Here is a 72089-nt window from a genome sequence, read left to right on the forward strand (position 1 = left end):
TCGACGAAAAAGCCAGCGGGACTCGTGGCAGGCTTATGTCAGCACAATCACGACGTCCACCCCATCTAAGACAGTGTGGGGTAAAATCAAAAAATTTCTGGCAACTACAATACGTCTTGTGCTCCCATTCTGGAGAAAAATGGTCAACTTTTGTCGGATCACAAAGAGGTGGCTAACTGCCTGGCGACTCATTTAGCAGAAGTCTCCAGTGCAAATAATTTTTAACTATCAAATCACGCAAAGAACAAAGAGTTGTAGATTTTAATTCAAACATTTTTTATCAATACAACACAAAATTTACATTTCAAGAATTAGATATTGCTTTACAAAAATCAAAAAACACATCACCAGGCCCTGACGAAATACACAATAGCATGTTAAAAAACCTAAGCAGGTCTTCATTAGAAAATATTCTGAGACTATTTAATAGAATTTATTCTGAGTACAAATTCCCCAAATTCTGGAGCCAAGCAACAGTAATTCCTATTCTTAAACCAAACAAACAATCTGATAAACCCGAGAGTTACAGACCTATAGCTCTCACAAGCTGCCTTTGCAAAGTAATGGAGCGGATGGTAAACGCCAGGCTCATGTACATTTTGGAGTCTTGCCATCTGCTATCTTCATATCAAAGTGGATTCAGGCGCGGCAGATGTACCATAGACAACCTACTGCTTCTCGAAACATCAATAAGAGAAGCATTTCTCAAACGAAAACATCTTGTGAGCGTATTTTTTGACATTGAAAAAGCATATCACCGTATCTGGAGATATGGCATCCGCAAAACCCTGCACGAGTATGGGTTACGAGGTAATCTACCCATCTTTCTCTCTAATTTTCTTAGAGATCGAACTTTTCGCGTACGTGTCAAGTCTGTTTTGTCAGATACCTTCACTCAAGAAGAAGGAGTTCCCCAGGGAAGTGTACTAAGCGTAACTCTTTTTGTAATAGCAATCAACAATTTAATCGAACAACTGCCTCCCGCTGTCAAGGGTACCATGTTCGTTGATGACTTTCAAATTTATTTCTCTTCATCGAGCATGAGTATCATTGAAAGACAACTTCAAATCGCTATAAATAAAGTATCACAATGGGCAGAGGAAAATGGCTTCACTTTCTCTGCTCAAAAAACCTTCTGCATCCACTTCTGCCGTAAAAGAGGGCTTCACCCTGATCCAAGTCTTCTCCTTAACAATCAACCAATAGCTGTAAAAGACCAAGGAAAATTCCTTGGTCTCACACTTGATAATAAACTTAAATTTATACCGCATATACAAGAGCTAAAAAAGAAATGTTTACTGAAATTAAATATCCTTAAAGTCTTAGCGAACACTTCTTGGGGTGCTGATACAGAGTCTCTGTTAAGAATATACAGGGCTCTTATACGCTCGAAACTTGATTATGGATGCCAAATTTATGGCTCCGCGGCAAAAACCTACCTGAAAAGTCTGGATCCAATACATAATCAGGCACTGCGCATCTGCACAGGAGCATTCCGAACCTCACCTATCAACAGTCTCCATATTCTTGCTCATGAACATTCTTTAAACAATAGACGCCACAAACTTTCCTTGAACTTCTACTTCAAAACAAAACCTTACACTGATCACCCTTTACACCTTCATATTTTTAATCCATCTAATGTTGTCTTATTTCTTCATCGTCCTTCTGCAACCCCAACGTTTGGGATCCGAATGCGCCAGGTGCTCTTAGATTTGCAGCTGTCAGATTTAAATACTCTTAATAAAATAGAACTAATTGAACCATGGTGCGAAGTAAATTTATCAACCATCAATGACCTGGCTAAATTCCCTAAAGAGACTACCTCTATTGCTGCTTACCAGCAAATATTTTCTGATACAAAATGTAAATATTCTGATTACCATGTCATTTTCACTGACGGATCAAAAGGAAACGAACACGTCGGCTTTTCTACAATAGTGGATGGTCACGTTAGGGCAGAAAAATTAAACCCATCTTGCTCTGTATTTACTTCAGAAATAAAAGCCATATCTACATCTCTCCAATCCATAACCCAATCCAATTACAAAAAATGGGTGATATACACTGACTCAAAGAGTTCAGTGGAAGCCATCACTCACTGCAACAATAAGAGCCACCCTATTGTCCTTCAGTCATATCATTTATACAAAAATCTTATAAAAAACCAATTTCATGTTCTCTTCTGTTGGGTCCCTGGTCATGTGGGAATTGCAGGCAATGAAGCAGCCGATTCAGCTGCCAGAGCCGCAAGTATCCTGGTTGATGACACTGTCCCTTTTGACGACATTAAAAACGTAATTTCTGAATGTCTTAACACGCATTGGCAGCGGTCCTGGAATCTTAAAACACAAAATAAATTACATTCCATCCAGCCCTCGGCTAAAGGTTTCACATCTTTACAACTTACCAGGAGACAACAAGTATTACTAGCTCGACTTCGCATTGGTCACACAAGGTTCACTCACAAATACCTCTTATGTCGCGAACCAGCTCCAACGTGCATTACATGTAATGTGAATCAGAGAGTGTTACATATTTTAAGTAACTGCCCTAATTTTAACCAAACACGTTTTAAATATTTTAATAATTTTAACCCCTCTTTGAAGGAGTTGCTGGGGGACCCGGCCCATTGCAATTTGTACTCCTTCCTCCAGGAGATTGGATTCTCCCTTTTAATTTAGTGTTTGTGCCGTTAAAATGTGATTTGTCTTTTTCTTGTTATTCAAGGTGTTTTATCCAACATATTATTTCATACGTTATTTAAATGTTTTTAATGTCTACTTGATTTTTATTACTTATTTTAAACTACCTATGTTTATAGCTCTCACCTGAAAACACGCTTACTCCTATACTTATCTATATATTTTATCCCAAAAAAACGTTTGGCGCAGTATAGCCCTGAAGGGCTCTTGCGCCATAAAAATTAAACAAACCAACCAATCAACATAGATAATACTGTCCGTATCATGATAAAGGACAACTGTGCCTAACTTGTCTTTTTCTACGTTTAACTTCAGACAAGCCCAGGAAGTCGTGATTGCAGCAAGAAACTTTTTTAGCTTTCTGCTGTAATTTTTTTTTTTTTTTGGTCTCACACGAGAGCTGCCACTTACGGGGGTTAATAAGTAGACATCGTTTATGTTTTTTGTTGGATCTACACAAGTTTTGTTGGCAAATAATGGACATATGTCAGTTCAACGTTATTAATATTTATCCCCAAAAGCTGTTTAGAGCCAATTTTAAAATTTGGCGTTTCCCGCAGTTTTTCTGGTGATTGAGGTAATGCTTTCCTAATTGCAAATTCTTTGATGTAGTTAATCATTTCGGCATTTGAAATGTAATCCGAATGATATCCACTTCTCTTCTGTTTGATCTTCAGACAGGAGTCTATATGTAGGACTTAAATAAGTCATTTGTCGATTTTGGGAAATGGTATATTTCATTTATCTTTGTCAGTTGGGACCTCTTTTCAACTGCCAGTTTTTCTTCTTCAGTCTCCCAGGTGGTTCTAACAGTTTCAATATATTACTTTGACGAATAATAAGATGAGATGCTCTTTAACAACCATGGAAGCTCGGCAGTTCCACATCAGAATTTGTTAGGGACTATGTAGTAAAACGCGTTACTGCCGGCCGGACCAGAGGCATTACGGATTTTTCATTTAAATGCGATAGGTTAAATTAAAGGTTACTATTAGAGCTAAAAGCAATGCTTAACAAAAGCAGTCTAATAAATGTGCAATAAGTTATGCTTTAAAAAATTGGCGTGCTCAAGTTTGATGCGACAAAATATGAAAGAGCTACAAAAATTTTTGCTAAAACTTCATCTTTCAGAAATTTTTTTATAACCACTGGACCAGTATATAATAATAATAAAAATGAATGAAATTCTGTTGCTTTTCAACTATTTAATTCTAAATAGGATGTGGTCTTTCGACTAGATTCTGATGGTACAAATGGTGCCAAATTAGAGTGCCCCCCCCCGTGCCCGCTTACCTCGTCGTGGTGGAGGGCTTGCGTTGTGGTGAGTTCGGGGAGAGCTCTTGGGAGGAGTAGTGAGCCCCAGTTGCTCAAACAGAATATCGGCGGGAAGGGACTTTTTGTTCCCTTCCTTCCCTCATCACACTTACCAAATTCGGACAAAAACCCCTAAGCCAAGGTGTCTCTACAGTGCCCGTGGCTGCGTGGTACCGGGGGTAGTCGGTGCCTCCAAAGGTTGACGTCAGGGATAGCAGGGGGGCTACACAGGGGCTAGACCCAAGTTTTTCCCCTCAGTTCCCAGGTTAATCCATGGATGAGAACATAAAAAATACCTCTCCCCCTTGTGGGGAGCGTCAGAATGAATCGCTTATATCTGCAAATTTTTTTATTATCAAAAGAAATGAAAATCTAACATTCACTGCTGTATCCCCATTCTTAATTAACAAGGCATTAATAAATCTTATCGGCGAGTTCCAATCAGTGAAAAAGCTACGCACTGGCGAACTATTAGTTGAAATCAAACATCCTAAACAAGTTCAACCTATTCTAGCTATCAAACAACTAGGCTCATATCTATGTACAGTTACAGCTCACTCAACTTTAAACTTTTCTCGGGGAGTTATTTCAGAGCCAGACCTTCTATTTACATCAGAGAAGGAAATTCTAGAAGAAATGCAAGACCAACACGTAAGTGGAGTGAAGAGGAGACTCTTGATTGAAAAATAAATAGCATATAAAAAAATCGTTTGGCGCAGCATAGCCCTCAAGGGCTCTTGCGCCATAAAAATCAAATCAACCAACCAACCAAATTAGAGCGTGTCACAGATATCTTGTCTTCTTCTATCCAGTAGAGTATCATAAGTTTTGATAAACATCCTTCACCCATGCAAATGTAATATTTCATTAAACTCCGAAGTACATAGGGTGCGTATAATCCTGCGGAAACTATTAGAATCGGATATTTAATTCAGCAACTGGGGATATAAGGCTCCTATGATGGTGTTTTTTTTTTTTTTTTCTGACTGCCTGAAAATATACATCTATTTTAAGTTCCTTATTTTCTAAGAAGGAACACTATTTGATGTCCGAAAAATAAATATCAAATAGGATCGTGCTGGTTCATCTCAAATGAAGATCTTTAAATAAAAATTATAATGTTTCCAATTGCATTCACCACCATCTGACAATAACTCTCTCAGTTCGTCGTCAATAGTGTCTTTTAGAAAACCGAAAGTAACAGGTTTTCAACACTGAAAAAGACGCCTACCAAAAAGGCTTGTAAAAACGTGAGAAATGGCTGCACTTAATTTATCTTAAAAGGATCAAAAGTTTTTAACGGCGCTTCTGTATAATGGTAGCCTATCTACATTTAGATCCGAATAATGTCAGAAGAAAAATCGATGCTGAATATAAATTTGTTGACATTTTTTATCGAACCAACATATCAGTATTCTCCATTTTGTAGATCTGTGATTTTACATTTCTTGCTGCTTCTAACAACTTTTTTTAAGGTATATTTAGGTTCTGGGTGAGACTGGCGTGCCCCATTCGTCACTTTCACAACATTAAAAGGAGGGCTGACACTTATTTAATATTCTCAGGTGGCTGCAGATTTGAATAAATTATTGTTTGATTATTTTAATCTTTCTTCACGCCCCCTAGAGGGGAGCGCCCCATAGGTTAAGAACCATATGGCCTAATATAACATTGATTGGTAATTGTAATGGTAAGTAACGAAAAAGTTGAAAAAAACATTTAAAAATAGGGGGGAGGAATTTATAAAAAATTATAAACAAAGCCAAAGAAAAAGAAAGGCTGCTTTGAGATTGAACACATCAGCTCTGGAAATCTCAAAGTATGAAGCACCAGAACTACAAAGCAACATCAAGTGAATAGTTATGCAAATGCACTACAAAATCCTAATATTGCATAACCCCCAAAAGCTATTTAAAGCCAATTTCGCAACCTGACGCTTTACTTCTTTATTGGCATCCAACTTTACACCCTCTCGCTGCTCATTGTCGAAAATATATTGTTAACGTTCTTCTGCAGTAACACACTCTACTGGCCAGCCATTGTTCTCCAGCTTTATTTTCAGGAACAGATCGATGTAAGACCGAAAGAGGGACGTATCAGACGTTGTATATCATAAAAACAAAAAAAAAATAATAGTAACAAGTATGAAACTTTTATAAGAGAAAATACTATCATATGAAGAAAAAAATACATATTTGAAACTAAATACACATCCGTTAGTTACTTCATATCCCTTTTTTCGGCTAGTTTTAATTCTTCCGTGGTCCAAGTGCCAATGAATGCCCTTTCATTATCCGAATGTTTGCAAAAGATGTCTTCCAAAATTGAAATTGTCAAGATTTTCCTGTACAAAGTTTTCTGCTAGTTCAGCCTAATCGATTCGGGTGAAAAACCTCTAAAAAACCAAAACATGTCGAATTTTTCTGTGGAGTATAAATTCAAGCACTCGTGCCCAAGCTGATTTTCATACCCCAGTTGGCATCTATAACATTGTATGAGTATTACCACTTTTGTACAAAACATTTTAACTAAACACCTACTAAGAGATCTCACTAACTCAAGGAATCATAACGGGTTTTTGGAGTCACCCTTATTGTTCATCACGAGTCTACAACATCATTTAGCACAGTCGATTCCAAAACACCGTCCATTCTTTTCTTAACCAGATACTCCAAGGTGTAAGTAAGCCGTCTATCCTTGAAAATGTTAGTGATTACCTCGGCACTTGAGTCCAACTTATTCATTTCGCTAGTAGTCAACAACACACGCTCGGGTACAGCTTGAATCTTTTCTTCTGAACTCACGTAGCAGGGAAATAACTTCCTGGTTCTCTGCCTGGTACTACTGTTCCGTAATCATTAAGTCTTGCTCCACAAGAGATGCATCTTGTTTTCCACAAAACGAATGCCGCGTCAAAGCTCTCCAGACTTTTGGACATAAAGAAATACCCGCGCACATTAGTTCTACTTTCTTTAAATTTTCGGCACCACTTACGAACAACATCAGCTCTAACTAAGTTCTCTCCTTGTCCCCTAGCACTCTTCCTAGAGAAATTTTTAAATTTTGGGCATCCTTTATAGGCTGCTGTTGGGCTAAATGCCTTTATTTTTGTTTCTTGAAGGATTTCACCAATATTGTTTAAAAAAAAAAGATTTGTAACTTACCTTTTGCCATTCCGGGAAAAACCTTGCACGGGAAATCCCATCCACCTGCCACGGACACTCAAATGTTTAAGTTTGAATCGGAAGTGTTCGGGAAAATTTGTGGCACGCTATGATTTATTGCCGCCATTCGGCAGAAGTCGGTAAACTTCCGACAAAGCCCATGTCAATTACGTAAGATAACCTGTTGAGGTGTTGGGTGCTGAATGTCGAATTAGATATGAATTGTGCAACCTGCAAGCTGTGTGTTTCCGGAGTTGAGCTGTTCTTGCAAGATGCAAATGAGGTAACGTCACATCGTTACGAGCACGGTCGGATCTGGCAATAAATATTCGGACCGACCATAGCTCGATCTCTCTCACTCATTTTCTCGTTTGTGCTGTTTGTGTTTATGTTCGTCCATGTCCTTATAAAGTTTTTTGCTACCGGCCTCTCAGGTGAGGTCGGATTTTTTTGGATGCTTCGTCATTGATGCCCCCAGTTTGGAAGCGCGTGTTGTTATGATGTTCATAAAAATGGAAAGTTATAGTCCAACTTAAGTGGGTTGTTTGGTCTTCAATGCTAAGGAAAGGAGCGAGTCCATCTACAATGTTTACCTGGATATGGTGAATTTGATGCCTGAGGTATGAATTGACCTGCGTGCAATTATGAGGAATTGCGATGCTGTCCTTCTGCCTATGCGGAATTCACGGTGAAAAGCCGACAGAACTTTTTGACATCTGCGTATTCGTCTTGACTCAACTTGGACTTACTGTAAGATCTTTTGACCTAGCATAACCTAATATTTTTTTAGGACTAAACTATTGTGTTGTAACTATTTTAATAATGCATGTTAAATAAATGTTTTCAATGTTAAGAAGTGATTCATGTTTTATTTTTTTCGGGCAGACCACTCCCTCAAAATTCAGTTGGAAATGAGTTGCCTAATTTTCAGCTTAGCTGTAGGCTACTAACTCTATAGTATCTAAATATATCCAACAGATGCTGGGTGGGGCCCTGACAGTTAGAACATTTGGGTGCTGTGAGCTTATCCCTATGCGGGCAATTTCTAGTGAGGTGCTCCTCTCCGCACCGAACGCAATGGGGTGTCATGTGGCAGTTAGCACTGCTGTGGTTATACTTTTGGCACCCATGACATTGCGTCGGTCCCTTCTGAGCCTTGTAGGGCTCAATAGTAATGAACGTGTGAAAAAGTTCCACAACGTCATAGATCTTCGCTACACCTTCTGTAAAGTTTAGGTGCAGTTGGAAGATAGGAAGGGGGATGGAGCCCTTTCGCATGAGTTGGGACACTTTGCTCAAGCTAAATCCAAGCTCCTCAACAGCCCACTTCAAATCCTCTTTATCAGTTTTGAGAGGCATTCCCTTAACAACTACCTTTAGGGGTTTATGCTGCTTAGGGAGGAGCACATAATACTGTATCTTGGCTTCCTCAAGATACTTAGTAAGTGCGCGGTGGTCACAGGAGGTTTCCGGGAAGATCCTCGCAAACTGGCCCCCAACCCGCACTTTAAATTTGGCTCCGGCATCCTTGCTCAGCTTAGACACAAAGTCAGTGTAATAATCGGGGTACAGGGCAAGGATAGGCTTAACCTTTGCCTCTGCATCCCCATTGGAGGCAGTTGCCGAAGAATTTTCCTCTACGACAACGTCTGTGTTTTCAGTAGTATTGCCTTCCTCCTGGCTAAGAGGGACAAATTTGTTGGCTGTATCAACATTCTTAGCCACTTCATCGACCTTAGAGACCTTGGAAGTTTTGTTGGGGGTAATAAAGCCCACCTCAATTTGCTTACGTTTGATTTGTGAGATTGGGTCAGTAGGGGCGTCCCTATCCCTATCATTAACGACAACATTAGTCGTGTTAGCATTAAGGTTTACAACGAGCTCGTCAATGGAAAACAGCAAACCATGCTCACCGTTCTGGTCTTGAGGCATCGTCCGCTGGATTCCACCGGCGACCTCGTTGAGTTCCATCACTCAGTCCATGTAGATGGGGGGGGGGGGGGGGTAGAGGTGGAGCAAGAGTTCCTCGCCTTCATCAGTTGTCTTAATCTCCGTAGGAGGTCATCGGTCTCCGGAGTTTTGCCCCTATAACCGAGGTAGTCGGCAGGGTTGATAGACAGGATGGGCGGGAACCGGCCTAGCGTTTCCGTCAAGGTGCGTGGGGTCGCGCAAAAGGCCGCGACGTCTTCGCTCGTATACAGAGCCATGATGTCCAGCAATTCCTTCTTCGCACGAGGGGGTAAATTAAAGTCCGGGCGAAGAGTTTCGTTTATATTTGATTCACCCCCGTACAAGTTATTTTGAAACCCGGGGAAGAGGTGCTTTTTGATCCAAAGAGAGCTCATAATGCGTTTTCAATCTTTCTTTCTAATTGACGATTTAAATCTTTGCGAATCAACTAAGATTTCGAAGCAATCTTCCGGGTTTGGTGAGCGTTTACGAACACGGGGCAGAGCCCCCTAGTATAATAAATTGTTTGGCGCACTAAAGCCCTCAAGGGCTCTTGCGCCGTAAAAATCAAATAAACCAACCAGCCAACTTGTCCAATCACTGTATAAATATCAATTAAGTTAAGTGAAGTTAGACCCACAAATGATTGAACATCCTAAACTTATGGTTGCAGGCTGCTAAGAATCAGGACATCCATATTTTCTCTGTAGCACAATACCCTTGCAATTATTAGAATTAACAGTCAATTGAGTTCAAATAAGTACTCAATTCAGATGGCTAAATCTAGTCAGAGGTTGAAAAAATGTATACGCATGTAAAATTAAATGCATATGAAATGACATTAAAAAAACAAAATAAATGGTTTCATGGACAAGTTCATGGCAACAGATGCAAACTTTAACATCTTTCCAGCAGCCCAACTCATTTTTTTGAATTCTCAATATAGTCTTTCATTTTGTCTCTACAGTTTAGGTTCGTATTATTCGAATTCTACTGCTTTAACTAATTATGCATAGACCCCACATACATAAGACGTTCTTTTACAAATGAAGATTGGGGCAGGGGGGAAGCGAATAGTGAAAATTTATTAAAAGCTCATACTCTTCCCCCATATTTCTTTTCTGGTTTGTTCGCGCTATCGTGGGCAGACTTTCCGATTAGAAGAGATTTTTGTTGCGAAAATGAAAATCTTATATTCCAAGCGATTTTATTGCTGCAATAAAAAGGTTTACGAACAAGTACACAATTCAGATTGCTGAATCTAGTCAGAGATGGAAAAAATGTATATGCATGTAAAATTAAATGCATATGAAATGACAGTGAAAAAAACAAAATAAATGGTTTCATGGACAAGTTCATGGCAACAGATGCAAACTTTAACATCTTTCCAGCAGCCCAACTCATTTTTTTTGAATTCTCAATATAGTCTTTCATTTTGGCTCAACAGTTTAGGTTCGTATATTTCGAATTCTACTGCTTTAACTAATTATGCATAGACCCCACATACATAAAACGTTCTTTTACGAATGAAGACTGGGGCGAAGGGGAAATAGTACCAGTTCATCAATAGCCTATGCCCTTCCCCCACCTTTCTTTCTTTTCTGGTTTGTTCGCACTACCTTCTGCAGACTTTCCGATTAGAAGTGATATATGTTGCAAAAATGAAAATCTTAAACTCCAAGCGATTTTATTACTGCAATAAAAAGGTTTACGAACAAGTACACAATTCAGATGGCTGAATCTAGTCGGAGATGGAAAAAATGTATATGCATGTAAAATTAAATGCACATGAAATGACAGTAAAAGTAAAGAAATGGTTTCATGGCAACAGATGCAAACGTCTTCCACGCAGCCCAACTCTATTTTTTTAAGTTCTCAATATAGTCTTTTATTTTGTCTCAACAGTTTAGGCTCGTATATTTCGAATTCTACTGCTTTAACTAATTATGCGTAGATCCCACGTATATAAACCGTTCTTTTACAAATGAAGACTTGGGCGGGGGGGGGGGGAGGGAGGAATAGTGCCAGTTCGTTAATAGCCTATACCCTTCCCCCACCTTTCTTTCAGTTTACATTCTAGTAATTTTCTTTGGCTTGAAAATCCCTGAATGTTTTTTTCGAAACTTACTTACTGGATTTGTTCCATTGATTAACGTAAATTCACTCATTTTCACAGATCCTTAGCAATATGGCAAATCGCAGCAGACAGCGGATGGCGGACAAACCAAACAAGCATGGAACTCGCCGCTCTGCTTCAAATAGCAGCTGGCTCTACTATGCACGCATGCGCTGGAGGATCTCCGTTACGAACACCGGTGACGCTCGCGAATCCGCTAGAAGTTACATCCTTCGAAACCACCTAGTAATCGTATCTTGTCGCAAAGTTCTTGCGCATTGGAATTTAAGTAATACGCATATGAGTTAAATCTCCATTTGAAACCGGCAACCGGCTCAATTTTCTACAGAAAGCAGTCGAATTGTGCTGTTGATTTCGTCGGTGAACTTTCTATGGGAAACTTTTTCAAGACTTTTTCTTCTTAAGCGGAGGAGGAGGAAGAACTCCCCCCTCCCCTCAAAAGAATCACACTTAATCTAAGAAATGATAATTGAGTGAACATTTGTTTAAAAGTTCTCTTAAAGTACCATCACTTGGCAATGGTTAAGAATAACGAATATTGGCATGATTTGAAGACTTCCGCTTTTACCAAAAACAGCCCCTCTTAAGTGTGTCTTTTTTTTTTTTTGAAAATGCACAAATCCTTTGCGAAGATTGCATCATCTTTAACACAAAGGGATGAATAGTTGCTTGGTTCATTGACTATTGATAAGTACATATGTACCATAAAAGAATTTTTTTCAAGAAAATCCCCCATTAATATGAGTACTTACTTTTGCCGTCCTTTCTTCCTAATATTAAGGATTTCTGTTCGTGTTTTTGCTATGAAATAACATACTACTTTTAGTTCTTCTGACATTTCAAGTAGCTTCGTCAAGTATTTTGCAAAAGGAAGAAGACAAGTTGACAGAGTGGAGTGAACTTTCATGAGAGGGTATTTTTCATTGAAAGCCATATAAAGCTCTTTAAGGTAACATAAAATTTACCTTTTTTGCACTCAAACTTTTTCCCCGTCAGGTTTTGCCACGGATATGTAATTTTTTTTTCCGCTGGTAATTCCACTCCTCATTTTTATAAAATGAATGTATTGACGTCTCGATTAAGGCTTCATCAAGTTTATTCGTGTCCTTATTCTTTCGAGTTCAATTTTGCCATTTACTTCTTGTACTTGAGTGAAAAACAAATACTATAAAATAAAGACTCGCTTCGCGCAGTATAGACCGTAAAGAGGGTTGTTGTGCCATTAAAAACAACTAAACCAACTAAGCAACCTCATTCTTTTGAATTCATTGGCGGTGCAGGTGTGTTTCCAATCAAGTAATCTGTATTGAACGAGTTCGGGCAGTCTGGAACTTGAAGAACCCTTGGTTCTCGAAGGAGTTCTACCTTTTTCTGGCTTTTTGCTGATGCAGCACGCAAAAGCGATTGAGATGGTCCTCAATTTCACTGTTGCTACTGCAGCAGACTTGATGATGCAACCTTTCTTCTCTCGGTGCATCCGCTTCAAAATCTATATCCGAGGAGTACTCTTCTTTGTTCAGTTTACCTATAGCTTCTTCATATGTCCCTGGAAATAAATTTAAAAACATTCAATGCATTGTAACATTACAGTGAAGCTTACATAAGTCGAAGTTACAGGGGAAGCGGAAAAAAATTCCGAGTTATTGAAAGCGGAAACAAAACTATAGGTTTTTTAAAAATTATTATTGAAACTCAATCTTCTTTCAGCCTCTAAAAATGAATAAAAGTAATAATTTAAAAAATTTCTCAAAATTAAAAGAACTGTCAACTTTGTGAGATAACGATGTAAATTTCCTGGCGAACAGGAAACCATTAAGCTAGTTTCGAAAGTTCTTTTTCTTAACTTTTGGAAATAAGCATAAAAAAACAGCTATTAAATGCTACGCTTAATGCCTAAAATTTGGTTGGTTAATAAAAATTAATAAAAATTGCTGAAAATCACGGTTGAAATTATTGATTTTCATGGCGTATGTACATCTTGTAAAGTGTGTTTTTTTAGAAGTAAAGAACTTTAGGTTCAAATAAAACACAGTTAATTGCCATGAATGTTGCTTTATTCGAAAGAAGATTCTTTGCCATTTTTATTTAAATATGATTTCTGGCATATGGCCACCTCGGCTGGCTCGGAGAAAGTCCAATTTTCTCACTTTTTGCAGCAATAGAGGCCATATGTCAGTAATAAGGTGGCGAATGTTCTCTTCCAAGGCATAAATCGCCTGTGGCTTATCGGTGCAGACCAGAGATTCCACATAGCCCCACAAAAAGTAGTCCAACGGTTTTAAATCGCATGATCTTGCATCCCAATTCACGGGTCCTTACGCGAAATTATTCGTTCAACGAACGTTTCTTTCAATAAATCAATTTTGACACGCACTGTGTGGCATGTTGCACTGCCTTGTTGTCTATTCATGATGAAATGGCAAAACGAACTGAACACAAAACAAGTAACAGCTATCAAAATGGCATACATATCAAACAGTGTTGCCAACTGAAAGTCCTTAAAAAAACACCCTTTATGTACAAAATGTGCCTTAAGAGAACTGAAAATTTTAAAAAATAACGTACAAAATGTACCCAATGACCACAGATCATATTTGGTAAAATCTTGATTGGTTTCCGCACGATGATGGATCATATTTGACACTTTTCAGGCTTGTGCTGAGACTGGCCATAAACATTCCCCTTTGCTTAAAACCCAATTGGTTGACACAATTTCTTCTTGCGTTGCTTTCAAATCCTCTACAATGATGCATCTAAAAGTTAAAATTATCAGAATTATTAGCGAGTATTAATATGGAGAACGTTTGGTAACTAAAGTTTTGGACTTTTTTTAAAAAAACTGTCTGAAGAAATTATTCCCAGACAAGACATATTATTTTATTCAATGAGCATGCTTTTTGAATCGAAGCAAACTTGAAAATCATGGAAGATAGGTTAAAAAATATATTTTCATTTTTTAATATCCAGTATATTTTTGAGTTTATAGTGCTGAGAAAATAAGTAGTATTTTGCAACCTTACGTAATATTAAAATAAAAACTGGATTTATACATAGGAGATTATTGATTGCTTCCTGAAGGTATAAAAAAGTCCTGAATATATTTTTAGAAAAACTAAAATACAAAACCTTAAGTGAGTCATTAACAGAAATCCCACCTAATTGGCATATCAAGTACAGAGTGCACTAAACTAGTGATTTAAAATTACAGTATTTAATTTGAAGCATTTCCAGGACCATAAAACAAAAAATATGACACTTGGATAATAAATTTTGCAGTATTTTAATTTCTGCAGTAATATAACGTTTGAAAATGTCGGACCTCCATATATCGAAAAAGCAAATTGCTGGAAAAAAAGTTTGATCCATAGAAATTTTGATATGTAGAAACGATCTTAGTTTATCATCATCAGATTAAATAAAAGTTAATAACCAAAAAATTAAACGTGAAACATTTACTGCACTCACTGCATAGTTCTAAAAAATCAACTGTAATGCTGTTTCATGTTTTTGAGTGAAAGTTTTATGTCGGTATCAATACTTTTATTACGGCTTTCAAAAATTTTTTCGATATGTGGAAGTTTGATACATATGGAGGTTCGACTGTATTAAGTTTGTTCAAAAACAGTTTAATAAATCATTGTTTGAATTAGTGTACAGAAATATTTGGGCATTGGAGGCTCTACAAGCTTATCTATAACATAACAAAGTAACCCATTTTTTCAATGCAAAAGGATGATGAATAGTGGAATGTGGGGGAAAATGAAATGGTTCAGATGATTAAGCTTTTTGAAAATGAACGAATTGGAAATATGTTTTAAAAATTACAGTATATAAAGAAAGAACACTGTATACTTTATTACAAAAAATTGTATTGAAATAGTATTTCTTATTTTTGGTGGTGAATTTTTGCTTTAAAAAAAAGTGGAAAATGTACTTTTTTTTAATGGGGCTAAGTGAAAAATGAAGTATTTTTATAATGCAAAGTTTTATATTCGATTATGAAAAATATTTTTGATCAAATGAATCAGTAAGGAAAAGGTTGAATTAACAAATGAAATGACGCTGAAAAAAATAAGCAAATAACTAAATAAATAAATTATATAATGTACGGGAACAGGAACGAGTGAGTAAAAGAGTGAATGAATTCTAATTGTAAAAAATTATTAAAATACAAATAGGCTTAAAATTAACTAAATAAATGTTGCATCGAATATAAAAGTTCTCAGTTAATATTTAAATGTTAATTACAAGAGCTTTATCATCCAATAACACAAAAAGTAATTTTCGACTTACAACAAAATATTACTCATATGAGTGTCATTTTTTGAAAATTGCTTGTATTACCATATTCTATGATTTTCAGAGTAAACTTTTTCTTGATTGGAATAGGTTACATGTGTTACTACATAGTTAAAATATTAATAGAAAGGGTGCGATAAAAGCAGAGTAACTATTTCACCATTTCACTTTGCGCCATATTCCCCTACTTACAAAGATATTGCAAGATTTTTATTTGCTAACTTATGCCTTTTTTAAAAGCATTTGCTAATAGCATACAATAAATAAGAAACAATATGAATTTGTACTATTCTAACTAAAAATGACAAGACAAAGGTAATGAGACAAATTTCCTTTTATATGGATCTAAAACACATTTAGATTTGATTGTTTCAACTGGAAAACTCAACATTTTATCTGATAGTTTGGAAACCAAATAGATATCTACTACAGAAGATTCAAAAGGATAGGTGAAAAAACTTTCTGATAGTTTATAATTGCTTCCAAACAAATATGTACATTCTACAGATGTATAAAAGTGAGAAATCTTAATAATCATGTTATTTGTTAGCATACAGTATGAATGTGATTTTTTTTTTCTTTTTGTTTTAAACTTCATATTGTTAAACCTGAAACTAAAACTCTTAATATTATTAGGAAATGTTTCAACACAATTAATTCTATTCTCCTCTGGATTTAAAGTTTTAATTTCTGAAATTGTTCGATGAATCTGTTGTATTGGATTTTCAGATGATCTCAAGAGCTTTTTTAGTTTGCCTAGTTTTCATACTTCCAAGCACTGAATTCATCTAAAGATCCAAATCTTTTTGCATCCAGATGTAGGTGATACAAATAATGAACATTGTAAACAAAACTGTTCTCCATATAAATCACGGCAACGACGAACAAAATGTGCCAATACTTCACCTGCATAATCATATAAATGATTAAAATTAATGGTTTTTATTTATAAGAATTCTAATTGCACAACTAAGCATCGTAAAGTTATCATACATCTCTTTTGGGATTACACCTTTTAACACAACTGGTCCAGAATACAGCAAAAAACTTCTAAATTCGGTGGCTTTCCAGTACTTAACTTCAAAAAGGCTTCTTGGTTTTCGATTGAAATCAGAGCATGTAAATTTATTTAAATTTATCACTAATGAGGATACTTTTTTTAACAATATTTGCAGTAAAACGTTGACCTTCTAACCAAGTAAGTAGTAACCTTTTGGTTACACCTAAATATACGGAGTGCATATAATCTATTGGAAACTGTGTTACGATTCCAATAGATAACGTTTTAAGGGGAGATTCAGCTACATGATTTTCCACACACATGGATGAAACACATTTTATTCATGAAATACTTGCCCACCACCGTTCATTTTTCACATGCACTATATCCAAAATGAAACTTGCTCCCTTTTTAAAAGGATCTAGCCGGTGCATCACATACAAATGCTCCTATTTTTACGTCAAATTTTTTACCAAACAGGATAGCACCTTCTTGCAGCAAAACACTTACTTCTTCGATAAAATCTTTTATAAAAATCTGACAAACTATTTGGCTTGCTTTCACCCCAAAAAAATTGAAGGAACAAAGGGGAACGTGCTGTACTGAGTATAGCCCAAAATTGTTTTTTTTTTTGCTTTTGCAGAGAGGTAGGCCATCTACATTAAAATGTATTTTGATTGGAGATTTTAATTTATCACTGGGAAGACTTGCCAAGCCATTCCCAGTGCCCCCCAAGCCAGGCCATTAAAATACCTGATTTCTCCATTATTTATTTTTCTTGCACAAGTCTCCCTTGGTGTTTTGAATAATATACGACCATCTTTGGGGAGAAAAGAAAAATATGCAAAAAGTATTTTTAACCGTGCAGTCAATGCAGATAATGTAATATTATAAGTTAGAGACCAATCACGTAACATTTCTGTTAATGACTTAGGAGGAGAATCGGAAATATTTTCTGACTCAGATGAGTCATCATCACTTGAAACATATTCAACAGAAAACATTTCGAATGTGTGCGATTCCTCTTCGACGCTAGTTTCGGAAAAATCATTTTTATCTCGTCATTTTCGTCCGAAGCATTAAGATTATTTTCTTGCTCTACAATACCAGGAAAAACTATGGATAGAATCCATGTCAATTCAACAAGGGGTGTACCATGATGGTCTCTCATTTTTTTGAGTTTAACATACGTTAAAATTCATAAAAAGTTTAAAAAAACGTATACTTTGTGTTTTTTTTGTTTTGCCTACAAAGAAAAAAAAACTTCCTGGCCCGAGATACAGGTCACCAAAGATGGCGGTCCTGTCATGATTTCTCACTTAGTATTTTCGTCAAAACTTTTAAAGTCCATTATCTCAGGAAGTTAGAACATATTTTGTTGCGAATTGTTTTATTTAAAAGGATATTTTTTCTTGTTTAAAAACGTATGCAACATTTTGACATATCTGCTTTAGTTTTTTTTCCACAGTTTTGAAAAAAAAAAAAGTTTAAAATAATTTTTTTGATTTTTTTCCAGTACGTCAATTTCAAAAATTTTCATTTTTTTACAGTTTATTAGTACCACTGAGCACTACGTTCCCTGAAAAGGAGATCTTCCACTTTTTCTTTTAACAGATTTTAGAGGCATTTGAAAAAAAGGAACTCTTTACAAAATGGCAGACCTGAAAATTCAAAAAAAAAAATTCGCAACTTGTGACCAGAGAACACTTTTAACTAAGTTATATAGCAAAATTTTCATTTTGAGTCTCTACTTTATCCAGAAATTTTATTTTTTTATGAAAACTAGAATGCGATCACCAGCCGATGCGCTGTATTTCCCCTTCAGCGTAGCGCCGAAAGTATAGTTAAGCGCAATATGCTATTTTATTCTCACTAAATTCAATATCCAGGACAAAATGGCGACTGAAAAGGAAAATTTCGATATGTAACTTAATTAAAAGTACTTATACGTATCCACGCAAGGAACTGCGTCCTTATCATATAGCTAATGTGCAGGACCATGCTTTGTTCAAATGCCACTCGTGTTTTATATACAAGACAGCGCACTATTTCTTTGTTAAGAAATTATATGAAAATTTTATACTTTAATTTCTTGTGAACAGTTCTAGGTACTTTTGTACAAAACATGGTGTTTTATCATAAAGGATAGTAAGTCTGCTAATCTTAGGATATGAGAGTATTGGGACATATGCCTTCATACGTACATCTAATGAGGAGAGATTAGGAATTATTTTTTTTTAATTAAAAAACTTTGCACAAATTTGCTCAGTTGTCAGTCAAAAGTTTCCGAATAAGAAAGAAATTTAAGAGGTCATATAGAACGCCCTGGTACTAGGAGTTAAAGAATAAAAAGAAGTCGTTTTAACTCAGTAAGAAGTTAAAGATTATAAAATAATTCGCTTACTGTAATTTCAGCTGTTAGTGCATCCCTCCTACTCGATGTAGTTTCTATGAAGGGTCCGAACTCATGAATTAATTGGAGCGTCAGAGTTTTAGTAAGACGAAATTGTTGTATGATTTCCACCTCACTTAATCTTGTTTTACCGTTTTAACTCAGTAAGAAGTTAAAGGTTATAAAACAATTCGCCTATTGTAATTTCAGCTGTTAGTGCATCCCTCCTACTCGATGTAGTTTCTATGAAGGGTCCGAACTCATGAATTAATTGGAGCGTCAGAGTTTTAGTAAGACGAAATTGTTGTATGATTTCAACCTCACCTAATCTTGTTAAACAGTGATTTTTTCCAACTTTCGGCGAGGAGTTCTTGCTGATTCAGCACCTTCTTAAATTATGTAAACGTAACTAATTCTAAGAAAGTTTCAATTGTTTTCAGTTCTTCCCGTACGTTTTGAAGACGCTTAGAGTTAGCTCAGTAAAGTTTGCATTTTCGACTTTTGGCCAGTTATTTGGCTCAAATACCCCTCTATGCAACGCTTCTAGAACGTTAAAATCACCCTCGGATTAAACAACTAGCGTTACATGCTGTTTCAACAAATATATACATTCTATGAGCTTGGCAGGGAATGTAATGATTTTTTTTTTCACACTTTTCCAAAAACTTTTGTTGCATATCCTTGTACTCCCCAGACATATTTCTTGCAAAATCGTATGATTGAAAGGCTGTTTTGTTTGTAGACATTCCAAGAGAATTAAGAGACGAAAATATTTTCTCTCTTCTCTTGTTTTCTATGTCAGTATAATATCCAGCTTCGAAAGTCTCTCAATAGGTACAGGACCTTCATTTGTTTCAGTGATATATCTTACATTTATAGCCAGTCGATCTTGATGCGAAGAGTCTATTTTCGTGTCAGCCATGATAGAGTAAAAGTCTACTTCTTTCTACTTTTTTAAAAATAATCTCGCATTTTCATCCATAATAAGTCGATAAATTCATTCTATGACACGTTGCTTACATATGTGTACCCTGAGGTCTCAGACTTGTTTAATCCAACCATTTTTCCCACACTCGCGAAATATCGAGAAATGAAGTTCACAACTTGCTTGAAATTCCCAAAATCTTTTTCTTCTAAACTTTTCTGACCTCGGAGTGCTAGATCTCGGCTTCTTAATGTTTTGGCAACATTAATAAAAAATTTTATGTTTGCCATATATGTAACGAATCGCGTTTCATACATTGAAAGCGATGTATGTGTAGCGCTTTCAATGGTGTAATGCCGATGATATTTCATAGTTAAAGTTATAATAAAAGTAATGAAGTAAATTCAAAATAAAAATGTTTGAAACGTCATACATATATACGAGGGTAAATCAAATATAAACGGTTACTTTTTTTGTGTGTGTTAATTGAATAAACTTAAACATAAATCATTTAACATATTTCAATATAAAAAGTCAGTAATCCAACGTTATGAAGCACAAAAATTGCAAATGATTGCAGACATGTGTTTCGAGGTTACAAGAAACACCTTTTTCAATGCAACGAAGTGTGAGCTTCTGAATGAAAAGTCATCCGAAAAAAGCAACACGGTGGAACAGGAGATAGTATAAATATCAAAAAATAGAAATTAAACGACACCTGGAGGCAAAATTTATTATATAATTCCATCAGGAAAAAAACCGTTAAGTAATAAATTTTAAAAGAAAACCCATAAACAATGCAAAAATGAAACCATTCTGAATAAATTAGCAATAAATTTACCAGCGGGAAAAACTATGTATGGAAGTAATGTACCAAACGGAAAAATGCAGGAAAAAACAGAGTGAAGTATAAACATATTGGAATTAGTTAATCACAAAGTAAATATGGATCTTCCAACTCTCGTTACTTACACAAATAAGACAAGTCCTTCTCTTCGACGACACTCACATTTAATTTCACACTAAATACAAGTACAACTCTGAAGTATAAGTTTCCATCTGGAACCATAACATAATTTTCTACAGAGTTCCCGTCTGGAACACTTGCTTGTTTCCACTCAAGCATCCGAGTTACCTTTCAAAATCTTAAAAAATATATCTGCGCTGATCAACGCATGAATTTCACTCGATTTATAAAATAAAGGATCAGACAACTCAATAAAGTCTGGAATTTTAATTTTAGAAACATCTAACTACGGCAGGTGTTGACCCAGTAATTTTATCAGAAATTAAAAACTCAATAGGTTCATCATAACTACGATCTTCGTTCGAAATAATCGTATTCAATAGATCTCAAGACTAACTGATCCCACCACCTGGCACCATTGCGCAGGCACTGATAATTCAAGTGACCTCCTGACAAGAGGTCTTATTAGTGCAGAACTGCTTCTTTCCAGTGAAAAATGGTGGACTGGGCCATCATTTTTACATTCAAACATTCCTCATGAAGTTGAGTCTAAGTGTCTTGAGCCAAAAGAAGAGGACTACCTAAATGAACTTAAAGCTAAGAACTCTAAAGAAAATGTAGCATTAATTTCAAAGAATAGCAAACCATTTCTTGAAAATCTCCTAAATCGCAAAAATCTCAAATCTCCTAAATCGCCCTAAATACATTGCCAATGGTTATTGGTCGGTATTTGTTTACGTCAGTACCTGCCACATCCACTTTAGGGACTAGTATCGTTCTGCATAAATTTGCGATTGGTGGAGTCCAACTAAGTCTGAGCCAACCGTTTATTATTCGTACGATGGCTGGAGCCCAGGCTCTCTTGAATACTCTTTTCAACATTCCTGGTATCATTTTGTTTGAACCAGGAGCTCCTGTTCTCTTCATTTTCGCAAGTCTTTTCTGAACTTCTCCTTCTGTGAAAGTAATATTTATGGTGGAACAGTTCAGTTCATTTTTATGGATGGGATGGACCCACAGATTGGACTGTGTGCCTCGAAGAGACTTTTCAATTTCTCCTCGACTGCCTCGAATTTTGATACTGCGTTTTGTTTCATTCCCCCTTCAAGGATAGCCCTAGCGGCTGCGCCTGGTCTCACATCCCAGAGTCTTTTTATGTACCGGAACTTTTTGTTCAGGACTCTAGATCGTATAAGTTGTGATGCTCTTTTTGTATTAGGGTTGAACCAGGCGTTCATCGATCTCACTAGTTCTTCATACTCTCTCCTTAGTGTACCTTTCGTATCGTTGCTGATTGGAATTTTATCGTGTGGACAGGTCTCACTGTGGTTGTGGGATTAATCTCCAAAGTTTCCTCTACATCCTCGTCTGGTTGAATTCTTGCTTCGTGTTGTTGCTTTAGTCTTTCGTATTTAGCTTTTTGTCGTAAGGACTTCCAGTTTTTCTGAGGAAATGCCTCGATTAAATGTCTTTTGATCTTTGGTGTTGTCATATGCGTATTTAACACAATATTTCGGATTGTTGCTAGATCTTCGGCACTCCAGGCTGTACTCTTTGTATTCCTCTCGGCTACTCTCGCGTAGTATTGAACGGGATGTAATCTTCGCTGGTGCTGGTTTAGTCCTCTCCCTGTGGTAAATGGCCTGTAGCATATCTGACACTGCAAGGTATAGTTTCGTGTCCTGTGGATTCGACAAAAAGTGGCGCTCATCCATAGGCAAAAGCCTATGGATGAGCGCCACTTTTTCATTAAAAATATATGGCGCCGCTTCGGTCACACTTGAGGACAGGTCTCTTCTTGTGCTTTCGGAGGAGACGCTTTTTGTAAGTGGGGAATGTTGTGTATCATTTTCTACACCTATTGCATATCCACCAGGTAGGTACCCATCGAGACTCCCCGCCCTGCTCCACCCGAAGGCTTTTCAGGGAACTAGCGAAAGCTAGGGAGTCTCTCGTCGTCTAACCACAAGTATGATGCCAACCAGCGATCCGGCTGTGTTCCTCTGTTTATTGAGTGACATACAGAGCTACCGGTCGGAACGGTAGTATAATATAACAGAAACTCTTGGTTAAATGAAATATTTACAAAACATTGCCAGCCGCTATGCTGGCGAGTGCTGGGAATTGACACTGCCTACAAGTAGGGATTACATATCCGGTCCCAGCTCCGGGTAACCAGGCTCAGTCTTCATCTGTCGGCTATCCTCAGTGTTGTCAAGTCTGGGTCTTCATCTGTCACGTTCGGGAGGTTGTCAAAATCGGGGTCGTCAATAATCTGTTGAGATGTCCTGCTGGAAAAAAGGGGAGGCAGTAAGTGCTCTTTTAATGGCATTGCAATACTTGATAAAATCTGCATTACAGAGGTTACCGCTAGTGTCCAGAACTGGAGGGACTCTGCCGCCTGTGGAAGTTCTGCAGTTATTTGTTATATAGCAATTATTTAAGTAGTAGTCTATTGTTATCGAATTTTGAATAATTTTGAACCTGCTTAAGTAGGCAGGGGTCTTAAAGTGTTCCGATATTATTTGGTTTGCAATAGGATCTGAGATTTTACATTTGGGGATTTTATTAATGAAACGATAAGTTCCTCTTCCATTTGCAGCGTTGTCCCAGTCGTTCTGCCATCTAGCTAGAGCCCTCTGTAAAACTAAGTGCCTAAATTTTTGCCTCGAGATGTTAAGAGGCGTACTGGCAGGGGACTTGGAATTAAGAAATCCAAAATAAACTGCATTCGATCCAGCCCTCCACTAGAGGTTTCGGATTATTAAATATCACCAGGAGAGAACAAGTCTTATTAGCTCGACTTCGCATTGCACATACCAGATTCACCCACAAATATCTCTTATGTCATGAACCAGCTCCAACATGCATTGCATGTGATGTAAATCAGACAGTTTTGCACATTTTATGCAACTGCCCAAATTTTAATCTAATTCGTTATAAATATTTTAACCCATCTTTAAAGGAGTTGCTGGGTGAGCCACCCCATCGCAATTTGTACTCCTTCCTCCAGGAGATTGGATTCTCCTTTTTAATTTAGTGTTTGTCACGTCATTATGTGATTTCGTCCTTTCCTTATTTTTCAAGATATTGTTTCGTCCATTTTGTCTTTATCTTCAAATTGTTTATATGTTTTTATCGGCTGCTCTTTTTTAATACTAGTACTTGAAGTTTTATGCTTTCTTCTTCAGAATATGCTTTTATTTACTTTACTCTTGATTGAAAAATAAATAGCATATTAAAAAAATCGTTTGGCGCAGCATAGCCCTCAAGGGCTCTTGCGCCATAAATATCAAATCAACCAACCAACCAAATTAGAGTGTGTCACAGATATCTTGTCTTCTTCTATCCAGTAGAGTATCATAAGTTTTGGTAAACATCCTTCACCCATGCAAATGTAATGTTTCATGAAACTCCGAAGTACATAGGGTGCATATAATCCTGCGGAAACTGTATTACGAATCGGATATTTAATTCAGCAACTGGGGATATAAGGCTCCTGTGATGTTTTTTTTTTTCTGATTGCCTGAAAATATACATCTATTTTAAGTTCCTTATTTTCTAAGAATGAACACTATTTGATGCCCGAAAAATAAATATCAAATAGGATCGTGCTGGTTCATCTCAACTGAAGATCTTTAAATAAAAATTATACTGTTTCCAATTGCATTCACCACCATCTGACAGTAACTGTCTCAGTTCGTCGTCAATAGTGTCTTTTAGAAAACCGAAAGTAACAGGTTTTCAACACTGAAAAAGACGCCTACCAAAAAGGTTTGTAAAAACGTGAGAAATGGCTGCACTTAATTTATCTTAAAAGGATCAAAAGTTTTTAACGGCGCTTCTGTATAATGGTAGCCTATCTACATTTAGATCCGAATGATGTCAGAAGAAAAATCGGTGCTGAATATAATTTTGTTGACATTTTTTATCGAACTAAAATATCAGTATTCTCCATTTTGTAGATCTGTGATTTTACATTTCTTGCTGCTTCTAACAACTTTTTTTAAGGTATATTTAGGTTCTGGGTGAGACTGGCGTGCCCTATTCGTCACTTTCACAACATTAAAAGGAGGGCTGACACTGTTATTTAATATTCTCAGGCGGCTGCAGATTTGAATAAATTATTGTTTGATTATTTTAATCTTTCTTCACGCCCCCTAGAGGGGAGCGCCCCATAGGTTAAGAACCATATGGCCTAATATAACATTGATTGGTAATTGTAATGGTAAGTAACGAAAAAGTTGAAAAAAACATTTAAAAATAGGGGGGAGGAATTTAAAAAAAAATGTAAACAAAGCCAAAGAAAAAGAAAGGCTGCTTTGAGATTGAACACATCAGCTTTGGAAATCTTAAAGTATGAAGTACCAGAACTACAAAGCAACACCAAGTGGATAGTTATGCAAATGCACTACAAAATCCTAATATTGCATAACCCCCAAAAGCTATTTAAAGCCAATTTCGCAACCTGACGCTTTACTTTATTGGCATCCAACTTTACACCCTCTCGCTGCTGAATGTCGAAAATATATTGTTAACGTTCTTCTGCAGTAACACACTCTACTGGCCAGCCATTGTTCTCCAGCTTTATTTTGAGGAACAGATCGATGTAAGACCGAAAGAGGGACGTATCAGACGTCGTATATCATAAAAACAAAATACAAAATAATAATACTATCATATGAAGAAAAAAATATATATTTGAAACTAAATACTCATCCGTAAGTTACTTCATATCCCTTTTTTCGGCTAGTTTTAATTCTTCCGTGGTCCAAGTGCCAATGAATGCCCTTTCATTATCCGAATGTTTGCAAAAGATAAGTCTTTCAAAATTGAAATTGTCAAGATTTTCCTGTACAAAGTTTTCTGCTAGTTCAGCCTAATCGATTCGCGTGAAAAACCTCTAAAAAAACCAAAACATGTCGAATTTTTCTGTGGAGTATAAATTCAAGCACTCGTGCCCAAGCTGATTTTCATACCCCAGTTGGCATCTATAACATTGTATGAGTATTACCACTTTTGTACAAAACATTTTAACTAAACACCTACTAAGAGATCTCACTAGCTCAAGGAATCATAACGGGTTTTTGGAGTCACCCATATTGTTCATCACGAGTCTACAACATCATTTACTCTTATTATTTATCTTAAATGATGGAGAATGTTTTGAGGAAGGAGAGGTGATGAGGAGTAGGGCCTTAGTCTTTTCTTCATTGATTTCTAATTTATTTAGTTTGCACCAGCGAATTATCTCGTTTATTCCGTTGTTGGTAGCCTGTTGCAAGTTTCTAAATGAGTTTGCTTGGGCTACCAGTAGGATGTCATCTGCATAGCATAGGATGTTTGTATCTGGGATGTTGTAGGAGCTTAAGAGGTCTGCTATTAGCGTGTTCCAGTAAACTGGACCGCTGTTGGACCCCTGTGGGCAACCTTTATTTAGATGTTTTGTATAGGTGGTCTTTCCTATTGCATTAATATATGAGATGGTGCGTTCTCTAAAAAAGTCTATGATTAAGTTTAGTAAGTTCTGTGGCAATTTGCTTTCTTCAAGAACTTGAATTAATTTTGGCCACCATACGTTATCAAATGCTCCTTTTACATCAATCTTTATTAAAACCGAGTGTATATTTTCGGCTTTATTTTCTCTGAGTTGTTTAATTAGGTTTCGGAAAGCCTCCTCCGTGCCTCTCCCTCTCGTGAAACCATATTGATTTGGAGGAATTTGGTTGTTACGCTTTTGGTGATGGATTATCCTGTTTGATATTAATTTATCTAGTACTTTACCTAGTGTGTTAAGGAGGGAAATCGGACGATATTTATCGTTTGGCTTTCCCTGCTCATCGGTTTTGTTGATTAAGATTACTCTAGCCCTCTTCCATGCTGTGGGGAAAGTCCCCAGGTCGAAGCATTTATTATATAGGTGTGTTAATGTTTTGTTGTGCTTTCGCTCTATTTCTTTAATCATTTCATTTGAGATGTTGTCGGGGCCACTAGCTTTTTTATTTTTAAAGGATCTTATAATTAATTTTATTTCATTTTGAGTGAAGGGTTTATCTAGGTGATTATTTATCTTTGGTGTTCTATTACGTATAATTTTATGTTCTTCTGTGTCAGTAGCACAGTTATCCTCTTTGAAAATGTCGTCTATTATTTCGGTGATTCTTAGATCATTATCTTTGTTTTCAGTATTAAGAATGGTGGTCTTTTTACGGATCTTAGAATTTGCAATTTTATAAGGTAGGCCGAAAGGGTCCCCTTTATTACTTTCAATAAAACTTTTCCAGGAAGCACGCTTGTAATGATCCTTTTATTACATCAGAGAAGGAAATTCTAGAAGAAATGAAAGACCAACACGTAAATGGAGTGAAGAGGATCACGATTAAACGCAGTGGCGAAATGCAGAATACTAAACATGTCATTCTGACGTTTAGAACGCCTATCCTCCCTTCACGTGTCAAAGCTGGTTATCTCTCCTGCCCTGTTAGACCATATGTTCCTAACCCGCTACGGTGCTTTAAGTGCCAGCGCTTTGGGCATTCCAGACTGTCATGCCGTGGTGCAGAAACTTGTGCCAGGTGCGCTGAGCCCGGCCACGACAGCAGTGAATGCAAAAAGGAATATAAATGTGTCAACTGCAAAGGAGATCACCCGTCCTACTCTAGAAAATGTCCAAACTGGCTCTCCGAAAAGGAAATACAAGTAATCAAATTCACTCAGAACATATCCAGATGCCAGAAAAATTGTCCAGTCTCGTACGCCTTCAGCCGGACTTTCATATGCTGCAGCAGTAAGAAAAGTATTCAATTCTACTAGCACACAAACAGATCCTCAAATTATTAATACAATAATAAGAACTAAATCAATTAACTCTCCAAAATCAAAAAATAAATAGCTCAATATCCCTTAACCTCCACAAAAAAATAATAACGAAACTAAAATATTAAGTACACAAATCCCGAGTACAAGTTAATCATCTACAATAATTTCGAAAAAACCAACTAATCAGAAACAAAACAAAACTGTAGAAAAAAAGGGTATCATAACGGGTTTTTGGAGTCACCCTTATTGTTCATCACGAGTCTACAACATCATTTAGCACAGTCGATTCCAAAACACCGTCCATTCTTTTCTTAACCAGATACTCCAAGGTGTAAGTAAGCCGTCTATCCTTGAAAATGTTAGTGATTACCTCGGCACTTGAGTCCAACTTATTCATTTCGCTAGTAGTCAACAACACACGCTCGGGTACAGCTTGAATCTTTTCTTCTGAACTCACGTAGCAGGGAAATAACTTCCTGGTTCTCTGCCTGGTACTACTGTTCCGTAATCATTAAGTCTTGCTCCACAAGAGATGCATCTTGTTTTCCACAAAACGAATGCCGCGTCAAAGCTCTCCAGACTTTTGGACATAAAGAAATACCCGCGCACATTAGTTCTACTTTCTTTAAATTTTCGGCACCACTTACGAACAACATCAGCTCTAACTAAGTTCTCTCCTTGTCCCCTAGCACTCTTCCTAGAGAAATTTTTAAATTTTGGGCATCCTTTAGAGGATGCTGTTCGGCTAAAAGCCTTTATTTTTGTTTCTTGAAGGATTTCACCAATATTGTTAAAAAAAAAAATTTGTAACTTACCTTTTGCTATTCCAGGAAAAACCTTGCACGGGAAATCCCATCCACCTGCCACGGACACTCAAATGTTTAAGTTTGAATCGGAAGTGTTCGGGAAAATTTGTGGCACGCTATGATTGATTGCCGTTATTCGGCAGAAGTCGGTAAACTTCCGACAAAGCACATGTCAATTACGTAATATAACCTGTTGAGGTGTTGGGTGCTGAATGTCGAATTAGATAAGAATTGTGCAACCTGCAAGCTGTGTGTTTCCGGAGTTGAGCTGTTCTTGCAAGATGCAAATGAGGTAACGTCACATCGTTACGAGCACGGTCGGATCTGGCAATAAATATTCGGACCGACCATAGCTCGATGTCTCTCACTCATTTTCTCGTTTGTGCTGCTTGTGTGTATGTTCGTCCATGTCCTTATAAAGTTTTTTGCTACCGGCCTCTCAGTGAGGTCGGATTTTTTTGGATGCTTCGTCATTGATGCCCCCAGTTTGGAAGCGCGAGTTATTATGATGTTCATAAAAATGGAAAGTTATAGTCCAACTTAAGTGGGTTGTTTGGTCTTCAATGCTAAGGAAAGGAGCGAGTCCATCTACAATGTTTACCTGGATATGGTGAATTCGATGCCTGAGGTATGAACTGACCTGCGTGCAATTATGAGGAATTGCGATGCTGTCCTTCTGCCTATGCGGAATTCACGGTGAAAAGCCGACAGAACTTTTTGACATCTGCGTATTCGTCTTGACTCAACTTGGACTTACTGTAAGATCTTTTGACCTAGCCTAACCTAATATTTTTTGAGGACTAAACTATTGTGTTGTAGCTATTTTAATAATGCATGTTAAATAAATGTTTTCAATGTTAAAAAGTGATTCATGTTTTATTTTCTTCGGGCAGACCACTCCCTCAAATTTCAGTTGGAAATGAGTTGCCTAATTTTCAGCTTAGCTGTAGGCTACTAACTCTATAATATGTAAATATATCCAACAGATGCTGGGTAGGGCCCTGACAGTTAGAACATTTGGGTGCTGTGAGCTTATCCCTGTGCGGGCAATTTCTAGTGAGGTGCTCCTCTCCGCACCGAACGCAATGGGGTGTCATGTGGCAGTTAGCACTGCTGTGGTTATACTTTTGGCACCGATGACATTGCGTCGGTCCCTTCCGAGCCTTGTAGGGCTCAATAGTAATGAACGTGTGAAAAAGTTCCACAACGTCATAGATCTTCGCTACACCTTCTGTAAAGTTCAGGTGCAGTTGGAAGATAGGAAGGGGGATGGAGCCCTTTCGCATGAGTTGGGACACTTTGCTCAAGCTAAATCCAAGCTCCTCAACAGCCCACTTCAAATCCTCTTTATCAGTTTTGAGAGGCATTCCCTTAACAACTACCTTTAGGGGTTTATGCTGCTTAGGGAGGTGCACATAATACTGTATCTTGGCTTCAAGATACTTAGTAAGTGCGCGGTGGTCACAGGAGATTTCCGGGAAGATCCTCGCAAACTGGCCCCCAACCCGCACTTTAAATTTGGCTCCGGCATCCTTGCTCAGCTTAGACACAAAGTCAGTGGAATAATCGGGGTACAGGGCAAGGATAGACTTAACCTTTGCCTCTGCATCCCCATTGGAGGCAGTTGCCGAAGAATTTTCCTCTACGACAAAGTCCGTGTTTTCAGTAGTATTGCCTTCCTCCTGTCTAAGAGGGACAAATTTGTTGGCTGTATCAACTTTCTTAGCCACTTCATCGACCTTAGAGGAAGGACCCTTGGAAGTTTTGTTGGGGGTAATAAAGCCCCCCTCAATTTGCTTACGTTTGATTTGTGAGATTGGGTCAGTAGGGGCGTCCCTATCCCTATCATTAACGACAACATTAGTCGTGTTTGCATTAAGGTTTACAACGAGCTCGTCAATGGAAAACAGCAAACCATGCTCACCGTTCTGGTCTTGAGGCATCGTCCGCTTGATCCCACCGGCGACCTCGTTGAGTTCCATCACTCAGTCCATGTAGATGGGGGGGGGGGGTAGAGGTGGAGCAAGAGTTCCTCGCCTTCATCAGTGGTCTTAATCTCCGTAGGAGGTCATCGGTCTCCGGAGTTTTGCCCCTATAACCGAGGTAGTCGGCAGGGTTGATAGACAGGATGGGCGGGAACCGGCCTAGCGTTTCCGTCCAGGTGCGTGGGGTCGCGCCAAAGGCCGCGACGTCTTCGCTCGTATACAGAGCCATGATGTCCAGCAATTCCTTCTTCGCACGAGGGGGTAAATTAAAGTCCGGGCGAAGAGTTTCGTTTATATTTGATTCACCCCCGTACAAGTTATTTTGAAACCCGGGGAAGAGGTGCTTTTTGATCCAAAGAGAGCTCATAATGCGTTTTCAATCTGTTTCTTTCTAATTGACGATTTAAATCTTTGCGAATCAAAAAAGATTTCGAAGCAATCTTCCGGGTTTGGTGAGCGTTTACGAACACGGGGCAGAGCCCCCTAGTATAATAAATTGTTTGGCGCACTATAGCCCTCAAGGGCTCTTGCGCCGTAAAAATCAAATAAACCAACCAACCAACTTGTCCAATCACTGTATAAATATCAATTAAGTTAAGTGAAGTTAGACCCACAAATGATTGAACATCCTAAACTTATAGGGCAGTCGCAAGTGACGTCATGCTGTGGGACAAACAAAATCCATGTGCTGATGACAACTAAACATGCTGGAATCAGATCTTTCGATTTCGATCTTTCGCCACGTTGGTTTGCATTGCTTACTTTTCGCATCTGATTTATTTTTCTATTTTTATTAGCTTTGTAAATTATTACTTATTAGTCTATTTTTAGTTATTAGTCTATTATTAGTTATTAGTCTATTATTTGTTATTAGTCTATTATATTAGTTATTAATCTTAGTTATAGTCTTATTATTAGTTTTGTATTGTTTTGAGCAATGCCTGCCTTTTGTGGCGTATTTGGCTGTAGCAATCGAGCTAATCGAGATGCAACAACATTCTTTAGATTACCTGCGGTGCTGACTAAAGGGTCAGAATTCAAAATAAAATTAAGTGCTGAACGTCGGGAACGATGGATAACCGCTCTTAAACGAGCAGACTTGACAGACTCCAAATTACAATGGTTCAGAATCTGCGGAGCACACTTTCTTACCGGTAAGTGAACTATCTTGATTAGTTTTTTTGCATGAGTAGTGTAAACAGTGTAATTTGAAAACATCAATGCTGTTGCTAGATTCTTAAACTAAAATAAAAATGACTGTCATAACCTCAAAAATTATTTACAATATCTTTTTATAATAAAAATGTATTGATGTTGAATGAAAAGTTCAGTTTTTTAATCTACCACCACTTTCCCCCACCTGACCCAACTCGGTCAATTTACCGACTACTCAGTACTCGGTACTCGACCAAATTTTGATCAGATACTCGGCCAATACCGAGTAGTTGTAAAAAAATTGAACATTGTTCAAGAGAGATTTTACAATCGACAAAAAGTGCAAGCATATTATATTCTGCAATCATTTGCAATTGCTATATTCATAAAATAAGACTGTATTCTATGTATAAGTTGAAAAAGAAACACTTATAAAATATAATCTGAGTAAAAGTCAAGTACTTTTCTGTATCACATATTTGTGTAGGACAAGTTACTTTTGGTCAGAAACATTCTAAGGGACCCTTAAGATGAATATTCATAGACTCGTAACAAAAAACCCTTTCAATCGTATTGCAACCTAATCACTTGAAAACTTGACTGCGAATTTTTAAAACCTTGGTTTTGCAGATCCAAATTTTACCATAATTATAACAACGAAAAGAAGTAAAATTAAGTCGATTTTTAAGAGTAAGAAAAAGGTTGTGACTTTGGGTAAAGAAATACTTAGGGGACAAAATGCTATTAAAATATTTTAATAATTGAAATTGTTTCACAAAATGTGAGATTAAAAATTTAAAGACATCTGACCGATATTTTTGTCGTATGTCTTTACATTCATGAGTTCACATTTTATGCACTGAAAAAAATATTCCTTGTAACACAAACATGTGACTGCAGTGTTCCTGCATATTTGGGCTTTTACCATTGCGTTATTTACTTTAAAAATTATTTGCGTTTATCGGACTAGAACTATAATAGATTGATACAATTTGTTTTAATTCCAACTTGATCAATCATACTTTTTATTTAATTGTTTATTGTTATTTTTTAAAATAACTTTCTTGTAAAAAAATTGACACAAAGAATAAATTTCTTAAATAATGTGTAATTAAAGTTCACCTGGAATTTAGTTTTAAATCTATTATATGGCCATAGAGGTCTATACTACTACTCCAATAAGTTCAAAATTCATCATGTGTGTATCGTTGGTTCTTAAAACATATTTGGTAGTCGATAACTCGGCAACTCAGTACTCGGCCGAGTAGTGAAAGGCTGAGCGAAGTGCTACTCGGTATGTCTCTATCAAGGAAGGTACTTCCATTGTTCCACTTATAAATGTGTGCAACTACTATTGATGAAGAAAAATATCATTTTCGATGCCTGCTCTGAAAATAATTCTGGAGAAAATGAGTGTAATTAAGGTTTGATATACTTACGCTTTTGAAAATAATTTTCTGACTGAGATAGGGTTTTGCAGTGGCGTGGCCAGGATTCTGATTTGGGAGGGGCCCAGCAGCGGCGCTACTAGAAAATAGTTTTTCTTTGGGGGGGGGGGACATTAGAAAATGATCCCTGTTGATCTCATCTGATTAAAAGAGAGGGATCCAGGAGTTGTTCTCGGGAATTTTCTCAAAATTGTTGAATGAAAATGCAATTTCTTTTTGGACAAATTTAGGTTAGGGGAAAGAAAAGCTCAGCAGAAATTTGTAGAAACTAAAGCCTTAAAAATGCTATCATAGTTTTGCATTTATTGACGTTTAGGGTAAGGGATGGAGCTTGGGGATACTCCCCGACTGTTTCAAAAAAGAAAAAAAAAACAAATCAAAATCAATTCCTCCTCCCTCTCCTGATGTTTTTTAAAATTGAAGATCTAAACACATTCGGAGACAAACGTAGAAAATTTTGCTTTAAGATTTATTTCCCCATTTAATAGGGAAAGTCCACAGTGGTGCACACAAGAACTTTTCATAAGGTTCAGGATCGAAGCTCCACCGCCCTCATACCATGCTTTAATATATCGCGAAAACATTTTCTTTTGATTTTATCGATAGTCGGGAACAAAAAACTAAAAAATACAATATTGAAAAACTACTTAAAATTAGTTTATAAAAGAAATTATTTATAATAAATACTTTAAAAAAAACCAGAAAGCTGAAAAATGTATGTATTATTAGCAGTTTAAAACACTAACTACTAGTTGAGACATATTCAAAGCATTTTTATCTGATGCTTTAATTTTGTATTAATAATTTTATTTCTGATTTCAGGCAAGCCCTCTGCTTTGGAGGACAAAGATAATCCAGATTGGGTCCCATCGGTGAATCTTGGTTATGGTTCCTCCAGCATTGATTGCTCGAGGTATAAACGAAGGATGAAAAGAAAAGTTTGTTCTCTTGCTGAGGATCTTGCAGAAAGCGGTGCTGCCGACAATAATGATACCGAGTCAAATCATAAGGATGTGGGTGTCCAAACTGATGTATCAATGAAAGATTTAGATCTGCAGCAACAGGTTTTTCGAGACATGCAGTTGGAACTTTCAAAAGTGAAAGACAATCTTAAAAAGATAACGTTAAATGAAGATTCCTTCAAAGATAATGATGACAAGGTAAAATATTTCACGGGATTGCCTACTTATGCATTGTTACTTATTATTTTTGATGTGGTTCAGCATCATTTAAAAGAAACGCCACAGTCTGCCTTAAGCAAATTTCAGAAACTTTTGCTCACCCTCATGCACCTAAGGCTGAATTTCGACTTTACGGACTTGGCATACAGGTTTGGAGTGTCGAAATCAACATCCTCCAGAGCATTTGAGGATTGCTTATATGTCATGCACAAACGATTTAGTCGCATGGTGTCCTGGCCTGAAAGAAGTGATTTGGTCGAGAAAGTGCCATCCTCGTTTTTAGATGCATTTGGCAAAAAAGCAACAATAATCATAGACTGCTTCGAAATCAAGATAGAAAAGCCTTCGAATGTGGTAGCTGCAGCACAAAGTTACTCACATTATAAAAGCAGCAACACTGCAAAGTACTTAATAGGCATCTCACCTCAAGGTGTAATAATTTTCATTTCATCAGCTTGGGGTGGGAGAACAAGTGACAAACATATTGTTCAGAACTCTGGTCTGCTAGAAAAGCTCCTTCCTGGAGACCTTGTTCTAGCAGACAGAGGATTTAATGTCAAAGAAGACGTAGAACTTTACTGTGCGGAAATAAAGATTCCTGCGTTTACCAAGGGTAAAAGACAGTTGAGTGCATTAGAAGTGGAAGCGACAAGAAATCTTGCTCATGTACGGATACATGTTGAACGTGTGATTGGACAGCTAAGGCAAAAATATAGAATTTTGAGTGATATCATGCCTATCACCCTTGTGAAAAAAACTATCCCAGACGCTCCTCCAGTCATTGACCAGATTTTGGTTGTATGTTCTGCGCTGGTGAACTTCATGCCATCTGTCATACCTTTTGATTGATTTTATCTACAAATGTTGATTATAATTATTACTAAAACAGTTGTTAATGCTGTATATTATGTATTAAAGTAATTCACAAATACAAATTGAAAAGTCATTTTATTTTTCAAGACATTCATGTTTAAAATGGTTTTAGATGTGTCATGTAAAAGACAGGCAAAAATAAAATTCATAACAATTTTAAATATTTTTTATTTAAAACTTGGTATTAAAAAAAAAGAAAATTCCTAATTTTTAACATTTTTACTAAGTATTGTCAGCTTGGAGATTCACACAGCTCAGGAACTAATGATTTGTATTTAGGATTTCAAACATTTCAGAATTAGAATGGAGAAAACTATTACAGGGCATAAAACCCACGTTTAAAATCTAAGGGAGATTTTTTTTATTTCTGAGGAAAATTTTTGTGAAATTATTAACGCCAATTTATTGAATCAACTGCCTTAATGAATCAAATTGTCAAATACAGAATAAAATCCAGTTTTATTGAATTTGCCACTTTGTGGAATCGAAGCTATTTAGAGCTAACGTAATTCATCCGAAGCCACTGTATTTAGTTCCCAGGCAAAAGATATATCGTTAATTTCTAGATTTTACATACATTTCATATTTATAAACAATTAGTATTATTAGGTTTTTCTGTTTCCTGCTTCATATTTAAATGAGTTTGTAACAGCAAAGTTAATGTAATGCGTCATAAGATTAATTAGATTGAATTAGAGACGTACCGAGTAGCACTTTGGCCGAGTGCTCGGCATTTCACTACTCGGCTGAGTAACTGAGTATCAATTATGTCATAAAAAGAACCACATACACATATGTGATAAATTTCGAACTTGTTGAAATAGTAGCATAGATGTTCTTGTCCATATAATAGTTTGTAAAACTAAATTCCTGCTGAAATTTAGTTACTCATTATTTAAAAAAATTGTTTATGTCGAAAATTTCGCAAAAACATTATTTTAAAAATAAATAAAAGGTATGATTAATCAAGTTGGAATTAAGAAAAATTATACCAATCTTGTGTAGTTCTAGCCCACCAAACTTAAATAATTTTTAAAAGCAAATAAAACAAATGTACAGGAACACTGCAGACACGTGTTTCTGCGTTAGAAGGAATGTCTTTTTCAGTGCATAAAATTAGAGTCCCTATATAGAAGCTTCGCTTCAGAGTCTCGCAATACGCGACCCTCCGCTCATTGGTCGAAGCCTCCAGCTTACCCCCGTAGACTTAACATGGAGCGTCCGAGAAGCTATCAAAAATACGCAAAATCCAATGAAATACAGCACTGAACAACTCTTTTGCTGTTTGTTATCAATATACGGATGTTTAATATATATGCATGTGCAACTTTTTCTGGAAAAATCCCTTTCTTTATTTTTAAATCTTATTATTTGTGTTTCGGTAGTGAAGAATCCATACTGTTTATGCTTATTTTTTGCTCAATATCCTTATACAACCTGCTTATTTTGGTGCTATACGGTATCTATGCATTCATTTTGTCATTATCACTTAATTATACCACTGTAAACGCAGTCTACTGTTTTAAATTTTGCTTTTATATTCGTTTTTGTGTACGCTTAGCTTGGCAAGCTTTTGAATTCGTTTGGCGACAGCAATGCTCGCCAAGGTTTTGCAGCGTACAAAGAGGATTTCAATTAACGTTTTGTCACTTTCTTGTTAACAGGGGCCAATCCAGGATTTTTTTCTCGCTACCTATTTTTGTGAAAGTATTGCATCATTCTATTTTTTTTTGAAAGTTTTTTTTTATATATAAGAATTGTTTTTCTGAATTTTTAGAAGCATCATAATTTTTGTAAAAGAAAAGTAGAATAAGTGAAATTTTAGTTCCAAAAATGTAAATGTCATCTAGCATTATTTTTAACAGGTTTTGTTTTTTGGGGAGGGGGGAGGGAGCTAAAAACCTAAGAAATGCAAAAAATACCATCGTAATTCCAGCTTAAAAAGCTATGTACTGTGTACAATATAGGAAATTATGAGAAAAACGGTTCCCGAAAACAGATGTTAAAAGATTGAGATAATATTACTTAATAAACTTTGGCGAGAAACAGCTAAAAATTAGTTTAAAATACTACAAAAAGGTTGCTATTTAAGTGATTGTTCATATGAACTTGCTTAGAATTTTATTTTATGAGTAAATTTTGTTTTAAACAGAGAAACAAATTTTATATTTTGAAACGGAAATTTTTGTAAAATTTTCATGTTTTTGTGAAGCTACCGATTTCAAAACAAGATTTTTGTGAAGTTACCGAAAAACGGTAGCAAAATCAGCCTGTATTGGGCCCTGATTAATATGCATTTTACTATAAAATAAAAGTTACCAGACATTCTGCATTTTAGCTTTAGATATGTGATTGCTATTAATGTCAATAATTGACTCGAAATTTTTGACGCATCGCGTAATTTGTAGTTTTTAAGAAATAGTTAATTGATTTAAACTAAAATATAGAAATGCCGTGCATCATTTTCACACCTGTTTATAGGCATATTGAATTATATTCTGCGAAATTTTATTAGAATTAATATAATGAATTTTTTTGCGCTGATGTAATGCAGTATTTTTTTTTTCCTGCAATTTGACATGGAGTCCCTTTGAAATGGCTTCTTGAAACCACAAGATGAAAAGTCAAGGGGCATTTGTCGGATGTATTTTGATCCACAAGTTCACTTATTTTGTCTTTAAAAAGGTGTTCCTTGAAACCCAGAGACTCGGATATGCAATAACCTGCAATTTTTTTTCAATTACTTTGGTATTTCTTATTTAATTTTTCTGCAAAGTTATTTATTGAACTTTAAAACTACCTTACTTAACATTTTATTCACAATTAAGTCCCCCAAATTAATTAGCTTAATTGTTCATATTTATAATAACATCCGCACATTGTGTTCTGTGCTCTTTCTTTCTTTCTTTTTCTTTAAAAGATAAAAAAGTCAGACACCTCTCTTAGTTTTTTAAAAATAAGATTTCTTTAATACATTTTTTTCAAAGCGCAGGTATACAATTTCAGACTTTATAGTTAGTTTAAAGCATGTTTTCTCTGAGGGAGGGTGCGGGGAATGAATTTTTTTCTGACAATTTCCCAGTTTTCAGTTTTCGCTATCAAGGATTGTAATCAGGTTTTGAAAGTTTTCTTAAACGCTCTTGCTTCTCGCTTTCCATATTAAGGCTTTACAGTTGATTAATTTATTTCTCAAAGTTGTAATTTTTATTTACACTAAATACTCACGAAAAAAATTCGAATGCCGGGTAACATTTTAAATGTTACACCATAATACGTGGAGGAATCATATAAAATATTTTAACAATACTGCAAAAATGTGCAATTTTGATGTAAAATAAAGGTACTGTAAAATTTTTTTAAAAAAAGATCACTAAATTTGTTTGCAAACAAAATGAAACGAAAATTATTCGAAATGAACTCATTAAAAAAAACTTTGGTATAAGAAACGCTTTCGACAGTATAATCATTCATATTACTCTATTTAAGCCTTAAAATTTTCATAATGTTTGAAAAATAGGGGGCGGGGGGGGGAGGCTGTAGTTACGTATCGAATGGTGTTTTGCATAGTAATCTAACCGCCCATGTCATGTACTGGCTCTGCAAAAGTTAAAAAAAGAACGGGGAAAATGAAGTGAGCGATAACGCGCCAATATTGCACCCGCTTAGCCACAAAGCAACCCCCTTTGGTAAAGTCGCTCTTCGTATTGCGCGACTCTGAAGCGAAGCTTCTATATAGGGACTCTACATAAAATCAAAACACGTGTCTGCAGTGTTCCTGCACTGTGCTTAAAACATAGTTTTATTTTTTAATCAAAGGTATTTTTATAATTCTTATTACTAATCTATGTTTGTAGCAAAAATTCATTTTTAATATCAAAATTCCATATTTTCTATACTTACCTTTTTTGCATAATTTTTAATAAATAAGTTTTATTAACTTTGGGGACACTATAATAAAGATTTATTCCATTGAACTATTACAAACTTCATTATTCTCAAAATTTAAATTTGACTTGTATATGATTGCAGATTACATAAGCTTGCATTTTTTTTTGTAAATTTTAATATCTGTCTTGGACAATATTCAATTTTTTGCAACTACTCGGTATGGGCAGAGTATCTGATCGAAATTCGGCCGAGTATCGAGTAGTTACCGAGTACTCGGTACGTTTCTAAAACAAAATGGAAATGCAACAAAGTAAAAAGAATCACCCATGGTGTTTTCCCAATTTATTATAAAATTAAAAATTTGTAAAAGGCTTCAAATGCTTAACTTTTCTTTTAGCTATTATATACATATGAGAATAAGGGGGAAAACTTTCTACACAAATTCAAAAAATTTTGATACTAACAATTCTGTAAGGAAAATTGAAATAAAAGTTCATTGGAATATTATGAACAACTAAAATTTATATTCTGCTGGCCCATTGACTCTCCCTGTACCATTAGTAAACAGTGAACTAGTTAATTTCAAGCCCTGATTAAAATCATTGAGATTTTCAGTACTTAAAAAAGATATTACAGTGGCCGCTGCTTTTATGAGTCAAGTTTGTTCCAAGCAGTTTTGGTTCCATAAAGCGACTGATTCAATAAAGCTGGATTTTGTTCAGTTTTTGACAATTTGATTCGTTAAAAGCGGTTGATTCAATTAACCTGCATCCACTGTAGTAAAAATAAGGAATAAACATTCACAAATTCAATAATTATAGAAGTGAAGAATTACATATTTTAACCACTTATAATGTATTTTTTCTACACTGTTGTAACTATTCTCATGAACTATTTTTTATATTTTTTTGATATGTTTTGAAAACAAAAACACGTGTAAAGAAAAATGAATAAATGACAAGAATTCACTTTTAATTGAAACAAATATTTCATCCAATTTTTAAGTATAAAATGTATTCCAAATATTTTGAACAGTATTGATAACAAAGCAGAACAAAGATGTATTGAAAAAAATCAAGATCATCAAGAGTAATAACCCAAACTTATTAAATAAAAATGAACTTTCAAGTAATGTGTCTGTCATTCAGGATTTGACTTATAGACATTGTAAATTACATGGTTTACGATCAGTGCATTGAATGAGAAGATATTTTAAACTGATACATGCTTATCATCTAGCTTTATACAGAAATAAATAGTATGAAATAGATAATGTGTATAATAAAATGAAAAGCAGTATATACCAAGCAAAAAATATAAAATCTATAAACAATGTATAATAAAAAAAATCACTCCATACATATAACAAAACAAGAAATATAACATGCATAAACAGAATACAAAACAGAAATAACATATTAAAAATCTTCACAAAAATAATATTGTTGGAGGCTTTTTTGCTTTCGATTTCCTACTGGATCCATCAGGAAATAGTGCTTCAGTATACACTTTACCCATGAGCTCTGGCAGCACTACTTTCCTGAAAAATTTTTCAGCCTGAGGCGTTGCATCACTCCAGAACTGAAGATCGGGTTTGATCCTCTCAATGAACACATTATCCGGATTCCACAAAACAAAATCACAGTACTCCCTTTGGGAAACAAACATTTGGCACTGCACTTGGTAATACCAGGAGTGCTTTCTATTGAGGGAAGTTTTTCCATCAGTTTGGATCAAACATTGGTGGTCCAATAGAGAATCTTCCGGTTCCCGTACACAATAAGGGCACTTTACCTCCAACAACCGTGGCCACAGCAATCGCAAAAAAGCAACCCATCAGGTGAAGCACCAAGGTGTGGATAATCAGGGTTGATTATCAATCCACAAGACAATATTTGAACATTTGGGTGTTCTTCCTGCTGAATTGATGTATAAACTTTTCTGGCATCTTGCTCATGTTTACAGCCCCATGCTGTTGGTTTGGAGTAAAAACGGGCTTTATACGGATAACATATCTTTTTGAGAGTGGATAAGGCTGGTGCATCCAACTTAGTGTGTAGAACTGACTTCAGTATGGATGCAGTTATTCGCCCAGTCCTGTAAAGGAACCATTTTTTGCTTCTTGCTTGCAGAATGGTTTCTGTATTTATTATATGAGCTTCAGCCACGTCAACTTTGACTTCAACAAGAGCAGCAGCCTCTTCAAGCTCAACAAGTGTCTTCTCTAAATATTGTTCCGAAAACAAATTGCCGAGGTATAAAGGATTGACAATGTTTTCATTGAACCCTGGAACAACATTCAGTATTGCACTATTGGATCCCGCATCTTTTAATTTTTTGCACATGCTGAGGAATTCGGTATCATCCATCTTGGGTACATGAGGTCGCTTTAATTTGCATTGTGTTATTTTAGATGCACCAGGAATAGAGAAATCCATGTTTTTGATTTCTGCAAAATCAACATTTTGCTTGGGTTTACCCCAATACTGCTTAATTGAAGTAATCGATGTTTCTTCTTTCTTTAAAACTATGTTTTGGACGAAAAACATCAGTGCGGCAACATGGGAGCAAGCTTCACCCAGCCCAGCCATGCAAGTGCAGTGTGCCGACTGGATAACACCTCCAGGGCTGGCGACGAACCATGGACTCAGGGGTTTCTCTGATAATCGCTGGGAATGTTTTACCTATAAATCAAAAAGAAGAAATTAATAGAATAAACAGAAATATATACATTACAAAAAGTTGGTATACTCTTCTATTAAAATCAGTCGTGAAACATACTGCATTCCAGGGCTCAAAATTTATATTGCCTGACATGCCCGAGGCATGTGAAATTCCAATCGGGCAAGTGATTGAGAAATTACCGCATCCTTACAGGAGCTCACCATTTATTTCAAGGGGTACCACTAAAATGATAATTAGACAAATATATAAAAGCGTTAAGAAAATGCGGGCAAGATGACTTGTTGTGTACATTTTATTTAAAATAATTTTTAACAAAAACTATTAACACTGAAGTTTTGAATCAAATATAAAGCTGTAAAACTAATTTTTTGACTGATTCAAGCTATACGCGAAATTCAAATGTTTGTATTAATGTGCATTAAAATTAACTGGACATGTAAAAATTTTATTAAGACTTGAATTTTTAACAAACATACCTGGGAGGGCATGTGAAATATTTAAGATTTTTCTTGCCCTGCTTCATTCAGGTTATTTACTTATTGAACGGGTCACATAAAAAAATATATTTTGAAGTATCAAAATACAAATTAAACATTGCAGAAAAAAGTAATAAAATTTTTCAAGAGAAAAACATTTTTATTTATAAAATTCAAACTATAAAACAAAAAATATTATAATAATGAGTAGTAATGTGTATCCATAAAGGTTTCATTGAAACTACAACAAACAGATGGCTGCAATATTAGCATGCCTGACAAGGATCATGTTGCTGGAAATTCGTCCAGCAATTAAAGAAATGCACCCTTTTTTCAATTTGGAATCAATTTCACACGAAATCGGATATTTCCAAAATAAGTCACTTTAAGAAATGAATTTTTAGGTATAAAATTTTAAATGAAAAAGGACATCGCCAAAAATATTTAGACAGACTCCGGTACGCTAAATATAATTTTTACGTACCTTTCCAATCACCACACACATATCCGAAATTTTCTTGACGTAAACATCTAAAACCCATCCACAAGAAAAGAGATTGTACGCTTTTAAGCTTTTATAAGCTTTAAATTCTTCAAATGTGTATGCACTAATGCCATAAACCAAATAATTTACAATGTCAATATAAGTCAAGTCGGGCAAGTCAGACGACTCAGTTGAAAGTTCCATTTTATTAAATAAATAAGGGTCATTATTGTTGATGATCTTGATTTTATCAACATATCTCCGTTTCGCTTCGTTATCAAGGCCTTCAAAATACTCGGAATACATTTTACACTTAAAAAAACGATGAAAAAATACAAGCTTGCTACCAACAACATAGAGCAAATGCGGCGAAGACGAGGTTGCTTGTCCCACAGAAACGGTTGCCAGGTTCCGTTGCTATGCAAAAAACAGCTGACTGCTACTGCCCTATGGTTGCAGGCTGCTAAGAATCAGGACATCCATATTTTCTCTGTAGCACAATACCCTTGCAATTATTAGAATTAACAGTCAATTGAGTTCAAATAAGTACTCAATTCAGATGGCTAAATCTAGTCAGAGGTTGAAAAAATGTATATGCATGTAAAATTAAATGCATATGAAATGACAGTAAAAAAACAAAATAAATGGTTTCATGGACAAGTTCATGGCAACAGATGCAAACTTTAACATCTTTCCAGCAGCCCAACTCATTTTTTTGAATTCTCAATATAGTCTTTCATTTTGTCTCTACAGTTTAGGTTCGTATTATTCGAATTCTACTGCTTTAACTAATTATGCATAGATCCCACGTATATAAAACGTTCTTTTACAAATGAAGACTGGGGCAGTGGAGGGAGGCGAATAGTGAAAATTTATTAAAAGCTCATACCCTTCCCCCATCTTTCTCTCTTTTCTGGTTTGTTCGCGCTATCGTGGGTAGACTTTCCGATTAGAAGAGAGTTATGTTGCGAAAATAAAAATCGTATACTCCAAGCGATTTTATGGCTGCAATAAAAAGGTTTACGAACAAGTATACAATTCAGATGGCTGAATCTATTCAGAGGGGAAAAAATGTATATGCGTGTAAAATTGAATGCACATGAAATGACAGTAAAAGTGAACAAATGGTTTCACGGAGAAGTTCATGGCAACAGATGCAAACTTGAACATCTTCCCAGCAGCTCAACTCATTTTTTTGAATTCTCAATATAGTCTTTCATTTTGTCTCAACAGTTTGGGATCGTATATTTGGAATTCTACTGCTTTAACTAATTATGCATAGATCCCACGTATATAAAACGTTCTTTTATAAATGAAGACTTGGGCGTGGGGGGGGGGGAGGAATATTGCCAGTTCGTTATTAGCCTTCCCCCACCTTTCTTTTCTGATTTGTTCGCGCTATCTTGGGTAGACTTTCCGATAAGAAGTGATTTATGTTGCAAAAATGAAAATCTTATATTCCAACCGATTTAATTTGTGCAATAAAAAGGTTTACGAACAAGTACACAATTCAGATGGCTGAATCTAGTCGGAGATGGAAAAAATGTATATGCATGTAAAATTAAATGCACATGAAATGACAGTAAAAGTAAAGAAATGGTTTCATGGCAACAGATGCAAACGTCTTCCACGCAGCCCAACTCTATTTTTTTAAGTTCTCAATATAGTCTTTTATTTTGTCTCAACAGTTTAGGCTCGTATATTTCGCATTCTACTGCTTTAACTAATTATGCGTAGATCCCACGTATATAAACCGTTCTTTTACAAATGAAGACTTGGGCGGGGGGGGGGGGGGGGAGGAATAGTGCCAGTTCGTTAATAGCCTATACCCTTCCCCCACCTTTCTTTCAGTTTACATTCTAGTAATTTTCTTTGGCTTGAAAATCCCTGAATGTTTTTTTCGAAACTTACTTACTGGATTTGGTCCATTGATTAACGTAAATTCACTCATTTTCACAGATCCTTAGCAATATGGCAAATCACAGTGGATGGCGGACAAACCAAACAAGCATGGAACTCGCCGCTCTGCTTCAAATAGCAGCTGGCTCTACTATGCACGCATGCGCTGGAGGATCTCCGTTACGAACACCGGTGACGCTCGCGAATCCGCTAGAAGTTACATCCTTCGAAACCACCTAGTAATCGTATCTTGTCGCAAAGTTCTTGCGCACTTGAATTTAAGTAATACGCATATGAGTAAAATCTCCATTTGAAACCGGCAACCGGCTCAATTTTCTACAGAAAGCAGTCGAATTTTGCTGTTGATTTCGTCGGTGAACTTTCTATGGGGAACTTTTTCAAGACTTTTTCTTCTTAAGCGGAGGAGGAGGAAGAACTCCCTCCTCCCCTCAAAAGAATCACACTTAATCTAAGAAATGATAATTGAGTGAACATTTGTTTAAAAGTTCTCTTAAAGTACCATCACTTGGCAATGGTTAAGAATAACGAATTTTGGCATGATTTGAAGACTTCCGCTTTTACGAAAAACAGCCCCTCTTAAGTGTGTCTTTTTTTTTTGAAAATGCACAAATCCTTTGCGAAGATTGCATCATCTTTAACACAAAGGGATGAATAGTTGCTTGGTTCATTGACTATTGATAAGTACATATGTACCATAAAAGAATTTTTTTCAAGAAAATCCCCCATTAATATGAGTACTTACTTTTGCCGTCCTTTCTTCCTAATATTAAGGATTTCTGTTTTTGTTTTTGCTATGAAATAACATACTACTTTTAGTTCTTCTGACATTTCAAGTAGCTTCGTCAAGTATTTTGCAAAAGGAAGAAGACTAGTTGACAGAGTGGAGTGAACTTTCATGAGAGGGTATTTTTCATTGAAAGCCATATAAAGCTCTTTAAGGTAACATAAAATTTACCTTTTTTGCACTCAAACTTTTTCCCCGTCAGGTTTTGCCACGGATATGTAATTTTTTTTTCCGCTGGTAATTCCACTCCTCATTTTTATAAAATGAATGTATTGACGTCTCGATTAAGGCTTCATCAAATTTATTCGTGTCCTTATTCTTTCGAGTTCAATTTTGCCATTTACTTCTTGTACTTGAGTGAAAAACAAATGCTATAAAATAAAGACTCGCTTCGCGCAGTATAGACCTTAAAGAGGGTTGTTGTGCCACTAAAAACAACTAAACCAACTAAGCAACCTCATTCTTTTGAATTCATTGGCGGTGCAGGTGTGTTTCCAATCAAGTAATGTGTATTGAACGAGTTCGGGCAGTCTGGAACTTGAAGAACCCTTGGTTCTCGAAGGAGTTCTACCTTTTTCTGGCTTTTTGCTGATGCAGCACGCAAAAGCTATTGAGATGGTCCTCAATTTCACTGTTGCTACTGCAGCAGACTTGATGATGCAACCTTTCTTCTCTCGGTGCATCCGCTTCAAAATCTATATCCGAGGAGTACTCTTCTTTGTTCAGTTTACCTATAGCTTCTTCATATGTCCCTGGAAATAAATTAAAAAGCATTCAATACATTGTAACATTACAGTGAAGCTTACATAAGTCGAAGTTACAGGGGAAGCGGAAAAAAATTCCGAGTTATTGAAAGCGGAAACAAAACTATAGGTTTTTTAAAAATTATTATTGAAACTCAATCTTCTTTCAGCCTCTAAAAATGAATAAAAGTAATAATTTAAAAAATTTCTCAAAATTAAAAGAACTGTCAACTTTGTGAGATAACGATGTAAATTTCCTGGCGAACACGAAACCATTAAGCTAGTTTCGAAAGTCCTTTTTCTTAACTTTTGGAAATAAGGATAAAAAAACAGCTATTAAATGCTACGCTTAATGCCTAAAATTTGGTTGGTTAATAAAAATTAATAAAAATTGCTGAAAATCACGGTTGAAATTATTGATTTTCATGGCGTATGTACATCTTGTAAAGTGTGTTTTTTTAGAAGTAAAGAACTTTAGGTTCAAATAAAACAGTTAAATGTTGTTAATTGCCATGAATGTTGCTTTATTCGAAAGAAGATTCTTTGCCATTTTTATTTAAATATGATTTCTGGCATATGGCCACCTCGGCTGGCTCGGAGAAAGTCCAATTTTCTCACTTTTTGCAGCAATAGAGGCCATATGTCAGTAATAAGGTGGCGAATGTTCTCTTCCAAGGCATAAATCGTCTGTGGCTTATCGGTGCAGACCAGAGATTCCACATAGCCCCACAAAAAGTAGTCCAACGGTTTTAAATCGCATGATCTTGCAGGCCAATTCACGGGTCCTTACGCGAAATTATTCGTTCAACGAACGTTTCTTTCAATAAATCAATTTTGACACGCACTGTGTGGCATGTTGCACTGCCTTGTTGTCTATTCATGATGAAATGGCATGCATATCAAACAGTGTTGCCAACTTAAAGTCCTTAAAAAAAAACACCCTTTATGTACAAAATGTGCCTTAAGAGAACTGAAAATTTTAAAAAATAACGTACAAAATGTACCCAATGACCACAGATCATATTTGGTAAAATCTTGATTGGTTTCCGCACGATGATGGATCATATTTGATACTTTTCAGGCTTGTGCTGAGACTGGCCATAAACATTCCCCTTTGCTTAAAACCCAATTGGTTGACACATTTTCTTCTTGCGTTGCTTTCAAATCTTCTACAATGATGCATCTAAAAGTTAAAATTATCAGAATTATCAGCGAGTATTAATATGGAGAACGTTTGGTAACTAAAGTTTTGGACTTTTTTTTAAAAAACTGTCTAAAGAAATTATTCCCAGACAAGACATATTATTTTATTCAATGAGCATGCTTTTTGAATCGAAGCAAACTTGAAAATCATGGAAGATAGGTTAAAAAATATATTTTTTAACCTATCCAGTATATTTTTGAGTTTATAGTGCTGAGAAAATAAGTAGTATTTTGCAACCTTACGTAATATTAAAATAAAAACTGGATTTATACATAGGAGATTATTCATTGCTTCCTGAAGGTATAAAAAAGTCCTGAATATATTTTTAGAAAAACTAAAATACAAAACCTTAAGTGAGTCATTAACAGAAATCCCACCTAATTGGCATATCAAGTACAGAGTGCACTAAACTAGTGATTTAAAATTACAGTATTTAATTTGAAGCATTTCCAGGACCATAAAACAAAAAATAGTATCGCAATTGATACTTCTAGTAGAGTGTAATACTACTAGACCCAGAGTTTTTTTTTTTTTAATATGCAGCTGAAAATAAAGGTTTCATTTTACAAATGAATTAAAAGGTGATTCTATGACACTTGGATAATAAATTTTGCAGTATTTTAATTTCTGCAGTAATATAACGTTTGACAATGTCGGACCTCCATATATCGAAAAAGCAAATTGCTGGAAAAAAAGTTTGATGCATAGAAATTTTGATATGTAGAAATGATCTTAGTTTATCATCATCAGATTAAATAAAAGTTAATAACCAAAAAATTAAACGTGAAACATTTACTGCACTCACTGCATTGTTCTAAAAAATCAACTCTAATGCTGTTTCATGTTTTTGAGGGAAAGTTTTATGTCGGTATCAATACTTTTATTACGGCTTTCAAAGAAAATTTCGATACGTGGAAGTTTGATACATATGGAGGTTCGACTGTATTAAGTTTGTTCAAAAACAGTAAATAAATCATTGTTTAAATTAGTGTACAGAAATATTTGGGCATTGGAGGCTCTACAAGCTTATCTATAACATAACAAAGTAACCCATTTTTTCAATGCAAAAGGATGATGAATAGTGGAATGTGGGGGAAAATGAAATGGTTCAGATGATTAAGCTTTTTGAAAATGAACGAATTGGAAATATGTTTTAAAAATTACAGTATATAAAGAAAGAACACTGTATACTTTATTACAAAAAATTGTATTGAAATAGTATTTCTTATTTTTGGTGGTGAATTTTTGCTTTAAAAAAAAGTGGAAAATGTACTTTTTTTTAATGGGGCTAAGTGAAAAATGAAGTGTTTTTATAATGCAAAGTTTTATATTCGATTATGAAAAATATTTTTGATCAAATGAATCAGTAAGGAAAAGGTTGAATTAACAAATGAAATGACGCTGAAAAAAATAAGCAAATAACTAAATAAATAAATTATATAATGTACGGGAACAGGAACGAGTGAGTAAAAGAGTGAATGAATTCTAATTGTAAAAAATTATTAAAATACAAATAGGCTTAAAATTAACTAAATAAATGTTGCATCGAATATAAAAGTTCTCAGTTAATATTTAAATGTTAATTACAAGAGCTTTATCATCCAATAACACAAAAAGTAATTTTCGACTTACAACAAAATATTACTCATATGAGTGTCATTTTTTGAAAATTGCTTGTATTACCATATTCTATGATTTTCAGAGTAAACTTTTTCTTGATTGGAATAGGTTACATGTGTTACTACATAGTTAAAATATTAATAGAAAGGGTGCGATAAAAGCAGAGTAACTATTTCACCATTTCACTTTGCGCCATATTCCCCTACTTACAAAGATATTGCAAGATTTTTATTTGCTAACTTATGCCTTTTTTAAAAGCATTTGCTAATAGCATACAATAAATAAGAAACAATATGAATTTGTACTATTCTAACTAAAAATGACAAGACAAAGGTAATGAGACAAATTTCCTTTTATATGGATCTAAAACACATTTAGATTTGATTGTTTCAACTGGAAAACTCAACATTTTATCTGATAGTTTGGAAACCAAATAGATATCTACTACAGAAGATTCAAAAGGATAGGTGAAAAAACTTTCTGATAGTTTATAATTGCTTCCAAACAAATATGTACATTCTACAGATGTATAAAAGTGAGAAATCTTAATAATCATGTTATTTGTTAGCATACAGTATGAATGTGATTTTTTTTTCTTTTTGTTTTAAACTTCATATTGTTAAACCTGAAACTAAAACTCTTAATATTATTAGGAAATGTTTCAACACAATTAATTCTATTCTCCTCTGGATTTAAAGTTTTAATTTCTGAAATTCTTCGATGAATCTGTTGTATTGGATTTTCAGATGATCTCAAGAGCTTTTTTAGTTTGCCTAGTTTTCATACTTCCAAGCACTGAATTCATCTAAAGATCCAAATCTTTTTGCATCCAGATGTAGGTGATACAAATAATGAACATTGTAAACAAAACTGTTCTCCATATAAATCACGGCAACGACGAACAAAATGTGCCAATACTTCACCTGCATAATCATATAAATGATTAAAATTAATGGTTTTTATTTATAAGAATTCTAATTGCACAACTAAGCATCGTAAAGTTATCATACATCTCTTTTGGGATTACACCTTTTAACACAACTGGTCCAGAATACAGCAAAAAACTTCTAAATTCGGTGGCTTTCCAGTACTTAACTTCAAAAAGGCTTCTTGGTTTTCGATTGAAATCAGAGCATGTAAATTTATTTAAATTTATCACTAATGAGGATACTTTTTTTAACAATATTTGCAGTAAAACGTTTCTTTAAAGGACCTTCTAACCAAGTAAGTAGTAACCTTTTGGTTACACCTAAATATACGGAGTGCATATAATCTATTGGAAACTGTGTTACGATTCCAATAGATAACATTTCAAGGGGATATTCAGCTACATGATTTTCCACACACATGGATGAAACACATTTTATTCATGAAATATTTGCCCACCACCGTTCATTTTTCACATGCACTATATCCAAAATGAAACTTGCTCCCTTTTAAAAAGGATCTAGCCGGTGCATCACATACAAATGCTCCTATTTTTACGTCAAATTTTTTACCAAACAGGATAACACCTTCTTGTAGCAAAACACTTACTTCTTCGATAAAATCTTTTATAAAAATCTGACAAACTATTTGGCTTGCTTTCACCCCAAAAAAATTGAAGGAACAAAAAGGAACTTGCTATACTGAGTATAGCCCAAAATTGTTTTTTTTTTTTTTTTTTTTTTTTTTGCTTTTGCAGAGAGGTAGGCCATGTGCATTGAAATGTATTTTGATTGGAGATTTTACTTTATCACTGGGAAGACTTGCCAAGCCATTCCCAGTGCCCCCCAAGCCAGGCCACTAAAATACCTGATTTCTCCATTATTTATTTTTCTTGCACAAGTCTCCCTTGGTGTTTTGAATAATATACGACCATCTTTGGGGAGAAAAGAAAAATATGCAAAAAGTATTTTTAACCATGCAGTCAATGCAGATAATGTAATATTATAAGTTAGAGACCAATCACGTAACATTTCTGTTAATGACTTAGGAGGAGATTCGGAAATATTTTCTGACTCAGATGAGTCATCATCACTTGAAACATATTCAACAGAAAACATTTCGAATGTGTTGGATTCCTCTTCGACGCTAGTTTCAGAAAAATCATTTTTATCTCGTCATTTTCGTCCGAAGCATTAAGATTGTTTTCTTGCTCTACAATACCAGGAAAAACTATAGATGGAATCCATGTCAATTCAACAAGGGGTGTACCATGATGGTCTCTCATTTTTTTTGAGTTGAACATACGTTAAAATTCATAAAAAGTTAAAGTATACGTTTTTTTTTTTTTTTGCCCACAAAGAAAAAAAAAAAAAATTACTGGCCCGAGATACAGGTCACCAAAGATGGCGGTCCTGTCATGATATCTCACTTAGGATTTTCGTCAAAATTTTTAAAGTCCATTATCTCAGGAAGTTAGAACATATTTTGTTGCGAATTGTTTTATTTAAAAGGATATTTTTTCTTGTTTAAAAACGTATGCAACATTTTGACATATCTGCTTTAGTTTTTTTTCCACAGTTTTGAAAAAAAAAAGTTTAAAATAATTTTTTTGATTTTTCTCCAATACGTCAATTTCAAAAATTTTCATTTTTTTACAGTTTATTAGTACCACTGAGCACTACGTTCCCTGAAAAGGAGAGCTTCCACTTTTTCGTTTAACAGATTTTAGAGGCATTTGAAAAAAAGGAACTCTTCAGAAATGGCAGACCTGAAAATTCAAACAAAAAAAAAAAAAAAAAAAAAAAAAAAAAAAATCGCAACAAGTGACCAGAGAACACTTTTAACTAAGTTATATAGCAAAATTTTCATTTTGAGTCTCTACTTTATCCAGAAATTTTATTTTTTATGAAAACAAGAACGCGGTCTCCAGCCGATGCGCTGCATTTCCCCTTCAGCGTAGCGCCGAAAGTATAGTTAAGCGCAATATGCTATTTTGTTCTCACTAAATTCAATATCCAGGACAAAATGGCGACTGAAAAGGAAAATTTTGATTTGTAACTTAATTAAAAGTGTACGTATCCACGCAAGGAACTGCGTCCTTATTATATAGCTAATGTACAGGACCATGCTTTGTTCAAATGCCACTCGTGTTTTATATACAAGACAGCGCACTATTTCTTTGTTAAGAAATTATATGAAAATTTTATACTTTAACTTCTTGTGAACAGTTCTAGGTACTTTTGTACAAAACATGGTGTTTTATCATAAAGGATAGTAAGTCTGCTAATCTTAGGATATGAGAGTATTGGGACATATGCCTTCATACGTACATCTAATGAGGAGAGATTAGGAATTATTTTTTTTTAATTAAAAAACTTAGCACAAATTTGCTCAGTTGTCAGTCAAAAGTTTCCGAATAAGGAAGAAATTTAAGAGGTCATATAGAACGCCCTGGTACTAGGAGTTAAAGAATCAAAAGAAGTCGTTTTAACTCAGTAAGAAGTTAAAATTATAAAACAATTCGCTTACTGTAATTTCAGCTGTTAGTGCATCCCTCCTACTCGATGTAGTTTCTATGAAGGGTCCGAACTCATGAATTAATTGGAGCGTCAGAGTTTTAGTAAGACGAAATTGTTGTATGATTTCAACCTCACCTAATCTTGTTAAACTGATTTTTTCCAACTTTCGGCGAGGAGTTCTTGCTGATTCAGCATCTTCTTGAATTATGTAAACGTAACAAATTGTAAGAAAATTTCAATTGTTTTCAGTTCTTCCCGTACGTTTTGAAGACGCTTAGAGTTAGCTCAGTAAAGTTTGCATTTACGACTTTTGGCCAGTTATTTGGCTCAAATGCCCCTGTGTGCAACGCTTCTAGAACGTTAAAATCACCCTCGGATTAAACAACTAGCGTTACATGCTGTTTCAACAAATATATACATTCTATGAGCTTGGCAGGGAATGTAATGATTTTTTTTCCACACTTTTCCAAAAACTTATGTTGCATATCCTTGTACTCCCCAGACATATTTCTTGCAAAATCGTATGACTGAAAGGCTATTTTGTTTGTAGACATTCCAAGAGAATTAAGAGACGAAAATATTTTCTCTCTTCTCTTGTTTTCTATGTCAGTATAATATCCAGCTTCGAAAGTCTCTCAATAGGTACAGGACCTTCATTTGTTTCAGTGATATATCTTACATTTATAGCCAGTCGATCTTGATGCGAAGAGTCTGGTTTCGTGTCAGCCATGATAGAGTAAAAGTCGACTTCTTTCTACTTTTTTAAAAATAATCTCGCATTTTCATCCGTAATAAATCGATAAACTCATTCTATGACACGTTGCTTACATATGTGTACCCTGAGGTCTCAGACTTGTTTAATCCAACCATTTTTCCATACTCGCGAAATATCGAGAAATTAAGTTCACAACTTGCTTGAAATTCCCAAGATCTTTTTCTTCTAAACTTTTCTGACCTCGGAGCGCTAGACCTCGCCTTCCTCATGTTTTGGCAACATTAATAAAAAAATTTATGTTTGCCATATATGTAACGAATCGCTTTTCATACATTGAAAGCGATGTATGTATAGCGCTTTCAATGGTGTAATTCCGATGATATTTCATAGTTAAAGTTATAATAAAAGTAATGAAGTAAATTCAAAAAAAAAATGTTTGAAACGTCATACATATATACGAGGGTAAATCAAATATAAACGGTTACTTTTTTTGTGTGTGTTAATTGAATAAACTTAAACATAAATCATTTATTTAACATATTTCAATATAAAAAGTCAGTAATCCAACGTTATGAAGCACAAAAATTGCAAATGATTGCAGACACGTGTTTCGAGGTTACAAGGAACACCTTTTTCAATGCAAAGAAGTGTGAGCTTCTGGATGAAAAGTCATCCGAAAAAAGCAACACGGTGGAACAGGAGATAGTATAAATATCAAAAAATAGAAATTAAACAAAACAAAAAAGATAAAATGACACCTGGGGGCAAAATTTATTATATAATTCCATCAGGAAAAAAACCGTTAAGTAATAAATTTTAAAAGAAAACCCATAAACAATGCAAAAAGTCCAAAAATGAAACCATTCTGAATAAATTAGTTTTTCCCGCTGGTAAATTTATTGCTATGTATGGAAGCAATGTACCAAACGGAAAAATGCTGGAAAAAACAGAGTGAAGTATAAGCATATTGGAATTAGTTAATCACAAAGTAAATATAGATCTTCCAACTCTCGTTACTTACACAAATAAGACAAGTCCTTCTCTTCGACGACACTCACATTTAATTTCACACTAAATACAAGTACAACTATGACACTGAAGTATAAGTTCCCATCTGGGACCATAACATAATTTTCTACAGAGTTACCGTCTGGAACACTTGCTTGTTTCCACTCAAGCATCCGAGTTACCTTTCAAAATCTTAAAAAATATATCTGCGCTGATCAACGCATGAATTTCACTTGATTTATAAAATAAAGGATCAGACAACTCAATAAAGTCTGGAATTTTAATTTTAGAAACATCTAACTACGGCAGGTGTTGACCCAGTAATTTTATCAGAAATTAAAAACTCAATAGGTTCATCATAACTACGATCTTCGTTCGAAATAATCGTATTCAATAGATCTCAAGACTAACTGATCCCACCACCTGGCACCATTGCGCAGGCACTGATAATTCAAGTGACCTCCTGACAAGAGGTCTTATTAGTGCAGAACTGCTCCTTTCCAGTGAAAAATGGTGGAATGGGCCATCATTTTTACATTCAAACATTCCTCATGAAGTTGAGTCTGAGTGTCTTGGAGCCAAAAGAAGAGGACTACCTAAATGAACTTAAAGCTAAGAACTCTAAAGAAAATGTAGCATTAATTTCAAAGCACAGCAAACCATTTCTTGAAAATCTCCTAAATCGCAAAAATCTCAAATCTCCTAAATCGCCCTAAATACATTGCCAATGGTTATCGGTCGGTATTTGTTTACGTCAGTACCTGCCACATCCACTTTAGGGACTAGTCTCGTTCTGCATAAATTTGCGATTGGTGGAGTCCAACTAAGTCTGAGCCAACCGTTTATTATTCGTACGATGGCTGGAGCCCATCCTCTCTTAAATGCTCTTTTCAACATTCCTGGTATCATTTTGTTTGAACCAGGAGCTCCTGTTCTCTTCATTTTCGCAAGTCTTTTCTGAACTTCTCCTTCTGTGAAAGTAATATTTATGGTGGAACAGTTCAGTTCATTTTTATGGATGGGATGGACCCACAGATTGGACTGTGTGCCTCGAAGAGACTTTTCAATTTCTCCTCGACTGCCTCGAATTTTGATACTGCGTTTTGTTTCATTCCCCCTTCAAGGATAGCCCTAGCGGCTGCGCCTGGTCTCACATCCCAGAGTCTTTTTATGTACCGGAACTTTTTGTTCAGGACTCTAGATCGTATAAGTTGTGATGCTCTTTTTGTATTAGGGTTGAACCAGGCGTTCATCGATCTCACTAGTTCTTCATACTCTCTCCTTAGTGTACCTTTCGTATCGTTGCTGATTGGAATTTTATCGTGTGGACAGGTCTCACTGTGGTTGTGGGATTAATCTCCAAAGTTTCCTCTACATCCTCGTCTGGTTGAATTCTTGCTTCGTGTTGTTGCTTTAGTCTTTCGTATTTAGCTTTTTGTCGTAAGGACTTCCAGTTTTTCTGAGGAAATGCCTCGATTAAATGTCTTTTGATCTTTGGTGTTGTCATATGCGTATTTAACACAATATTTCGGATTGTTGCTAGATCTTCGGCACTCCAGGCTGTACTCTTTGTATTCCTCTCGGCTACTCTCGCGTAGTATTGAACGGGATGTAATCTTCGCTGGTGCTGGTTTAGTCCTCTCCCTGTGGTAAATGGCCTGTAGCATATCTGACACTGCAAGGTATAGTTTCGTGTCCTGTGGATTCGACAAAAAGTGGCGCTCATCCATAGGCAGAAGGCTATGGATGAGCGCCACTTTTTCATTAAAATATATGGCGCCGCATCGGTCACACTTGAGGACAGGTCTCTCCTTGTGCTTTCGGAGGAGACGCTTTTTGTAAGTGGGGAATGTTGTGTATCATTTTCTACACCTATTGCATATCCACCAGGTAGGTATAGGCATGTTGATGGCCACATCCTAGAGAAGGATTTTGTAATTAGTATGGAACTATGTTGTGTTTCAGAAATATTTTATACATACGCGTACACACACATACATACTATATACAGTAGTGTGTTTGTTACGAGCTTTTTTCTAGTATCGTGTTGACTTTGGGCGATACAGTTTTTTTTATTAAAAGTTAAATGTTCTATAACTATACCTTACTAGCAGAAAACACTGATTTAGCTGACCGATTTAGCGTGTTGCCTTTTACATTTAAGTACTCTGATTTTAATTTGGTTCGCATTTTAATTTTCCCCAGTCAAGCAATCTCTAGTCAATTTATTTGCTAATAGTAACTTTTTCAATTTGTTCATCTCCTCTAATGGAGAAGAATGGTCGTAAAAATTACCTGCTCCTCCTATTTGATTGAACACATTTTTCAAAGCTTCGTGAGCCAAGCCTGCTGTCAAAATATAACAGATTTTTTTCGCCTTAAAATTTCCAATAAGTCAGAGATATTATGGATATAAGAATTCCTTTCTGAAAGAAAAGTAAAAAAAAAAAAAACCCTAAAATCCTCATTCCATTAATTGCAATCCGCATTTCTTCAAACTTTTTTTTTTTCGCTCTGGAAAATGCTTTTCTTCTCCGAAGCCTGACTGCATGGGTTTGCTACTCTTGGAATTTGGATATGTGCTATTAAATATATATCAAAAAATGTGTCCACAAGCTTATAAAATTCTGTAGCTTTTTTATTATTCGTTAAATATTCTATAGCTGTAGTAGATGAAAACACTGATTTAGCGGGCAAAATTTTCTGCTGGTTGTTGTCTTTCACACTCAGGTAAATTGGAGTTCGGGGCACATTTTGTTTCCCCTTTATCTTTCCCAAGCACATCTTCCAAAATATTTTTTTTGAGGAACATTCCGTATGCCAAAATTAAGGCACAATCCAAAAGGTGGTTTTGTAGTAATTTTAAACAGTGGGGAGGAGAAATGTTTAATTGGCGCCACAAAGTCGATGCTCCTGCTAAATCCGATAAAATTGCTGAAAATTGGCGACCACTGCTTTTGGCTCTGTGGAATATGTCGAAAAGAATTTTTTTTGTTAAAGATTTTTAAAAATCATAAAAATAGGCTGCTTCCGAGATTCAAAAAATTCCTATTTCTCTTGCTAAAACAATATCTGTCTATATGCATCTTGTCTGAACTAAGCGTGCATATTTTTCGCATCGATTTAGAGTTTTTTTTTTTTTTTAATACCATTAGGATTGAACTACCGGGTGATTATAAAAAAACTTTGCCAACATCTGCACTTCTAGCGTCCGTTCTATTTAACCGATCAAGATGATATTTCAAATATAGTTCTTTTGAGATATGCGCTCGAGATTCTGTGAATGGCAACACAGTGGCCCTCGCGGTTACAGTTACAGTGACAGAAACTCGAAGTTTTCGAATGGCAACGCCTACTTTTTACCATCGCAAAATGTTCAGCGCATGCGAAAACCCTAAATAGCGTTGAAACGGTACCGATATGTCCGAAAACCGACGTGTTATACACATACAAACAGTTCTTCAAGGCGCACGGAGGAATAATGCATACGACAGAGACAAGACACTGCTCAATGATGAGAACACATAGAGAAAAAAAAATCTTTATTAATTTTAAGCATTTTCCACATGAGTGCCATCACAGCCAATTACGTATTGCATGCGGGAGACGTTGGACAATGTCGCTGCACGCAACATGGTACGAGGGATGTTTCCAATCTCACACCGTATAGAATCCTTTAAGTCCGACAATGTTTGAGGATTGCACAGATAAACTCTGGATTTGAGATAGCCCCAAAACCAGAAATCCATAGGTGTCAGATCTGGGGATCGCGCAGGCCACGGAAAAGGATAATGGCGTGAGATGATGCGATCACCAAAATGCTGATCCAGGAGCCTTTTAACTGACCTCGCTATATGTGGAGGTGCGCCATCTTGCATCCAAACAATGTCATTGAGTGCATTCAGCCGACGCAACTCCGGTAAGACATAATTTTCCAGCATGGCTGCATACCGACGGCCCGTTACAGAACATGTTGCAAGGCCAGTCGGGGTCGTTTCCTCAAAGAAGAACGGGCCCAGAACAAATGTAGCTGTAATGCCGCACCACGCAGTCACTTTGGCGTCATATAATGGTACTGGCGCCACAGCATGAGGATTCGTCTCTCCCCAGTGCACACAATTCTTTGTGTTAATGCTGCCATTTAAGGTGAAATGCGCCTCGTCCGTCCATAGTATGCGAAGTGGCCAATCGTTATCCGCATCATATCGTAACAAAAATTCATTTGCGAAGTCCAGACGTTGTTGTGGGTCACCCGGCTCCAACATCTGGACGCGCTGGAACCGATAGGGAAACATGTGAAGTACCGAGCGCAAGAGCTTGCGGACCGTTGAGTTCGGAATATCCAACACGCGCGCTATGCCTCTTACGGTGTCTGTGTGTCCTGTAGTCACTGTATGGTGCACTTCCATGACAACGTCCTCAGAAACAGTTGGCCGTCCGGAGCGCTGTTTGTCACAGGTGCAGCCTGTATCTTCGAATTTCCGCACTAAATCGCGCAGAGCTTGCAGAGTACAAGGGCCGCGTCGTTGTCGATGATTGCGGCGATACACACGCAAGGCTTCCGCAGCGTTCATCCCATTTTGGTAATAGAGTTTGATCAATTCACCGCGAACTTTCCTCGGAAGACTCATATCGTCAGCATGTGCGAGTTCCCGAATGACGACTTCGCATACCCGCTTGGTATTTTATAGGTTTCCTACGCTGAATATCTGGCGACCGGCGTTCTGTGATTGGTTTCTTGACTCTGTCACATGCAAATTTATTGCGTGCGCCCAGATCGTGTTTTATTGGCCGGTTTTCAGAACTCTTTTTTGTGTTTGCAGAACACGTCCGTTTTTAGACATATCGGTACCGTTTCAACGCTATTTAGGGTTTTCGCATGCGCTGAACATTTTGCGATGGTAAAAAGAAGGCGTTGCCATTCGAAAACTTCGAATTTCTGTCACTGTAACTGTAACCGCGAGGGCCACTGTGTTGCCATTCACAGAATCTCGAGCGCATATCTCAAAAGAACTATATTTGAAATATCATCTTGATCGGTTAAATAGAACGGACGCTAGAAGTGCAGATGTTGGCAAAGTTTTTTTATAATCACCCGGTATATCCAACCGTCAACGATAGGTTTCAAATAATCAAAGATCACCCGAATGGAACACGTTATAATAACCTGGCTTCGTGCTGGTTATACCAGATTTACAAATGAGCATCTTTTTTCACGTGAACCAGTACAATCACCCACTGCAACAATAACAGCCATCCCATAGTCATTCAGTCTTATCATTTATACAAAAGTCTTACACAAAATAATTTTCATGTACTCTTTTGCTGGATCCCTGGTCACGTAGGCATTGCCGCCAATGAAGCCGCTGATTCAGCTACCAAAGACGCAAATATCCTAGTTGATGACAGTGTTCCTTTAGTTGACATTAAAAACGCAATATCTGAATGTCTTAACACGCATTGGCAACGGACCTGGAATCTCGAAACACAAAACAAATTACATTCGATCCAGCCATCAACTAAAGGTTTCAAATCATTACAACTTACCAGGAGAGAACAAGTTTCGTTAACTCGTCTTCGCATCGGCCATACCAGGTTCACCCATAAATACCTCTTATGCCGTGAACCAGCTCCGATTTGTATTAGATGTAAAGTCAACCAGACAGTGTTGCATATCTTATGCAACTGCCCAAATTTTAACCAAATACGTTTTAAGTATTTTAATAATTTTAATCCATCTCTGAAAGAGTTGCTGGGGGACCCACCCCATCCCAATATATACTCCTTCCTCCGGGAGATTGGCTTCTCCTTTTTAATTTAGTGGTTGTGTCGTCAAAATGTAATTTTATCTGTTTTTCTTGTTACTGAAGGTTCTTTGACAACCTATTGTTTCAAACCCTTTCATAAATTTTTTAATGTTTACAGGTTTTTTATTACTTGTTTTAATTTACTGTTGTTTATACCTTTCTCTCCAAAACATTTTTACTTTTATCGTACCCTGATTTTTTATTTATGTACAAATTTTAAACTAAAAAATCGTTTGGCGCAGTATAGCCCTCAAGGGCTCTTGCGCCATTAAAAATAAGTAAACCAACCAACCAATCACGTGAACCAGCTCCATAATGCAACACATGCCACGTAAATCAGACAGTGTTGCATATCCTTTGCAGTTGTCCAATTTTCAATCAGTTTCATCAACCTTTGGAATTAGGGGACACAAATCATCCCAATTTGTTTCCTTTCTTTCAGGAAATTGGATTTTCTCTTTAATTCAGTGTTCGTCCTTAAGTCATTATATCCTTGTCTTGTTATTCATGTTTTTTCGTTACTAAAAATTATCTTTTAGCTTATTCTTTTGTTTCTTTTTCAAAATTTAAAACTCTGCAAATGTGTTTATTTCGGCAAACTTTTTCAAAATTCTAGAACTTTTATGTCCTTTTCTCGTTGAACAATTGCACTTTTTCGGCACTTTTTTCTTCGCACTAACAATCGTTTGGCGCAGTACTACCTATCAATGCTTTTGCACTATAAAATCCAATCGAACTGTCCAGCCAAATGCCATTAGGACTTTTTCTGAAACTCCGAACCTGCAGGAGAACTTTCCACACCACATTTTAAGAGTGCTGGCATGTGGTAACGGTACTCCAATTATAGTCCGGCAATAATAAAATTGGTGTTTTTTTTTTTTTTTTTTTTTTTTTTTGTAGGTATTAATAAAAGTAATTACAGCATCTGCCTTCTTTACTATTTGAGAAAATATATTACAATTATGGTTTAAGGTTTATTCTAATTATTGTAATGATATGTAGTTTGTTATATTCATACATAATCGCTGTAAATATGTTTAGTACAATACAAAAATTATTTAGTGATAAATTTACCGTTATAACTAAATTTCAAAAAATGCTGAAAACAACTGCAATATTATATTTGAATCACTACTCACTTATAGATACGCGGCAGCGGGACAGTTATTACTCGAGGGCTTTTCCTTCACCTTCTCCTTCCTTTGTTTTTCAAGATATTTTTTCGCCCATTTTGTCTTTATTTTCAAATTGTTTAAATGTTTTTATCGGATGCACTTTTTTAATATTGACACTTGAAGTTTTATGCTTTCTCCTTCAAAATATGCTTCTATTTACTATATTCTTTAATAAAAAATAAATAGCACATAATAAAATATCGTTTGGCGCAGTATAGCCCTCAAGGGCTCTTGCGCCATAAAAATCAAACCAACCAACCAACCTTCACCTTCTCAATGACTTGTCTTTGAGGTTTTAGCTGTGTCTGCAGTATGATTATGGTCATTCACTTACGTGCACTGTTGATTGATGTCAATTATTACTTTGGCCTCGCAGTTGCCCTGCAAAAGCAATCAGAGTTTTCTTTATTTTTTCTTTGCAAGTTGTATAAAAAGTTTTGATAATTGAGGATGTCTCCCTCACGTTGAGATGCTTGGAAAAACAATTGTTGCGCCATTGCAGACTAGGTAGCATCTCAATGCTTTGGACAGCACACACATGAACAAAAAAAAAAAAAAAAAAAGGGCTCTTCACAAAGGCCAAGCATGGGAAATACGACTTTAAAAAATAATAACCCTGTATTAAAAATTTTCCCATTTTTTCCTCGCCAACTCGCCAAATATATCATTTGTGCTAGGATATATTAGATGTGCTTTTTCTAGTGTAGCATGTCCAAATTTACATAAAGAAATTGCTATTTTTATACATTTAATTAATGGCATATCATCTTCTTTTACCATTTATACAAGATCCACGCATTGCCCAAAGCAGCATCCAGTAAGTGATAAACAATTCTAAAATAATACTTATTTGACCTCATTCTGTTTTTGTACCTTTCCGAGTGACTGTCTAGTAAGTCCCCACCGACTATGTGCTTGTTACATTGTTTTACAACAAATGGACGTTTGATGTCGACTCTCTCTGCTTTAGGTTTTTCTCGTATCTAGAAATAGTTCCAATTGGTAACTCTCCAGTAAATATCGACACGAAATTTACTGGACTGTTGTGTTTCTATGTAACACATGACATTTATGAATATGAAGTTTTGAGTTACTACACATTAAATCCCTTTCCATTTTTCTTCATGTCCGATTCTGGAGTAAGTTTACAATTAGGTATCCCTTTACGTCTTACTGTACCCAAAGACAGTAGTCTGTTATGAGAAAAATACTCAAGCAAAGGCAAAGAAGTATAATAAATATCGATTTACATCTTATGTTTTTGGCTTTTAGGATTAGTTCGACTTTACACGCAACAATGTTTGATGCTAATCCTAAATCTAGCTCGTTAAAAATACGTTTGTTTGGATATTTTTCTGCCCCCCCCCCCCCCCGTATAATTCAAAACAATACGCAAAGCCGCTGTTCCCACATAATGGTACAAAAATTTTCAGCAACATTTATGTAGTTTATTTGGAAGATATTGTTTCAAAAGTCTTGTAGCTTCTGTTGCGCATATTTGTGCATATATTGACAAATAATCGTCCATCGGGACTTTTAGCAACCATTTTCTTAGAATTTTTATCAAAGGTCTTACTTTATATAGTCTATCATGACCATTTGTTTCTTTAGGAATCATCTTATAATTATCACTGTGTGTGTGTGAAAAAAAAAACCGCGTTTTTTTTTCGAAGTCCTTTAGGCTCAGTCTCTCTTATTATTTATGTGCTCAAATTTTCACTTCAATAATCTCTGGCCGATGGGTAGAAACAGGGACGTGGCGAGTGTGGTAAGACCCCTCCCGCTCCCTAAACTTTTTCCCTACCCGACTTTTTAGCAAATAAGTCGGCAATTTGGGAAAAGCATCTTAACATGACATTTCAGGTGGCACATCAAATTTAAATGAGAAGGGAAAAAAAATGAATTGCTGTTTTTAAAAGTATAACCTATCCACACTTATTCAGTTTCGCTCAGATCGACTTTTTTCTTTATTCACGAGGGAGAGCACAAGCTGAGCCAAAAAATCCCTGTAAGGGGATTTAAACCGACAGGAAGTGGTAGATGTCTGTGTTTTTGAATGGTCTCACATTTCACTGCGAAATATTGCATTATGTTGTTGGCAATACCTCCGACATCATCCTCTAATGTTTTGCAAGTTTTGTGTAAAAAAAAATCTTGATTTGGCTTAAAAAAAATTTTGTTTTGCTGTCATGGCTTCATTGATTCCGAAATCTATTTTTCAATTGATTTTTAAAACTGTTTTATGAAAACAGATAAGTTTTCTTCGTGACACATATTTTTTTTCCTATTTTTTTTTTAAATCGTAAAGAAGAAATTATAATTTGTATGAATGACGTTTCTTGTACAAATATGATTTTTTGCATGAGTGTGGGGGGCCTTCAGGATCTTCAACATTTGCAAGATGATCTCTAAAAATTGTTCCATGTAGAAATCAATACCGAATATTTTTTCATTAATATAAGAAAATAATGAGGATTAAAATTTTCACTGTAACGTTCGAGCGTATCATTTTGGATGTCAGCAGTTTCCAATTGTTCATTATCTTCACCAGTATCTTGAACAACTTCTGCAGGATGTTCTGCAAAAAAATTTGTACCTCAAAATCAATATCCAATATTAATAACGAATAAATACCTTTGTGCTGAAAATTCAAAAAAATCAGTAATCCAACGTCAGAAAGCACAAATATTGCAAGATATTGCAGACACGTGTTTCGGTGTTATAAGGAACACCTTTTTCAATGCAAAGAAATGTGAGCTTCTGGATTTGAATATCCAATATTGTTTAAAGAAAAATTCAAATAAAAATAAAAAAAAGGTACCTACAATATCCGTTTAAAAGTGTGGAGTTTCAAAATTGTTTTAACAAAAACATTACGCTAAATTTTTAATTACTTTTTAGTAATAATCTATTGTTTCTACATAATTAATTGATTAGTATAAGAGAGATAAGAGGAAAATATAGACAGAAAGACGATAAATCGAACGTTATAAAAACTCAGTTGTTGGTTGGTTCTATTGAGTTTACTGGTGCAAGATACTTAATAGGCTATATTGCGCCAAACAATTGTCGTTAAGTAAAAAAAAGAGCCAAAAAAGAGGAAATAGTATTAAGAGTCAAGGACATCAACTTTTGAAATTTACTCCTTGTACGAACACAGATCCTTTACTAAGTTTCACTCAAGTTATTAAATTAACAATAATTCACGAAGTAGATTTAATTCAATCAAAGTAATTCTTTTAATTATTTTTTCCATATTCAATATAATACTTTTTTTTTTTACTGCAATAAAGAAAACTTATATGAATCACAGCTTCAACACACATTTTAACATTAACTTTAGATTTCATTATGTTACAACAATGAACATTTACAAGTTTGGGAACGATACATCTCCGACACAACGGAGGACATCTCCACCACTAAGTTTTTCTTTACCATTCCTGCATAAGACATCTCCGCCGCATATTTTCCCGCGGTTTTCACCGGTTGCGGCGGAGAAGTCCTTTTCCGGTCAAACCGCATGGGGGCTGTGCGTTTTAATCAGTGCACAATGCGAAAAGGGTTTTAAAGCTTTTGAAAAGGATTCCCCCCCCCCTCTCTCTCGGAAAACGTAAACAAATAATTTTTACATGCATATAAATTTTTCTCAAACTTACAATTTCAATCATGCGAAATCTTCATAAATAATGTTTTTAGAACTGGTAATCAAATATTTTTTTCTTCAGCAAAAATTCTCGAACATATAAATCATTCTAAAGTTTTTTTTTGTTTTTTTTTTTTTTTGTTCCTGTGATACGTAAAATAATTTTCACGCATATAATTTTTTTGAAACTACATATTGATTTTTCCGCAAAGGTATTAAAACTTCTTAATGAATATTTTTTACACATACAAATTTCACCAAGCAAAAGTTTTCCTCTCATTGAAATTTTTTGCACGTATAATTTTCTATTCAGCAAATTTTTCTAGTATAAGATTTTCCTCTCAACAAATGTTTCCTCTGTTAAAATTTTCTTAAAAAACCATCAAATAAATTTTCGTTGCAAACAAATAAGTTTTTTTCAAAGTGAATAAATTTTTCCCTTATCATAACACGTTGTATTACCAATCTCTTTTCGCATTTAGTTAATCATTTAGCATAAACATGTATTTAATACAATAGGGTTTTCACTGATCATAAAATTCTCTCATTACATAATCATCTTAATGAAATTATATGATAGTTAAATATTTACAAAATGAAGAATTATTTGCAGATGAATATGTATAATGTGTTTCCACCTTACTCACGTATTTGGAATTAGGTAATGACCGTATGAATAGGAATTCACTCCATCAGGCAAGCGATATCTTTGGTCATCAAATGGAGAGAGAAAGAGCAGTCTTGTTCACTTTTTGGGTGGGAAAATTTAATGATTTTTACCTTTCTTATTTTCATCGTCTCCTGCCCTGTACTCTTCATACTCCTCTAACACTGTAAATAATCGGAATGCTCAAACTTCTGTTTCAGAATGTGCCTGGAAACACCCTTAGCAGTTTTCTTTTCTTCATTCGCCGACGTGAAAGAATGCATTTTGCTCGCAAGCCGACGAATTCTTTGGAGATTGGCCCTATTCATCTCGTCTTTAAAGCATTCGAATTTTTCCTTGTTTTTTGTGGAGTAGAGCAAATGTGTATGAAGAGACTCGGATAGTAGATGAAAAATGAGACTTCTCCTGCAAGAGAAAGGTGTAAGTGTGTTAACACCGCCTCTCTACCGCTTCCTCCGCTAGTCGATCCCCCTCCTCCTGCGCCTCCCAACTCTTCCTCCCGGTTGTGCCTGTGACTTCCGCATGATCTTCGTAGAAGAGTATGGGGGTTTAGTTTCGGAATATTGTAGCGCTTTTGTTGTTTTTTTTACCGCACAATTTTGGACTTTGTCGTTTTTTCGGAAAATAAATTTCAGTTAAAAATGATGGTCCCACCATCCAGCCCAGTGTATTAAATTAATACACCCCATCAACATTTATTTTTATTAAATAATTTGCCATAAAAAAGCGTCATTAAAAGTTAAAGAAGGACCCTAGAAGGGTGAAATTCCAAGTCAAGTGTCGCGACTTCACTTCTACAGTCCTTAGATGCAAAAATATACTCACAAACACTTGTCTTCATTTTTCACCCTCTTCGCGTTGCTAACTTCTTACCTGCTTTATATCATACCTTTTAAAATGAAACTTCTAACAACATATACATTTAATACGATTTTAGTACACATGATCATATCGCACCATTGCAAGAAAAGTGAAACAACTCAAAATGTGGGGAAAATATATTAACTATTGATTTAAAACCTAAATTTAATGATCTTTTTTACCACAAAAACTATGACAAAGTTAGTCTTCATAACTGGTGCATGGTGGCGTAAAATCGAAGAAACCCAATAGGGACACATTATTAAAATTTCATATTTAAGAAAGAACATTTTCAAACTTTAAAGATGCATTATTCATTTAGAAAACGAAAACTAACTAGTCAACACCTCTACGAGCGAGAATGAATACCATCATCTAAAATATATCTTTTGTCATTAAATGCCCCAAGCGCAGTTTTGTTTACTTTTACAGTATGAAGTTGTTGCTTGCTGCTGTTGATACGATACTGAATTTATCTGGTCGATTTTTAATATTTTAAACATTCTTTATAATTGTCATGTTTGATTTTTTTTCTTCACTACTGACTTTGCAACACCCTTGGCCGTTTTCTTCTCGAAATTTTCAGACTTGATCGAATACATTTTCGGCCGAAGTCCAACAAATTCAGAGAAGGGTTTTCCATTCAACTCATCCTTGAAAGAGCCTTATTTTTCTTGTTTTCAGTTGAATAGAGTTGGTAATTCACATGTCACATTATAATCTGAGGTGTCGTAACTATGTTTATGCATGGTCATATCTCTGTAAAAATTTTGTTTCCAATTCGTATAACAAAGAATCCGTATCGATAAAAAGACGGCTGGAAAAGAATTGAAAGCAGAATATTTTTGATTTGGAGGATGAGACGATAGTCTATGAGGTGGTAAAGAAACAGCAAAAGGTTTGCGATAAACAGTAGTTTCAAAACCAATTTCAGTACGAGAAACAAGTACATCAAGAAATGAAATGCAATTATTTCGTTCTTTCTCACAAGAAAACTGAACATGAGGATCAATGGAGTTTAAAATAGATAAAACCTCATCACTTTCAATCTGATTCTGGTTCATTAGAACAAAACAATCATCAACATACTGAACATAAAATGGAAACTGCAGTTTTTGGAACAGCTTAACCTCAAAATAATGCATGTAAGTATCACTAAGAATGGGGCTAAGTGGGTTTCCCATAGCCAGACCATCTAACATAATATAAAATTTCCCATTAAAAACAAAAGAACATTGCTTAAGACAAGTACGGGTAAGGAAAATTAAATCCTCAATTTCCGTATTGGTGAAATGAAAATCAGAAAGTCTTCTACGAAGGCATAACAATGAACCCTCGACGGGAACGTTTGTAAGTAAAGAGTTAACATCAAAAGAAGCCATAAAAGAATTATTTTTAACGAAACTATGAATTTTTTTAATAAACTCAACAGAATTTTTAATAGTAAATAAATTGTGACTCCTAAGAGGAGAAAACACAGAGACTAAATATTTTGCAAGTTTGTACGAAGCCGTATCAATATTGGAAACAATCGGCCTGAAAGGAATACCAGCTTTATGCACCTTAGGTAAAGTTTAGGTTAGTATAAGCATAAAATTTTAGCACAATTAGCAATAGATGGAACAACAGAGCGTTTAACATTTGAAGGAATAGACTTAAAAACTATTTCATCAGCTGTCAAGTCTGTTAACTCTTTATTACTAGGATCTTTAGAAATTTCAGCAAATGGCCCAGAAGAAATCAAATCATTAGTTTGGTTACCTTTTATTTGGTTACCCTTGTCAGCTTTGGTAACAACCAGATCAGATTCGGAACTAAGTCTTTAACAGAACGGCTAACAGTATTAGCAAATACAGGTTTAGAAATTTTCGAGTTAAAGTCAATATTAGAAGCTATAAGATACCGAATCGAATCTTTTTGAGAGGAAGTTAAGGCACTAAATTTAAAAGCTTTCTCAACAAGAGCAATAAGCTTTGAAAAAGAAGATTTAACACTGACAGCAAAATTTTCATTACATTTTAGAGCCTCAATTTGAGAATTGCTTAATAGAACGCTAGAAAGATTTACAACATTCTTATTAACAACGGGTAAATTATCAAGAGGAACCACATGAGAAGTTTTACAAAGCATAGCTAATTTCTTTTTCAAAACAATTTGATGTTTATCAGAGGAACGAAGGGTTCTAGACCAAGAATTTCTGTGAATAATGTTAAAGTCGGGAAAGGAATTAGAAACCGAAAGATGTAAATCATAAAGTTCACGTTCAATAAACGATAAATGCTTCCTAGTTTCCTGGATCGAAGCTCTGAGTAAAGCCAATTTCGACCGAAAGATTACTTTGTTAAATTTGACAGAACGTGGTAAATTACATTTCAAAGAGATAAACTTCGGAATAATTTTCTTGCGCCTACACTCTTGAAGAAATTTTAAATGGTTCAAAAAACGAAGTTTCTTAATCCGAAGATTGGCAAACCTATTATTTGAGACATAATTAAAAGCAAAACAAACCGAATGAGAATAAACAAAATCAAACAATAACAGAATGAATAAGAAACAAGAAGTGAAAAGTCAAGATCAAAATACAACAATAAACAAAATTCAGAAAACAAAACAATGATCGAATTTTTCCCACAATATCCAAATAACAGGGGCACCCCGCATCATTTGCCGGGTGGTTTGTGTAATAGCTCGTGCCAACTCTACTGTTGGCACGAGCGGTTGTTATATCTATTAAAACAATTAATACAGTATGCACCAGTGGCTTCACAGACTTTGCTATCGTGTTCTTCTGAGCAATAGCTGCAATTAATGCATTTGCTCCTGCAATTTGCGGCAGTGTGGCCGAATCCCTGGCAAGCATAACAACTTCTTACCCCCAGGAACTCTCTTATGCCTATGACTCTCCACGCTATGTTAAAGCTACGTGCTGATGTGATTGTATTAAAGGCTTCCGGAGAGCACTGGAGGACCCAGTTGGTGGTGCCCTTTCAACCAGTAAGTTTGAATTTGGGGCAGTTTTCCTGCCCTTGCTAGTCAAATGATCTATTTAGTTCGTCCTGGACATCTGGTCCATCGAACTCCGACGGAACCCCGTACAAAATAACTCGTGGGAGCCTTCTTTTTGGTTCACGAACTGAAATTTTTCCACTGAGACCAGGTGCTGTCGTCAAGCGTTGGTGCAAAACCTGCGAGTCAGTGTGAGATGGTACGTCAATGGCTATTCCGCCTTTTGCTACGAGGCGAACTCGTGTTATCTTGACTCCGTTCCTAGACGGATCAAATTCAGACTGTACCAGCACCCTCAGCTGGCTGGACGTACCCTCCTGTGGGCCGGTAGGGTAAACCAGAGTCGTATGAGAGAGTCCCGATGCAAAAGATGGGGCCTCCGGTTTATCCAGCTGCAGCTTGTCGCTGAGGAACTGCGCAAGTGTTAGGACCGGCACCAAGACCTCACCCTCCGTTTGTGTTGACATGTCAGTCTTCAATGAAGGGATTGATGAAGTAGTTTGTTCGTCCGGATCAGACTCTGGAGATGCGGTTTCCTCAGAGTCCTCTTCCAACGTCTTAGGATGTTCTGAACTACAACCTTCCGCTATGACTGGGGAGGAGGGCGATTGCACTATAGTTGAACCCAAGTTGTATCTTTGGTCCAGCAGCTTTGTCTTGAAGAATGCTAATGTAGATTTCGCATGAGCCTGTAGCCCAGTGTGGAGGAAGAACCTACCATTTTTGTCCCTGGCTACAATGAGTGATTCGAAAAAATCAAGGAAATCAGCTATCGTGTTGTCGTACGATAGCTTATTGCTGGCTGGAGGTGTCTCCGGGTGGAAAAATTGGTCGAACGGACCGGCGCACAGTGGGGCGAAAACGAGAAAAACCGCTGAAAAGGTTTTTTTTTCTTTATAGTCAACCAATTCAGGATTGATATATTTGTACATGCCTACATCTTCGGCAATCAGAACTGGAATTTTAGAGCCATTCGTCCACTACAAAGCTGAAGATAACCTTTAGACGGTGAAGAACCATGAATGAAGGGAATTTAAACAAATTGCTTTTAAGCAATCTATGTATTTTTTTCTCATTAATGGCTGGTATATTTAATTTTTCTCGTGTCCGACGATAGTAAAATAACAACAAAAAAAGAATAATCAAATATTCAAACCGATAATTGGTTTTGATCAGCACCGAAAACTAGAGAATTCAAAGTTATTTTTTTTCAATACGCTCTACAAAAAAAAATGTCCTCTTATGTCCTCTTAGAAATTAATATTAATTAGTCATCAATGGTCTATAGAAAGACCCTGAAGAGGAACTAGCTGCGTAAACCTGCGAACTATGGACCCAGAGCCCAGACAAACCGAGAAAAATCCATTATAACATACCTGCATAAATAAACAAGCGAGAGAGGTTTAAAAACACTTTTAAGCGCTTTTTGGCGCTTTCGCCCCACTGTGCGGCGTGGAGCTCGCTGAGCTCTGTCGTAGAAGACTGGGAGCTGCTAGACTGGCGTTGAACCGGTAACGATTGACCATTGGCTAATTAAATGAACTTGGGGTCGAGTTTATCCACAAAAGCCTTAGCAGGCGTGAGAACTCTAAAGTCCCTCGTTTTTTTATTCTTGTGCATTGCGGGGGATGTACAATCTAACGGTTTGGCTTTCCCTTGTCTTGATAGCTAGTATGAGTATGACACTAATGGCTGTAAAATGGCACTCAGAACATTGTAAGAGTGATAAAACATTGCGTACATGACCTGATAATGAAAATGCCGATACATATAAAGAATAGTTAGAAACAGGCGATTAAAACGAGTACTCACACGATGGGTCTGCTAAAATGTGTGGGTATGATACTAAACAGCTAATTGGCACTCAGAACGAAAAAATAGTTAATAGTCTATATCTCAAAGAGTCCCGTAGGGGCGAAAAAAGTGCTAAAATGGCCCCTAATTGCCAGAAAATAAAAAGTTTTATATTTTTAGAAAGATAATTTAAAAGTAAGACTCTCTCGAAAGGGAGGGCGCGATCTGCTGTTAGAATTACAAAATTTTTATTTCTTCCCTTTGAAAATTCAAAAATTAATTAAAAAAGCAAAAAGTGAAAAATATTAAGGCCCAATGGGCCAAATCTTTTTGGAACTGTATATATCAATCATAAAAACATAAACATTAACCCCCCCCCCTCAAAACACACGTGAAAAAGACCCCCTTAGCGCCGTATGGCGAAAAGCCCTCTTAAGCTCAAATAAACAAAAAACAATTACTAAAAATACAAAAAGAGGAAAGCAACAAAACCTAACACAGTGTGGGCGAGCTAGGGGTGTGTAGACAAAACTCTGGTGATATCTCTGTAGGCAAAATGTCCGGAGGATGGAGAGCTGTCCGCATCCGGACTGGAGAGCAGGTAATAGTAGGGGAGATAGCGACCGAAATTTTACGACAATATATATAAGGCGAGAATTTTTTAAAATCTTAGATTAGGTTTACTTAAAAGAAGAAAACGCGAGTCTACCAAAAAGTTATCGTTGCAATAATTAATAAAAAATTTTGCAATATGTTGCAAAAACTTGTGAAATTGTCTTATATATATAAGGCTGAAACTCGGTAATATTATTGATTACGTATAAATATAACGAAAAATATATGTCTACCGCGTCCGAAGCGTTGCCGTGCCGTGTCTACCACCCACGCAAGGTGCGAAAAAATCAGTCAATTTTGACTTAAATATATAAGCCTAAAAATTTTTTTAGTAACTGTTTACAATGTATAAAATATAAAAACAAAAGTCTACCAGTTGTGTTATGTTGCAAAGGCATGATAGACGTCACGGAATGTCGATCTCG

At 35.8% G+C, this 72089-nt stretch overlaps 1 protein-coding gene across 1 annotated transcript; it reads left to right on the forward strand.

Annotated features, from left to right (window-relative positions):
• The first annotated feature begins 21694 nt into the window (after positions 1 to 21694).
• Positions 21695 to 41236, forward strand: LOC129230193 (uncharacterized). The gene is made up of 3 exons (XM_054864593.1): positions 21695 to 21788; positions 33889 to 34679; positions 41141 to 41236. Exons 1-3 carry the CDS (start codon positions 21695 to 21697, stop codon positions 41234 to 41236), a joined length of 981 nt encoding a protein of 326 aa, XP_054720568.1.
• Positions 41237 to 72089: the final 30853 nt, after the last annotated feature.

The sequence above is a fragment of the Uloborus diversus genome, chromosome 9, assembly GCF_026930045.1.
Source record: "Uloborus diversus isolate 005 chromosome 9, Udiv.v.3.1, whole genome shotgun sequence".
NCBI lineage: Eukaryota > Metazoa > Arthropoda > Arachnida > Araneae > Uloboridae > Uloborus > Uloborus diversus.

Excerpts from the sequence above, each read along its gene's own strand:
- LOC129230193 (XM_054864593.1), top strand. The coding sequence starts at position 21,695 with ATGGCTGGAGCCCAGGCTCTCTTGAATACTCTTTTCAACATTCCTGGT. Across the intron at positions 21,789-33,888 it reads TGTTCTCTTCATTTTCGCAA|GCAAGCCCTCTGCTTTGGAG; the intron begins GTCTTTTCTGAA and ends TTCTGATTTCAG. Across the intron at positions 34,680-41,140 it reads TAGGCATCTCACCTCAAGGT|AATGGTTTCTGTATTTATTA; the intron begins GTAATAATTTTC and ends TCTTGCTTGCAG.